The 72089-nt window shown below is 44.0% G+C and overlaps 1 long non-coding RNA gene and 1 pseudogene across 1 annotated transcript; both read right to left on the bottom strand.

The window, feature by feature from the left end:
* Nucleotides 1-16737: 16737 nt before the first annotated feature.
* Nucleotides 16738-18342, bottom strand: LOC101715671 (zinc finger TRAF-type-containing protein 1-like; annotated as a pseudogene).
* Nucleotides 18343-32911: 14569 nt separating this feature from the next.
* On the bottom strand, nt 32912-67962 carry LOC147821925 (uncharacterized). The gene is made up of 3 exons (XR_015446312.1): nt 64825-67962; nt 41041-41178; nt 32912-36924 (listed from the first exon to the last, which is right to left on the bottom strand). It is a non-coding gene; the product is annotated as an uncharacterized LOC147821925 (long non-coding RNA).
* Nucleotides 67963-72089: the final 4127 nt, after the last annotated feature.

Genomic DNA, 72089 nt, shown 5'->3' with positions numbered 1-72089 from the left:
GGTGCTGGTGATGGAACCTAAGACCTTGTACACACTAGGCAAGTACTTTACCATTGAGGTACACCTCCACACCTCTATGAATTACTTTTGTATATAGTGTTAGGTGCAATCAAAGGCCATCTCCTACCCCTGAATTTATCTAATAGTTTTAGCAGCATTTGTCAAACACTTTGACTTTCCCTAAGGAGTTGCCATGGAGCCTCTGATGGAAACCTATTGGCTGTATATTTCTGTAATCCATCTGTATGAAGTAGTTACTGATGGCTGCATAAAACTCAGAACTTAGTGACTTAAAGTGTTAGTTTAGACATTGTATTATTTATCATGTTCTCTGTGGGTAGAAATTCAGGAGGGCTCAGCTGAGTAGTTCATGCAATTTTAGGCAGACAGTGGCTGGAGCTGGAGCAGCTGGCTGGACATCTTTATTTCCATGAATTTTCAAGGCTTCTTCATATCATCTCTGGAGGTGGCCTAGCCTGGAAACTATCACTGCAGGTGCTGCATGTGAGCTAGCCTGGCATCCTGAAGGCCTCTGAGGGCAGGTGCCCCAAGAGACAAGGCAAATGCTGCTTGGCTTGACTGTCCCAGCCTTAGGAGCCCAGCAGCAGCACTGTTGTTGAATTCTGTGGTTTATAAAACAGTATAAAATCACTTAGACCTTTTTTTTTTTTTTTTGGTACCGGGGATCGAACTCAGACCCTTGCACTTGTGAGGCAGGAGGCAGAATCACTGAGCTAAATCCCCGGCCCAAGATCGATTAGATTCCAGAGGAAGTAGCAGGCTTCCAGAAGAGTATATGGAATGGAAAACATTGTAGCCACCTTGGAAAAATAAAATCTGCAAAATTTATCTTTTTCAAGGAGAGGGGAGGTTAATCTTTGATCAGCTGTTCAGCAGACTGGATAATCTGTATCTGTCCTGGTCGGCAATGTGGGACTTCGGTGGTCAGTGGGGATACTCCCAAGCCAGGCCTGGGCCATCTGCAGCAGTGCAGAGGACGAAGGGCCATCCCAGGTATGTGGTCACACCTGGGCAGCACCAGGTGTGGTGGGAGGGAGGGGAGGTGCCAGAATGGCTGGATGGATCAGGAGGGCAATCATGCGTCCCTTGCTCTGTGACCTCAGCGTGCCTCTGAGCCAGGTGTGTGTAGGTCTGGGAGGGGCTGTGTAGTTTGAGGATACATCTGGGCTGCAGAGTGGGTGAGTGATAGGACTCAGGGATGGAGGAAAGACCCAGAGGTATGAGCTTGCTGCAGCCCCACCCACTCTGCAGCACTGCTCTGGCTGGGAAAAAAAGTCCCACACAAACAAGGGTGTTTGCGTTGGCCAGGGTTCCGGGAGCCCATTCAGAGCTGAATGGAGCCATCTCAGGCTCCAGGAGAGGTGCTGAGTGAGAGGGCACATTCCGTGGTGGTGGTGGGGCCTGGCGCTGTCCCTACCAAGCCAGGGGAGGGGGTGTCCATGTTGTGTTTGGCCAGCATTACACCCCAGGGGCCGACAGAGAGTCTCCAATGACCTCAGCACTTTTCCTGTGCAGCCCACCCCACCTCCCTGCAAAGCATGATCCAACGAGATCCTTAAAAAAATAACTCCGGACAGGACAAGCTGGTGTAACCCCAGCCCAAAGCAGCCACACTGCCTTTGGTCAATGATCTGGGTCCAATCCAGAGGTGGGGAGACAGTTTTGTGAGGGACATCTCAAATTCTCAAGCTCAGGGTCTCCTGGTGTGACCATCTCCCCATGGTATTTCTCACCTCTTTCCTCACGATCACTGGCCTTTCATGGCTTCTCTCTGGGGCCAAGCCCTGTCCCTCCCCAGGGACTTTGTTAGGGTTTGTCCCTGCCTTCTGTGGGCTGGCCCCTCCTGCTGCCCGCTCAGCCAGGCTGGCCTCCTGGGAGACTGGTTCACCAGCATCACTGCTGCATGGCATTGTGCATTCCTCATTCCCTGCTTAGGCCTCAATTTCTCCTTCTACTAAATGGAACCCTAAGATCAGACAAAGTTCGGGTGAAGCTGACGAGTATCTCTTGAGTTTTGTTTTTCATTTCCTTAGTGCAAGGTGTGTAAAGACCTCACTGTGGAGGGCTACTAATCAAAAAGGAGACCTTAGGGTGGTGGGGGTTTGGCTCAGTGGTAGAGGGCTTGTTTTGTATTTGTGAGGACCAGGGTTCCATCCCCAGCACCAGAAAAAAAGAAGGTAGATCAATGTTTTTCTATATATACATACATGCATGAATGTGCTTATAGTCACATAAAATGCCCTGGAAAGACAGAGTGCTCCATCCACAGTGACAGGGAGGGCGTCGTGTGTGTAGGCAGGAAGGTCAGGCAGGATTCTCCACACATGAGCCCTTCTATGTTTCTGCAACTTTGAAAATTGAGATATTTGTTACCTACTGGAAAAAGTTTAAAAAATAAATTTCTGCATGAGGCTAAAGAGAGAAAAAAGAGCCAAAGGCTTGGGGACACAGCCTCACCTGGAGGTGGGGGTTCAGCAGGGAGAAGACGGCCTTGCAACAAAAACCAGCTTCTTAGGCAGGTCAGCAGCCCGGCCCTGATCTGGATGAAAACTCGCTCTTGTTGTGAGTAACAACTGTCGACTGTGGACTGTTGACTGTAGGCAAACCACCCTAGGTCAGTGGGGAAGGCAGGGACTGTATTTATTTCATCTCTTCCAACCTCGCCTGGCTTCTGAGCAGAGGAGGCCAGAAGCTTGTGGTCACCCTATCCCCAGTAGTGAGACCAAGCAGATTTGCTGAGACCGGGGAATTCTGAGTCAGTCCTTCCCAAGGGCCATGCTCATGCCCAGAGCTCAAACTTCAGGCCAAACACTGAAGGATTAGCCACTTCGAAAAGAGTGAGATGAAATAAGCAGGAAAAGGGAAGGCCCATGGCAAGGCAATTAAAATCGACTTAGTTTGAAGCCTGGAATGTTAATGCTGACACACAAATCTTAAACAGAAAAACAGCCCCTTGATTCAGAATTTACATCCCAGCGTCCCAAGAAGGCTGACCGTTATTTCTTTTTTTATTTTTACCTTTTGAAACATTTCTACATAAGTTACTAAGAAGCCAGTTGGGGGTTTGAGAAGCAGACGAAAATTCACTATTCAAATAAGTCATGTCAGAGGAGTCTCTGACGGATGAACAGACTTCTCTTAGCAAACTGAGAGAGAGACCAATTTTCCTAGATCAAATTTCCAAAGAAGTGGAAATTTCTTGTGCTTTCTTGTTAAAGTGCCAGTGCTGCTAGTGTTTCAATAAGACAATTCCTTCTGGAGAATGAGAACCTTCTCTGGGGAGAGGGGGACCGTCCGGCAGAAAAATTAGCCTCCACCAAAAGAGGACAAGGATTCTGCCAGACACAGTCACACTCTACAGGTTCAGTAGTTGCCACAAGGCAGTGCCACACCAAATAATGGGCTGGAGGGACCCAATGGTGACTGCAGGGCACCTGGCACATCTCAGGTCTAGGGGGAAATGAGCTACAAATATATAACCCATGTCCAACCCTGGGAAGAAAGTATGTGTATTACCTCATAATTTGTGTACCTTGACTACATGGTGAAATGATAATATTTGGGATATAAGTTTAAAAGTATGAAAATTATGGGGCCAGGGATTTAGCTCAGTGGTTCCACCGCCTGCCTCGCAAGCGCAAGGTACCGAGTTCGATCCTCGATACAAAAAAAAAGTATGAAAATTAATTTCATCTGTTTTTTAAACTGTGTGCAATGGTTTGGATCTTTCAAGATGACTAAAGGCTTGGTCCCAGTGCAGTGCTATTTATTAGTCTTTAAGCAGTGGGGCCCATGGGGAGCTTCTTAGGTCACTGCAGTGTGCACTTTAAGGAGATGGCAGATCCCAGGCCTCCTTCCTTTTTCTCTATTTTGGTACCTGGTCATGATGAGGTGAACAGTTTTGCTCTGCCATGTGCTATTCCCATGAGGTGTTTCCTCACCAAAGCAAAGAGCTAACTTATCATGGACTAGAACCTCTAAAACTCAGCAAAAACTACCACCACCACCAATACCCCACAGTATACTTTTTGTCTATTCATAAGTTGATTATCTTAGGTGATTTGTTACAGTAACAGAAAGCTAACATAATGTGGCTCCTAGTAAATCAAAAAGTATACGTGTAGCTTCTACTCTACTTCTATTGTATAGCATTGGTATATGTCTTAGTGTATATTCTCTTTCCTTCTTTTCTTTTTCTTTTTTATTGAGACAGGATCTTACTCTATAGTTCAGGCTGGCGTTGAACTTGCAGTGTAGCCTGGGCTGGGCTCTGACTCACAATCCTCTTGTCTCAGCCTCTCAAGTGCTTGGATTACAGGCATGTGCTACCATGCCCAATTTTTTAGTCTATCTTCTGTTGCTATAACAAAAGGCCTGGTAATTTAAGCCTGGGTAATTTATAAAGAATAGGAATTTATTTAGCTCCCTGTTTTGGAGGCTGGAAGATCCACAAGCATGGAGCCAGGATTTGGCAGAGGCCGTCTTGTTGTAGCATAACATGGTAGAGGGCATCCTACAGCAGGACGGAGCAAGCATGCTAGCTCAGGTCTCTCTCGCTGTTCTTGTCAAACCACTAATGGCACCATGTGGTTCCACCCTTATGACCTCACCTAATCCTAGTCAAATACCATTAACACATGAATTTGGGGATTCAATGTCAAGAGTTACTGAGGACACATTCACACCATGGCAATATAGAAAGTTTGGAAATAGACCTAAGTTCATGTGAAGGATCATCAGTCTACAACTCAGATCATCAAGGGAGGAGATGGATTTTTAGATAAATCACACTGGGACAACTGGTAAACCATTTAGAAAAAGATAATATTAGATGCATATTCTGTACCTTACACACTCTGAATGTGAATGAAATCATACAAGTACTAGAGGAAAATACGCATGAAGTCTTTTGCAACTTGCTGTGGGGAGAGGCTTTCTAATGAAGATTCAGAACTCCACACACAATAAAAGATCTAAAATTAATTAAACACAGGTTATGATTTAGATCTAAAATGTCCCTACAAAGGCTCATGTGTTCAGAGGTAGAACTTTTGGAAGGTGATTGGATCATGGGGTGTTATACTCATTGGTGGATTGATCCACTTATGATTTCAGAGCTAACTATGCTTTTAGGAGGTACAGTCTGGTCAGAAGAAGCAGATCACTGGGGCATAACCTGGAAGGACATGTTCTTGTCCCCTGCTCTTTCCTTCTCTCTCTGCTTCCTAGCTGCCCTGGATTGAGCAGGATTCCTCCACCATGTCCTTCTACCATGACATTTCTGCCTTGGAGCCAACCAACCATGGCCTGAACCCTATGAAACTGTGAGCCAAAATAAATCTCTCCTCCTCTAAGTTGTGGGTGTTGGATATTTTGTCCCAGTGATGAGAAAATGACTAATAAGATACAAAACACCATCCCATGGTAAAAGGTACCATAAACAAAGACAGTTGAAAAGTGACAAACAAGGAGAGAATATTTGCATCACATATGAACAGGTAACCTACTAATATATATAGTATCTAAAAGAGCCTTAACAACAAAAGGGAAAAAAAGACAGGTAAATAAGCCACAGACACCAACAGATGATGTAAATCACATGATATAAAAACGGCATTAAATCACCCACATGGTAGATGCTTGTAGTCTCAGCTACTCAGGAGACTGAGGCAAGAGGATAGCTTGAGCCCAGGAGTTCATGGCCAACCTGGGCCACATAGCAAGACCTTGTCACAAAAAAGGCATTAAACATGTAAGGAAATACTCAAGTTTAGAAGGAGGAAAGTGCAAATTGACCCACCCAAGACTTCTCACCTGCAGATGATCAGCTCCTATTCAGAGGCTATGTGGACAGAGGTCCTTGTATGCTGGGCCTGCCCAATCCTAAGTCCCTAAGAGGGGTCCGTACGAGGGGTTGGGCTGTACCAACTGAGATTGTACCTGCTTCACCCTTGGACCTGTAATCCTGCCTGTAAGAATATGCCTTGAGGATGCACCTCTAACAACACAGAGATGTACGTGGACAGGTGTACTAATTGTGGTAGAACTGGTCATTGCAAATATTGGAAACACTTTGAGCCATGGAGCAGTGGCCACCAGGGGAGCATCACATGGCCACGCAAGGAGGAAGACAGAAGCAGCTCCTGGACCATGAAGAACAGTTCCAAGGAGCATGTCATATGAATTTTTAAAAACCACAAAAAAACATAAGTGGCACAATACTCTTTTGCGAGAAAGCAAAATAAAATACAGCCATGCATTGCTTAACAATGGGATAAGTTCTGAACAAAGTGTTGTTGGGCAATTACACTTCTGCACCAACATCATTGAGCATACGGACGCAAATTAAAATGGCTGTGATGTCATTGGGCGATGTAATGTTATGAAACCACCATTGTAAATGTGGTCCATCTTTTATTGAAATGTCACAGTGCAGCACGTAACCATGTGTATATATATTCTGGTGTTGGCCAAAAAAACCAAGGAAGATAGCCAGAAATGAATGAAAGTAAATGGACAACAGGGATGGAAGAGGGCAAGGTGGGAGGATCAGCAGTATGACCTTTTGCATAGCTCTTGAGTTTGTATCTTATCTGTGTTTCCCATAGTCATAAATAAAATTAAGTCAAGAAACAATGCAAGGGGAGCAGTAGAACTGAAAGTGAATAGAAACCAAACCTAACCATGTTTCACATGGATGACACACCACATAGAAGAAACAAGGAATGAGTCCAAGTAGCTTTGGGGTTTTTTTAGATTAACTTTAACTTAGTAAATTTGAGAGGGGGTTGTATGATTTTATTTTTCTTTTGTTTGTGTGTGCTTGTTCTTTTGTTTTTACATTTTTTACTTTAAAACACATTTATTATATATATATTTTCCATATAAGGGCTTTGTTTTTTGGGGGTTTTTTTTTGAGCCAGTGTGTTGCTATGTAGTTCAGGCTGGCCTTGAGCTCACTATCCAAGGCTGGCCACGAACTTGTAGTAATCCTGCTGCCTCAGGCTCCTGAGGGCTGGGATTATAGGCATACGCCACTATGCCTGGCTCCACATAAGTTTTGTGCACAATACTTTGTCTATAACTTCAGCTTCAAGACAAGAACTTTGGGCAAACTCAGCTCAGCAGGTTTGCTATTTGCAGTGGCATGAGTACAGCAGTTCCAGAACATTCTTGTGAGTTCAGGGGATAACTAGATGACAGATAACATGATGTGCTTAGCAGTTTGGAATCTTGTAAGAAAAGCAGTTACAGATAAGGACAGAAAGAACCTGCAGTGCTACGGTAGAAGCAGACATAACAGTAAGATTGTTAATTATTATATATTAGTTACATTGAATTAATGACAAATATAGTTAAAGCAACAGTGTAATCATATTAATAATGTAACTGTGATCATTTGTATGTTAATATAATTAACATCAATATATTAGTATGTCATAATTTAGTTGCATTTAATATATAATTATGTATTATTAATAGTATATTTATACATATTACTATAATAATTATACATACAGGGCTGGGGATTTAGCTCAGTGGCTCCGCAGCCTGCCTCACAAGCGCAAGGCCCCAAGTTCGATCCCTAGTACCAAAAAAAAAATTATACATATAAAATTTTTCCTAGTACCTGGGCAACACCCTGATAAAAATGAACACAGGTCACACCTAGATCTTGTGCCAAGGAGACATTCTGATCTGGCATAGGCCAGCTCCTCAGAATCATGGCTGACCCCATGGTAGCAGCAGTGAAAGCATAAGCTGAGCCCAGAGCATCCGGCAGGGCCAAGAAGCAAGGAAGTGCTCAGAAATGATAAGGACATGTCCGAAGGACACGGGAGTCAGTCTGCCAGCATCACATAAGCAACAACAGTAATGGAATAGAACTCACTGTATATAGGAAAAACCCACCAACCTATACTGGTAATAAATAAATAAACAGACAGGACAGGGAGACTGCCAGCCATGGCATTATTGGTAGAATGCCAGTTACTAAATGCAGAAGAAATGATGGATTGGGAAAATCATTATCTTGCCAGTTACTAAATGCAGAAGAAATGATGGAGTTGGAAAATCATTATCTTGCAAGCACTATAGCAATAAATGACTTGGGCAAGAATCAGCAGCAGGTGCTAGGAAGCCTTGGGGTGAAAGGTTGTTGGGAAAGATGTTTACTCAGCCTGTGAGCTTCTCCCATGGCTCCCTTATTAATGACATAGGTGGAAATACCTGGCAGATGCCACCTGAGCCCAGAAACAGCATGGGCTGTGAAACAGACTCGGTGTCACTAGTAATGTGCAGCCCTGCTGTGTCTAATCAGAAGAAATGGTCAGGCAGGGCTAGGTCAGGGACATGCTGCAGACAGGGGGCCTGTGTGCTCACATGCCACTGTCGGGGGGCAAAAGGGCCACTTCCAGATACACGAGGGTGAAACACAGGGTGAAAGTCCTGGGGGAAAAGGCTAGGAAGTGCATTATTGGTACAACTGGTGAAATTTGAGTACAGAAGCACTCTCCCCAACTGAAGTTTCTGTTACTTGTAGTCAATTGTGTTCTGAAAATATTAAATGGAAAATTCCAAAAATAAATAATTTGTAAGTTTTAAATAACTCATTAGAGCACATTGTTATAAATGTTCTATTTTATTATTAGATATTAATCTATTGTTAATCTCTTATGCTGCCTGACTTATAAATTAAACTTTATCATGGGCATATATGTATAGGAAAAAACATATCTACATAGGATTTGGTGGTATCCAAAGTTTCAGGTATCTGCCATGAGTCTTGGAATGTGTCCCTTATAGATAAAGGGATAGTACTGTCTGGACTATATAATTTATGGGTGCTGTGTCAACGCTAATTTCTTTTTTAAAAAAATTACTACATGTTTGTAGTACATAATGTTTACATTCCTTGTGGGTAATTGGTACATGTACATAACACATCTTCTGTTTTTCAATCTGCTGTCCCTTCCCTCTCTGCCCCCTCCAACTGTCTCTTGATTCCCTTCCTGCCCTTTTTTGGGGTACATTTTGCTGTGTTAATTTATTGAATTGAATACTCGAGCCAAGCACCCTTGCTTAGGAGAAACATGGTGAAGACTGGGGATAAAGAGTAACAAGAGTCCCTGGTGATCCAGGAATAATAATTGTGATCACAGCAGCAGTACTAGAAGTACTGTGCAGATTTGTACAGAGCGGGCATGAGAGAGGAAATAAAGCAAAATATTAAAAACTGGAAACTGAGGTGAAGGGTTGTAAGAGCACAATGGACTTCCCTTTTCTGTACATTCTAGAAGATCCCTGAGTGGAGCCATGACCATCAGGGAGCCCTGGCCAGCAAGAGGGAAGATTGTGGCCCTGTGGGGAGCTGATGGAGGAGTCTCACCTCTTCTGGCTCCAAAGCAGGATTTGCCTGCTTCCCGGGATGTATTGTGCTTACTGGACATGTTGTTCTTCCCAGAATGGTGGATTTGGGGGCCAGGGACCTAGATAGCCCCACCCTGGTAGGGGCTGGGACATCTCTTACATGGAGCCTTGTCCTCAGCTTGCTGTTCCTGGACCAATTCTCTTGATTCTCTGCTCATGGAGGCTAAACACTGAAGGCTGTCCCACCCTAATACAGGGCTCTCAGGCTGATGCCCTTGGCCATGGCTCCTGCTGTAAGTTGTACTGGTTTTCCTCCCAGCCTCCACAGCACTCTCTGTCCTCCAGTCTTCAACCTGCAGGCTTCCAGGAACAGCCAAATTGCCTTTTGTCTTTGTGCTATTGTCTGGGCTCTCTGCTACCTCCTCTTCCTCTGGCTATCCACTGTTCACAGGCTGTGGGTGTGGCAGTCAGCCGTCGATTTGTAGAAAGAAGAGCAGGCACTCAGCAATCCATGGAGGGCAGATGTTGTGCTCCCTTGAGGGTGGCACTGCGGCAGGACATGAGACAGACAGACAGATCCCGCTATTGGACCAACCCTGCTAACCACCTGTGTGTACCCACAATCTTGGCTGGATGCAGAAGGTGGTTGCACAGACACAGATGGAGCCCTGAGTGAGAGGGGAGGCCCCTGCCCAAATGGTCCTGCTTAAATGGGTGTTCTCACGTGAAGCACAGCCCACCATGTGGAAAGCTCAGCTCATTGGTACCCCAGAGGCCATCCACAGCTGGGTCCTTAAAGAAGCGTACTACTCAGATCCAGAGTCTTGGTATCTTCCTGCAGTGGGTGGAACTTCTAGGAACACTGGCAAGCAGAGGGAGGGTGCAGAGTCTCAGGCTAGCAGCACCCCCTCCCTCATTTGGGGTCCTGTGGGTTCTGTGTGTGGGAGGGTGTATATTGTGCTAGAATGGAACTCGGGCCTCATGCATGGTAGGCAAGGTCTCTACCATAAGCTCCACCCACACCCCAGTCCTGTAGCTTTTTTCCAGGCCATGTCTGTGTGTAGAGGGCCAAGTGTTTGGTGTGGATAATCCTGAGTTGTGTGGGATCCTAGGTCAAAGAACTGTGTCTGGTGTGTCTTTTTGTAGATGGGGGCTCTCTGCAGTATCCCAAGTTGGTGCAGGGCAATTAGAGGCACATCCAATGGATGGGACCAAATTGGCTTTTACTTTTATAACAGACTTACTCTCAAGATAACCCATTCATTCATTAATTCATTAATCCATGAAAGGGTCTTAAAGCTCCTACCTCTTTTTTTTGGTACCAGGGATTGAACTCAGGACCTTGCGCTTTCGAGGCAGGTGGCAGCACCACTGAGCTAAATCCTCAGCCCAGGTCCTACCTCTTAATACCTCAGATTGGGGATTAAATTTCAACATGATTTTATGGAAGCATTGAAACCATGGCAGGAGGCAGCAGGACAGAAGAGCAGGCACCAGGCAGGGGGAGACTCTGGGCCTGGCTGAGAAAGTTAAGGGCCCTTATACACATTTTTGGCAAGAGACTAGGGTGATTTTGATGGAGAATGGCACAATCACACCTGTAATTAAAGGAATAATGTAATGGCAGTAGATCCCCAGGGAGGCAGAGGGACCATGTCACTTGGGAGGCTGCAGATAGACTGCCCAGGTCTGAGGGACCATTTAAGAAGCAATCAAGGGTGGTAAACCCAAAAGGAAGGAAGGAAAGAAAGCAGGCCAGCAAGACAGGTATGGACAACCAAGTGCCAAGTGAGGACATAGCTGTGAAGCAATTCCAGTAACTGGCTCCATTCAAACTGTGGTTTCCACACTCACTGGCTGTGACCACAAATTAAGCAACAAATTACAGACTCCATGGCTGCACTACAGCTGTGACCCTCCACCCCTGCCTGGAGGTCCCCTCCCATATGCACACAAGCTACCCAGCTCCAGGGGGTGCACAGGGTGTGGCCTGTGGAAGTTGGGTGCAGCCCTGGGACTTGGAGAAGCATCTCTCAGCCTCCCCAAGGGCCAGCCCCACCCCAGGTGTGTGGAAACAGGCAGAGCTGTGTTGCAATTCATTTCTTTGGCAATGACAACCAGAGAAAGCATGGAGAGGATGGAGGGCAGAATGCCCTTGTCACAGGGGGAAGGAGGTCAGCAGGTGGCCATGACCCAGAACCTCCTTATAGAAGGCAAGGAGCCCCTGAAGAGAGCTCACTCACCACATGTCATGCAGGCACTGTGTGGCCCCCAGGTGGGTCCCAGAAGAGCAGCCTGAGGAAGGAGGGTGAGCTTCACAGAGAGGAATGTGGAGCTCAGAGATTGCAGGGGCCTGTGTACTGGGCCCACAGGGGGCCATGAGGACACGGGGGCAGGGGGAAGGAGCAAGGACTGAGCACAGCAGAATATAGATCCACAGCCTGCTCCCCAAAGTGTGGGTTAAAAGTAAAAAACTTTTGGGCTGGGGATTTAGCTCAGCAGTTCCGCTGCCTGCCTTGCAAGTGCAAGGACTTGAGTTCAATCCCTGGTACCAAAAAAAACCCTCAAAAACTTTTATAACACAATGTCTAGGTTCTACTTTTTCGCTCCTTCCTGATGGAGCTCCCTGAGGGTGGCCCTGGACTTTGTAATTTTTTTTTTTTTTTTTTTTTTTTTAGTACAGGTGCTGGTTTCTTGCTAGACTCACACGATTCAGATTTGTTCTGCCTGAACCAAATTACACACGACTGCCCGTTGTGTACTTTGAAAGTAGTTTTCATTGAACTTTTTCCTTGGGGATAATGGTAGAGTCATGTGCAGTTGTAAGAAATAACACAGAGAGGTCCCTTGTATCCTTTGCCCAGTTTTTCCAAATATTGACATTTTGCAAAATTGTAGTACATCACAGCCCAGATGCTGACATTGGGACAGTCAAGGTCCAGGACATTTCCATCAACACAGCCTCCCTCTGGCTGCGCTCTTAGGGTCATGCCCACTTCTCTCCTGGCTGCACCCCTGCCCCTTTAACAGCTAATCTGTTCTCTATTTCTATATTTCAACAATGTTATATAAATAGAAATGGAATCATCTGGTGTGGAATCTAGGGAATTGGCTTTTTTCACTCAGTGTAATTCTCTGGAGAGTCATCTAGGTTGTGTGTATCAATAAAAAATTCATTCATTTTTTTCTTCCATCAGTATATTAGTTTTCAGTTCAAATTCTCTATTATTATTATTTTTTTGGTACTGGGAATTGAACTTGGGACCTTGCACTAGTGAGGCAGGAGGTGGAACCACTGAGCTAAATCCTCAACCCTATTATTTTTTAGATTTACACCTAAGTATTTTATTTTTTGAGAAATTTTAAATGGTGCTGTTTTTAAAATTTTAGCGTCCATGTGTTTGTTAGCATATAGAAATATAATTGAGTTTTGAAAGTTTATCTTATATCCTGCAATCTTGATAAACTCATTTATTAGTTCTAGGAGGGTTTTTTGGTAAATTCCTTGAGACTGGTTGGCTTGCTTGCTTGCTTTTATTCTTTCTTTCTTTCCTTCCTTCTTTCCTTTTTCTTTCTTTTTTTATGGTACTAGGGATTGGATCTAGGGCCTCATACAAACTAGGCAAGTGTTCTACCTATGTGCTACACCCCCAACTCTTTTTAAATTTTTATTTATTTATTTATTTATTCATTCATTCATTCATTTGTATTCATTGAGATTATTGGTATATTTTAGGTACACAATATGATGACATTCATTTTTATTTATTATTTTGAGGTAGAGTCTTGCAAGTCACTAAGTTGCCCAGGCTGCCCTTGAACTTGTGATTGTCCTGCTTCAGCCTCCTTAGTAGTTGGACTATAGGTGTGCACCACCACTCCCAGCCTTCCTTGGGCTTTTCTATGTAGGTAATCATGTAACCTGCAAACAAGGTGTGACATTATAATATATATTTTGATTTTCATCCATAGTTTGCTTATTCCTCCCATAGGCTTTGTTATTTCCTAAGTGGCTAGAAATGTTGGGGTGCTTTAGGCCTCAGAAAACAAAGTCAATCAGTCAATCTCTCTCTCCTCTCTCTTCTCTCTCTGTCTCCTTCCCTCCCTTTCCCTCTTTCATCCTTTCTCTCCCTCTTTTCTCACTTTCCCTCTCCTCTCTTTCCACCTGCTCCTTTTTCCCCCAAGACAGGCCTTAGAAACTAAAATTTCTAGATGATAAGACCCTCATTTCAGAAGGGGTCCTGCCCCCTACTCAGGAGGAAGGAATGCTGCACAGAGAGGCCAAGAAGGCCTGCTGGATTTCTCTACCTAGTCTATTAGCGTTAGATGACTGTAAAACTCCAAAAGGACAGGGTTCAGAGAGCCTCCGGATAGCTGAACACGGGGAGATTTCTGGAGGGTCACTGTCCACAGGGCATGGAAGCTCCACAGCCCTTCCTGATACCTCGCCCTGTGCACCTCCTCATCAGTGTCCTCTGTATTATCCTTAATAATAAACTGATAAGCAGAAGCGTTTTCCCGAGTTCTGTGGACTGCTCAAGCAAATTGACCTAACCAGAGGCAGGGATTGTGGGAACCCTGATTTCTAGCCAGCAGGCCAGACAGGAAAAACAAGCCAGGGTTTGTGATTGGCATCTGAGGTATGCGTGTGGGAGGACCAGTCCTGAGGACTGAGCCCTCTCAGCCTGTGGGATCCGATGCTATCTCCAGGTAGATAGCTTCAGAAGTGAACTGGATTAGAAGACTCTTGACTAATGTCTGCTGCAGAATTGGTTGCTTGCTTGCTGTTGGGGAGAAGTCCCCAGGCCTTTTGGGTTTGGAAGTAATCTGTCTCCTGAGTTTATAGTAGGAGAAAGTGAATCTAAGAGAGTTTTTTTAAACTACTCATAGGACAGTTTTCTTTCTTTCTTTCCTCTCGTGCCTTTTTATTTCCTTTCCTTGCCTTATTGCATTCACTAGAATGTCCAGCACTTTGTTGAACAAGAGAGGTAAGAGCAGGTCTCCTTGTCTTGTTCCCAGTCTTAGAGGAAAAGCACTTAGTTTTCACAATTAAGTATTATATCAACTATATTTTGCAGATGTCCTTTACCCAGTTGAGAAAGTTTCTCCTTTATTTCTATTTTTATAATTTTTATCAGAATTGGACACTGAACTCCATCAAATGCTTTTGCTGCATCAATTGATATGATTATGTGATTATTCTTCTTTCACCTGTTACTTTGGTGGATTATGCTGACTGCCTTTTGAAATGTTTCATTTGTCTTTGTGCCAGGAATAACACCACCTAGTCATGGTGTTGCATGAAAATACATAATTATTTTTATGTATTGCTGAATTCTATGCTATTGTGTTAAATTTTTGTGTCTAAATTCATGATGGACACTGGTCTATGATTTTCAGTGTTTGTGCCATGTTTATTTGGTTTGGTATCAATGCAAATTTTAGCTGCCTCAAACATATTAGGGCTTGTTCCTTCTATTTTCTGAAAGAGAAGTGGTGAATTCTTACTTTTTTTTTTTTCTTTTGGTACTGGGGATTAAACTCAGGACCTTGCACTTGTGAGGCAGGCGTGGTGCCTCCACTGAGCTAAATCTCCAACCCTGAATTCTTACTTTTAAAAGATTTGGTAGCGTTCCCCATTTAAACTTTAGGAGCCTGGAGATTTCTCTTTTTGGAGTTTTAAGATGAAGAATTAAATTCCCTTGATACAGCTCTTCAAATTATTTATTTATTTTTTATTTTTTTGCGGTACCAGGGATTGAACTCAGAACCTTGCACTTGCCAGGTAGGTGTGGTGCCACTGAGCTACATCCCTGGCCCCTCAAATTATCTTTTTAATACCGGCTAAATTGTGGTATTTTGTATTTTCAAAAAAACTTGGTTTATTTCATCTACGTCGTCAAATGTATGTGTACAGTTTAAGGTCATCATGAGATCTCACTTCATCCCTGATAGCAGTAATTTGTGTCTGCTTTTGGTCAGTGCTGCTAAAGCCTTGTCAGTATTATTGATCTTTTCCAAGAACCAGCACTTTTTTCCTTAATTGTCTTTGTTTTTCATTGCCAATTTCATTGATGTGTACTCTTGTCTTTCTTTTCTTCCTTCAGCTTACATGAAGTTACCTTCTTCTTTTCTTACCATCTTGAAGTTTAGCTTAAAAGGTTTAAAACTTTTCTTCTTTTCTAATATATGTGTTTAATGCTATGCATTTTCTTCCCAAGTACTGCTTTTTCTGTGTCTCATAAGTTCTGACGTGCTCTATTTCACCATTATTTCATTTTTATTCAGTTCAATGTATTTATTTATTTATTTATTTTTGGTACCGGGGATCGAACTCGGGTCCTTGCGCTTGTGCAGCAGGCGGCGAAACCACTGAGCTAAATCCCTGGCCCCAGTGTATTTTTAAAATTTCCCTTACCCACAGTTTTATTTCTTTTCTTTTCTTTTTTCTGTTTTTTCAGTACTGGGGATTGAACCCAGGGTCTTCACACTGCTCCACATCGCACCCACCCCCATTTAATTTGGAGACAAGGTCTCTCTAAGTCACTAAGTTGCCTGTGCTAGGCTTGAACTTGTGATCCTTCTGCCTCAGCCTCCCAGAGTGCTAGGATTACAAGTATGCATCACCATGTCCAGCTTACCCACAGATTTTATGTAAGTATGATATTTAGTTTACAAGTACCTGAAGATTTTTCCATTATCTTTCTGATATTGATTTCTACTTCAAATTCATTGTGGTTGGATAACCTACTCGGTGTGATTTCAATTTTTATAAAATTATTGGTGTTTGTTTTATGGCCCAGGGTATGGTCTATAGATATACTGGTATATGTAATGGGCAGTAAGAAAGAATGTGGGGATAAAGTGTTCAATAAATGCCAGTTAGATCCTGTTGGTCAGTGGTGTGGTTGTGTTCTATTTCCTTGCTGATTTTCTGTCTAGTTGTTCTATCAATTATTGAGAGAGACGTGTTGAAGTCTGCAACAATTTTTTTTTTATCATGTATAGAAGAGCCTGTAAAGTTTAATTTTTTTCCTGGGAAGAGAAAGAATTTCACCCTGCATTCCGAAAACATTTGCTGAGCCCTGGTGGCAGAGTCCTGCCTCCCTGGGAGTGGTTGGGTGGCTGGGGGAGCCTCAACCCTTCCTGGCTCTCTCTGCCCAGGCCTGTCACAAGAACCTTGAGGCAGACTGTAGGGGAGGCAGTGCCTCCAAGTTTCTCCTGGGGGGGGGGCACACATGGGTGCAGTAACACAGACAGGGTGGGCTCTGACTCCCAGGCCAAACCAAAGCTCCCGCAGTGTCCATTCACAGTGTGCCTTCCCCTCCAACAAAACAGCAAGAAGGAAACAAGGCTGCCTTTTTAATCACAAGGAAATACGCCATCTGAAGTCAATGAGGGCCCCTGAGCCCAGGCAGGAACCAGGGCAAGAAGTGCGACCAAGCTGTGAGGATGGGATTGGATAGGGGCCACTGGCTTCTCACCCTCCTCGCTGCTAGCCCTGATCCTGAATCCAGGGCATGGTCTCCTCTGAAGTCAGCCCAGCCTCCAGCTGCCCTGGGGAGGGGGTGATGGGAGTAAAGAAGGGAGCTGGAGGTCAGGACTGCATCACACACACATGCAGACTTTCCCAGTGTTTGATTTTGCCTGTTCTCCTCTGCTAAAATGATCAGATAGTTGTGTGAAGCCACTGCCAAGCCAGGGGTGAATAGGAGAGCGATGCCAGGCCACAGCATTCCGCTCCTCAGGAGTCTTGGGCCCATCCTACTTCTGTATCTGGAATAGGAAGAGCCGCAGGTTGATGTTCTTGGCGGCCAGCAGCTTGTTGCACTCCACAGAGTCGATGATGGGCAGGGGCACATAGTCTGTTTCATTGCTTTCATTGGTGAAGACAAAGTGGTAGATAACAGGACTGATCCTCACATCGTCATACAGGCCCTTGAGCAGCAGGAAGGAGCATTCCAGAGGTGCTGTGACTTTGCTCTTGAGGAGGAGCTGGAAGGAAAGTGTGTGCTTGCACGACAGGTTGGGGTTCTGCTCTGAGTCATTCACACGAGCCTTCAGGACCCATGTCTGGTTCAGCACTGTGAACCTCGGTGTCTCATAGTACAGGCGTGTGATGAAGTCATCTGTGCGATATGGCCAGAACTGGACTTCTGTATGGCCGATTTTCTCAAAGCTGAGCAGGCTAAAGATACTGTTGTAGAGCTGCATTTCCTTGAGGTGGCTCTGGTCCACCTCATCTAATAATCTCCATCAGCTTGTTGCCTGTCTTGGTTGGATGGGCACATGCAGCCTCATGTACTGTCAGCTCATGGAAGGGGCCTTGCCATGGACAGCCGATGCGCTTGTATTTGCATTGAGTTACCCTGATCTGGCATTCCTCTTTCTGGTGCCTCTCCAGTAGGGGGCGGGGAAACTGGCGTAGGCAAAAGCCACACTCTGAGGGCAGCTCGCTCACGGCTTTCTCCACGGCCAGGTTCCAGGCAGCAGAGGCTCTTACTGATCTCACAACGACAGTTGGGGCACGTGGCCCGCTCCCCCTTCAGCCGGGCATCTGCTAGTAGGTGGATAAAACAGCCAGCGCACATCAAGTGACCATTAGTACACTGGTACACGGAGGCCTTGGGCAGGTCCAGGCACACGGTGCAGCACAGCACCGAATAGGGCCGCTCCTCCAGCTTCCCGCTGCTGTCTCCGCCACTGCCGCCTCGGCCGTCCGCAGCCGCCTCGGCCGCCCGCAGCCGCTTCTTGGGCAGTGCGTCGGGGTCGCCAGCCGCCTCTTGCAGCTGCCGGGCGCCGGCCAGCCCCGCCTCGTCTGGGAGCCCAGGCCCCGCTGCCTCGCCCAACGCAGCCCGCCGCCGCCGCTGACCCTGCAGCTGCCCCGACCGGCACGGCGCCCGTGGGTCCCGCGGCCGAGCCACCCGCGCCGGCCTCCTCAGCGTCGGACATCGCGGCTGGCCGGCCAGGCGGGCGGGTGCGGGTGCTGGCGCGCTCGCTAGTTGGAAGTTATCGCAGCCCGCTTGCCGCGCAGCCCCCTCAATGGGCCCGGCCCGCGCGCGTAGCCCCGCAGCCACCGCGGCCACCGACCCCGGCGCAGCCGCCATCTTTGTTTTCGCTGCGCTCCCCACCCCAACAATTTCGAATTCGTCTATTTCTCTTTTCAATTCTCTCACTTTTGGTTTATGTATTTTGCAGTTCTGTTGGTTTGATGTATGCACATGTAGGATTTCTCTGTATTCCTGGTGGGGACCGTTTTAGTATTATATAACATTAGGCTCTTTTTCTGGCAATTTTCTTTGCCCTAAAGTGCTAATGTAGCCACTCCTGCTTGCCTTTGATTAATGTTTGCACAAAACATCTTGAAGTGAATTTCTTGAAATACCACATAGTCAAGGCATATTTTAAAATCCATTTTGCCAAGCTCTGTCTTTTAATTAGTGAACCTGGACAATTTACATTTAATATAATTATAGATGTTAGGGTGTTATTTTGCCATTTTATCTTGTTTGGTTTTCTGTTTTTTCCCTCTGTTTTTTGGTTTCTATTTTCTTTTTCCCTGCCTTCCTATAGGTTGAAGAGTTTTTAAAATTCCATTTTGATTTAGTGACAGTGTTTTTTAGTGCAGCCCCCTGTATAGGTTTTCCTAGTGAATATTCTGAATCATTATCACATTACAACAAGCTACTGGTATCATCACTTTACCAGTTTTAGTGAAGTGTAGAAATGTTACCTCTCTATATCCTTTTACCTGTCCCTCTTTGTAATACATTCATGTGTTGCTTAACAATATGATACATTCTGAGAAATACGTTGTGAGGTGATTTTGCTGTGCGCACATCCTTGTATACTCACACAAACCTGAATAGTCTGTATCCATCACTTGATGTGGATTCTTTTCTGGGGGGGCATACCTGGGATCAAATTCGGGACCTTGCACTTTCGAGGCAGGCGGCAGAACCACTGAGCTAAATCCCTGGCCCTTGATGTGGACTGTTGATGTAATCAAGAGGTAAGATATATATACAGCTGGTGCCGTTGTAACATGTCATATTGTTTTACAGTACATTTTAAAAATATAAGTACAGGACCCGGGATTTAGCCCAGTGATTCCGCTACCTGCCTCACAAGCGCAAGGTCCCGAGTTCGATCTCTGGTACAAAAAAACAAAAAAAACTCCAACAAACAAATATATATATATATATATATATATATATATATATATATGTATGTATAAGCAGTATACAGTAAATACAAAATGTATGAGGTGTGATTGAAAAATACGGTGTGAGTTTAAATTTTTTAAATATAGTAAAAAGAACCTTCATTGGCATTAACCTCCCTCAAACTACTCCCCTTCACTTTGAGCACACTCACACCATCATTCTTGCCACTTTTTGAAGCAGTTCTGGAACTCCTCTTTCATGAGTGTCTTTAGTTGCACTGTCGTGGTTGCCTCGATGTCCTGAATCAATGCCAAACATTTACCTTTTATGGTCATTTTGACTTTAGGGAAGAACCACAGGTTACATAGTGCCAAATCCAGTGGCTAAGGTGGATGAAGACTTACTGTCATGTTTTTCAAGCCTGCTTTTCTGTGGATGGCACTTGGCAGCAGCATTCACCATATTTTTTGTCATAACTTATAAAGACATTTATGAAAGAACTGCTTCAGAAAGTGGCAAGAATGATGGGATAAGTGTGTGTAGTAGAGTAAATACAAAATCCACTAACATTGTAGCAAGTATTACGTATCATAATAATTGGATGTGTACACGTTTATATAGCTGGCATTGCAGTAGATTTGTCTTCACCAGCATCATCACAGACATATGAGTAATTGTGTTAGCTGTCTATTACTGTGAAAAAATACCTGAGAGGATCCATTTATAAGGAGGAGAGGTTTATTTTGGCTCATGATTCCAGAGCTTTCAGTCCATTAGGCAGTGTGTGAATATATAATTGTCTTAAATCTTTCCTCTAAACACATTTAGAACCACATTAGGCAATGCGTTTATATACATTTTTATATATACATTTTTGCTTCAACCATCAAACATAACATAGAAAAAGGAGAGCCTACTGTATTTACCTTTTTTTTTTTCAGTACTGGGGATTGAACCCAGGACTTCGCACATTCTAAGCAAATGCTCCACCACTCAGCTACATCTCCAGCCCATTTAACTCTTTATTTTGAAAGAGACTCACTAAGTTGCCCAGCCTAGCTTTGAAATTATGATCCTCCTGCCTCAGCCTCTCGAGTAGCGGGGATTACAAGTGTATATACAAGTGCATGGCTGCAACTGTTTTTACTTTTATGTTCATTTCGTCCTGCCTTCTTGGTTTTGTTTCCTTTCCATTTAGATAACTTCCTACAGCCATTATTTTTGGGTAGGTCTTTTGGCTACAAGTTCTCTCAGTTTTCCTTCATTTAAGAATGTCTTGATTTCCCTCTCACTCCAGAAGGATATTTTCACCGCATATAGGATCCTGAGATGATGGTCCTTTTCTTTTAGCAACTGAAAAATATTTTAATACTTCCTCCTGGGCCCCTTCATTTCTGAAGAGATATCTGCTGTAATTCAAATTGGTTTTCCTCTATAGGGATGGTGTTTTCTTCACAGGATATATTTAAGATTTTTTTCTTTGTCTTTAGTTTTTAGGTATTTACTTGTGATATACCTTTGTTAGCTATTTCACTGTGTTTACTTTGTTCCAGGTTCACTCAGGTTCTTGTACCCGTTGCCAAACTTGAGGGGAGGATTGTTTCTTTGAGTATGTTATCAGTCCTGCTCACTTGCATCTCCTCCCAAAATACCAGTGCCATAAATATTAGGCCTTTTATTGTAGCTCCACAGGTCACTGAGATGGTGACTGCTCGTCCTCCTCCTCTTTCTCTTTTTCTTCCTCCTTGTGTTCCTCCTCTTCTTCCTCTCCTATTTTTCCTGTGTTGTTCACATGGTAATTTCTGCTGTTCAGTTTTCTGGTTCACTGATTTCTTCCCCTGCTTCTCTTCCTCCATTCTGCTCTTGAACTCATCCAATAAGTTTATATTTCAGTTATTGTATTTTTTTATTTCTAAAATTTACATTCCAACTTCTTTATATTTTCTATTTCTTTACTGACACTTTCAGGTTTTTTCATTTGTTTGAAGCATGTTCCTAATCACTTATTGAAGCATTTATGATGTCTGCTTTAAAACTATTGTTGGATGATTCTAACATCTCTGCCATTTCGGTGCTGACATCTATTGATTGTCCTGTTTCACTATGTTTTATTCAACAGTTTCATCATAAGAGCTATCTTCTTGGTAATGAAGGATTTTCTATTGAAACCTGAAAATTTTCATGTTATGAGACTCTGGATCTTATCTAAATTTTCTGTTTTAGCTTTTAAAAAAATATCTTTGTTGAGGTATAATTGCTATACAAAAAACTGCACATACTTAAAGTGGAAAATTCAGTAAGTTTAGATATATATATGTCTGCAAGTTCGATAGCACTAATTTAACCAACCACAGATTTGAAAAAAATACTTCAGTTGTGAATATGTACTGACTTTTCTCTTGTCATCATCTTTAAACAATATAATATAATAATGATTTACCTAGCAGTTACATTGCATTAGGTATTATAAGCCATCTAGAGATAATTTAAAGAGTATAGGAGGATGCACATAGATTCTGTGGAAATATGATACTGCACCATGTTATACAAAGGACTTGAGCATCTATAGATTTGGGGATCCTTGAGGGGTCCTGCCCCCCCCCCGGAGGATACCCAGGGATGATACTACTACCACAGTCGAGGTAATAAGCATGTTATTACCTCAGAAAGTTTCTTCGTGCTCCTTTTTAAAAAGTTGTGTGTGTGTGTGTTTCTGTTGCTGCTCTGGAACTTTGTTTATTACAAGGTAGAGGCAAAGTCCAGATTCCTGATGGATCTCCATTTATACCCCAGGGAAAGTCTTTTCCTCTTTCTTTTGGGCAGGATGCTAACTCTTCACATAGTCTCCATGACACCATGTGCTGGTGGCCTCATTGCCACCAGTAGTGGTGAAAGTCCTGGCTCCTCTCTGCCTCTTCTGACAAGCCCTCAGCAAGGGGGCCTCATTACTGGCAACTGGGAGTATATATTATGTTTTTTGATACTATAATGAATACCTGAGGGGAGCTAACTTTATAAAGAATACTAATTTATTTAGCTCACATTTTGGGAGACTAAATATCCAAACAGCATGGTGCTGGTTCTGATGAGGGCCCCCTTGGCAGATGACATCATAACACGTATGAGAAGGAGAGATCACATGGAAAGATGTGAAACCAGAACAGGAAAGGGGCAGTTTTGCCCTTTTTTTTGGTACCAGGGATCGAACTCAGGACCTTGACTTTCCGAGGCAGGGGGCAGAACCACTGAGCTAAATCCCTGGGCCTGTTTTGCCCTTTTATGAGAGCCTTCTCTTATGGGAACCTTCTGGGGTCCCCTGAGAACCCCATGAGTGAGTCCCTTCTGAGGACAGTGCTCCCAGTGACCTAAGAACCTCACACCAGGCTCTATCACTTAAGAGCACCATTACCACACTGCCACACTGGGGACCAAGCCTCCAACACATGAACCCTTGGAGGACAGACCCCAGCCACACTATAGCAGGGTGGGAACCCAGGTTCCCCATCTGCTTTCTGCCACATTGTGTCACCATGGGGAGTACTTGTTATCCAGCATCAGGGGTGGCAGGCTCAGCTCCCCACATGGCCTCCCAGACACTGTATTATGGCTTCACAAAGGTGAGTGTGTGAACCCCCACTCCACTTCTTTTTTTTTTTTTTTTTTTTTTGGTACCGGGGATCGAACTTGGATCCTTGCCCTTGCGCTTGGGCAGCAGGTGGCAAAACCACTGAGCTAAATCCCTTGCCCCGACTCCACTATTGATGGCATGGATGGGCATTTTTCAGTGGTGCTGGCTGGAGCAGGGTGGTTATTGTCTATGAGTCTATCTTGCTTAACCTCTCCTTTTTGGTCCCTTGGCTACACAGTGCAGACTTTTGTTAAAACTCTTTTTGTCTGTGTCTGTTGACATTTCCAAGTTGCTGGCATCTTCAGCTCCATGGGTGAGATATAAGAGGCAAAAAGGAAGTCCACACAGCTCACCACCATGCTGTTCCTCAGGTACATCACCCACAGATAGTCTGCCTTCTCTCCACCTTTCTGAGATTTTTGTTTGTGTTTGTTTGTTTGTTTTGGTACTGAGGACTGAACCTAGGGCCTTGCACATGCAAAGCAAATGTTCTACCACTGAGCTATATCCCCAGACCTTTTTAAAAATTTTACTTTGAGACAAGTTCTCATCAAATTACCCAGGCTGATCTCAAACTTGTGATCCTCTTGTCTCAGCCTTCTGAGTAGCTGGGATTACAGACATGTGCCTGGTTTGTTTTTTTTTTTAAACAATTTCCTCTGGATGACTCCTAGGCAGCCAACTCTGGCAATCTCTGTGGGTAGGCTTGGAGATGGTGTCTAGATTTGTTCTGGCCACCTCTCCATCAATGGGTACATGGGAGGTCCTCAATCTCTTAGGTGATTGAGACAATGGAAAATCTAATTGTTCTAAGTGTCCTCCAGGGCCTTGGAGAGGGTCTACTCAGTGGGTATAGGGTAGTGACTAGAACTCAGAGCTCCAGGACAGTGGCCTCTTGGAGGCCACACTGCTTCCTGGTGACAGAACCTGAGTAGAAACAGGCTGAAGATCTGGCCAGGCCTGCAAATCCCAGGCTCGTGGGAAGAATTCTCTGGAATGAAAACTGGAGGTGTACACAACCCAAGTGACCTAGTTCCCCTTATTTGCACTTTCATTTTTCATGATTTCAGTCACCTATCATCAGCCCCAAAATATTAACCAATTTACAGTATAACAATATAAGCTTTTAAGTAACATTTTTTTTTTTTTGGTACCGAGGATCGAACTTAGGCCCTTGCACTTACAAGGCAGGAGGCAGCACTGCTGAGCTAAATCCCCAGCCCACTTTAAATAACTTTTATTCCAGTATATTTGCTATTTTCTCTCCCTCCCTGTCCCCCTCCATCCCTCCTTTTCTTCCTCCTTCCCTCCCTCCCTCCCCTTCTGTCTGTGGGAGATGGGACCCAGGGCCTCCTGCATGCGGAAAACACACTCTACCACTGAGTTACACCCTCAGTTCCAGTTGTTCTGTTTTACTATTAGTTGTTAATCTTTCATTGTGCCTAAATTATTAAGTATGCTTTATCATGGATGTGTACATAAAAGAAAAGCCATAGTCTGCATGGAGTTTCATACTCCCCACAACTGCAGGAACCTTGGATCATCTAGAAATTTACCCCTCAGGGATGAGGGGAAATACTGTGGGCTTTTTTTTTTTTGAGGCAGGGTCTCCCTTTGTAGTTCAGGCTGGCCTGAACACACTATGTAGCCCAGGCTGGCCTCAAACTTGAGGTGATCCTCCTCCCCAGCCTCCTGAGTACAGGGATCACAGGCATGCGCCACCATGCCCAGCTTACTGTGGGTATTTTCTAGAAGATTCCCCAAGACTCTGTGACAGAAAGGGGATCCCCAACTTGTCTTAGACACTAGCTGTTTGGGAAGGACACTGGATGACCCAGAACTCTGAGAATACAGACTGTCAGACTTGAGCATCCTTTACCAGGCACTCAGTCCGGCTGGAGCCTAGAGAGGGGCCACATCTTAGTCCATTTGGGCTGCTGTAACAAAATGCCATCAAATGCCGGGTGGCTTAAACAGCAAAAATTTACTTCTCACAGTCATGGAGGTTGGAAGTAGGAGAGCAGGCAGCAACATGGTCAGATTCTGGTGAGAAGGCCTCTTCTGGCTGCAGGGGGCTGAGTTCTCATTGTATCCTTACATGACAGAGAATGAACAGCTCTCTGACGTTCTTTTAAAAGAGTACTAATGCCATTCAGGAATCCTTTGCCTTCCTGAACTAATCATCTCCCAAGATCCCCACCTCCTCATACCATGATATTAAGGATTAGTTTTCAATATAGGGATTTGAAAACACAAGCAGTCCACAACAGGCAGATCTGACCCTCAGAGGATGGTTGGACTCCAAGACTCCACCTGTGCCCAGGAGTTCTACAAATACTTCTGGAGGAGGGCCAGGGATTTAGCTCAGTGGTTCCATTGCCTGCTTGCTAAGTGCAAGGACCCGAGTTCGATCCCTGGTACCAAAAAAAAAAAAGTACACACTCAAATACTTCTGGAGGTCAGGACCTCTGGCAGAGGAGGGCTTCTCCCCAGCATCTTGCCTCCAGCCAGTGGTTCTGGGAATATAGGCCTGAACCTACTGAGCAGTCAACAGATTTCCTACTCGGCAGAAGATCCTACGTTAATTAGTGTCAGGGCTGGTGAAGCGTGAGGATGTTGTCTTGGTCTGCTTTGTGCTCTTGTAACAGAATCCCACAGCCTGGGAAATTAAGAATGAACAGGCCCAGGGATTTAGCTCAGTGGTTCTGGCACCTGCCCCACAAGCACAAGGTCTCGAGTTCAATCCCCGGTACCAAAAAAAGAATGAACAGAGATGAAAAAGATGCATTGGCTCACCATTCTGGACGCTGAAAAATCCAAGATCATGGTGCAGGCATCTGGTGAGGACCTTTTTGCTACATCCTGACACAATGGAAGGCATCACATGGTTGCAGAGCAAAGGGAATGCGTCCGTGTGTGTGTGTGTGTGTGTGTGTGTGTGCGCGCGCACAGAGGGAGTGGCAACGAGAACAAGAGGAGGCAAGCCCCCATCCAAGATAAAAGCACATGAGGACAGAGCCCTCGTGGTCTAATCATCTCTTGAAGACTCCACCTCTTAATACTATAACAACACCAATTAAATTTCAACATAAATTTTGGAGGGGACAGTCAAATCATAGCATTTTACCCCAGGTGCCCCCAAACGCATGTCCTTTGCACATAAAAATACATTAATCTCTTCTTTGATTTTTTTTTTTTTTTTTGGTATCGGAGATCAAACTCAGGACCTTGTGCTTTCGAGGCAGGTGGCAACACCACTGAGCTAAATCCCTGGCTTCTATGTTTTCTTTTGTTTTGGTACTGGGGATCGAACTCGGGTCCTTGCACTTGCGAGGCAGGAGGTGGAACCACTGAAAAAATACATTAATCTCGAGACAATCAGAGACCACCCAAAAGGGGACACAAAGATCAATGCTGGGAAGGGGCCCTGCAGGGATTGTGCCTGTTTTGTACTTTCACAGCAGAACCAGCTGAGGACATAAATGGGGACCCAGGACTCACACACAGCCCTACAGTTAAAAATACCACAATTACAAACACATCGTACCAACAGGTGCAGGTAAGTCGCAGGCTCCTGATGCTCTGCCTCGCCCCACAGTCAAAGCTGAATAATGAGGTGCCTCAACTGGCTCAGACACTGACCAATCAAAACCAGCACTTTCTACAAGTTTGAGTTCCTTGTTTCCACTGAGGACCTGGATGGGAGTTTTGGGAGGGGACTTTTCCTATATTAGCTACCTCCTTTCTTTTGTCCTTTCTGGCCTGACTTGCTCTTTGTCAGAGCTGTGACTCCCTTCTTGGTCAAGCAGAAGTCCCAATGAAAGCCTTGCCAGTGCTTGTATAACTCTAAGTTAGGTCTGGTTTCTATCGCTTCTGGATCCAAGAATCTGGCTCCCACGATAATCCCATCCCAATAGTGCCCCAAAGTCTTAACTCATTCCAGTGGCAACTCCAGAGTCCAAAGTCTCATTGAAATCAGATATAGATGAAACTCAAGGTATGATTACCTTGAGGCAAATTCTCTTTCAGTTGTGAGGTTGTGAAATCAAACAAGTGATGTGCTTCCAAACCCAGTGGTGGGACAGGCATGGGACAGACATTCCCATTCCAAAAGGGAGAAATAGGAGGAATACCTGGCTCCATGGAAGTCCAAAAACCAACAGATTGAACAACGGTAAATCTTAAACTTTAGAATCATCTTCCTTGACTTTATGTCCCAATTCCTGGACCCTGGAGTAGGGCTTGGATCCTCCAGGCCTTGAACAGCCCTGCGCTTATGGTTTTGCAGGCCTGGCCCCAAGCAGCAACTCCCACAAGTTGGAGTATGGTGGCTGCAGCTCTCCCAAGCTGGTATTGTGTGCTGGTGATCCCTCAGTTCTGGGGTCTACAGGGCAGCCTCAGTCTCACGTGTGTACCAAGCATTGCCCTACTGGGGACCTCTGCTGTGTCTCTTGCTCTATAATAGGTCTCTGAGCCCTCAGGCTGTTTACAATACCCTTGGAAATCTAGATGGAAGAAGCTGTCTTCATAGTATCATTAAACAGGTCCAAGCAGCGCCCCCTAAAGAGGAGTTGGGGACTACAACTTGGCCCTGTAAATTCTTGACTTGTCACAAAGAATTACAGAACTCATCAGTGAGATGCATAGGTAGATTTATTAGGCAGAATCAAAGAAGTACACAGACAGAAAGGAGCGCAGGTGCTTGGGGATGAGATGTATTATGGTCTGGGGATGGGGCGTTTGGGTGGTCTTGGGGTATTCTCAAGATGGATGATCTGGGATCTTTTCTCCCCAGTTATTTATCATTTACCAAGTGTTCATTTCCTTAAGGTCAAGCTGGTTGTGGGTGAGCTAAAGCAAACTGGCTTTATCAACTAGGTTAAAACACAAACTGTGTTTAAAGTTTGGAAATATGGTACCCAATTAATTGTACTCTTTCTTTGAGAGTGGAAGTCCTTAGAATTCGTGGACTTATGCTATCAGAAGAAAATCACAGGCCAAGTTTATGGACTTGTTCTATCTTGAAGACTCTTAGGGATTTAGGGGTAAGAAGTCTGGGGAAAAACCAGGCCTGTGGTGAAAAAGGCATTGTAACTTTGGGAAACTTTGCTTGTGTCTTGAAGCTGCAGTTTTTGTAAAAATTACAATTTAAAAATTATGATTTCTTTCTCTCCTTTCAATCTATCTTTATTTCTCCTATCCTCAATAGTTCTTGCATTCTGCATCCCTGAGAAGTTAACACTATGTGGACCCCTCCTCATATCACCACCAGCATCCTCCCTCCAAGCATTGGCTTCAGTTACACTGGGGGCCACAGGAGTTACAGCTGGGACAGCTAAGTGTGTCACCAGAATGTGGGGAGCAGAATCCTACAGTGGACAGATGGGGCCGCTGTGTGTGCCCCAAACCACTCTGCCCACCAGGAGCTCGCTCTCCGAGACTGGAGTTGGGGAGGCAGGCTCCAAGATCCCTGAAATGCTTCGGATGGCTTTCTCCCATTGACTTGGTGACTGGCACTTGGTTTCCTTCTATCCACGTTAATCTCCTTAGCAAACATGGCCTAGCCACACCCTTGGACTTCTCTCCGAAACACGCTGTTATTTCATTCTTTTACAGGGCCAGGCTGTGGTTTTCCAAATACTTATGGTTTGCTTCCCCTTTTAATTATAAATTCCATCTTTAAATCAGTTCTCTCTTCTTACATTTTACTCTGTGCAGTGGAAAGAAGCTCCTTGCCTGCTTTGCAGCTTAGCTAATTCTTACTATGGACCTGGGTTCTGTTGCTCACATTCACTGCAAGCCTCCAACTATCCACTAAGCTCAGAAATTACACTGTGTGGAAGAAACACCTGAAAAGTCCTGGTAAAGTGTTCTTCTGGGTCCCTGTGACTGCTGGTGAGTGAACCTTCTAGCTTCACTTGCATTTATTTATTTATTTATTTATTTATTTATTTATTTAGGCAGGGCCTCGTGATGTAGTTCAAGCTGATGTTGAACTCACTGTATCACCCAGGCTGGCCTCGAACTCATGGCGATCCTCCAGCCTCAGCCTCGAGTGCTGGGATTACAGGTGTGTACCACCATGCCTGGCCTTCACTTGCATTTAGATACTTGCTTTTTTATCACCTCTTTGCTGCAGAGGTAGCTCAATTGTAAAGTGTTTGCCTAATGTGTGGGAGGCTCTGAGTCAATCCCCAGCACCACCACCAAAAATAATTGTTTTGGAAGTCATGTAACTGAGCAGCTGAAGACAATACCTCTGACACATGGGTAGCCACGGCGAAGGCAGCCTAAGTTGTTTTTTTGGAACTTGGAGGTAACTCAAACCAGCTGGAACTACCCACCCTTCACTTGGGCTTGTGCAAGTGGCCTACAGGTGACATTTTGGTGCCAGAGCACCCCAAATTCCACCCTCAGAATATGCTTATGCTGCCACTTCCTGAGCATGCATCCTATGGAGAGCCATGCAGTGTGGTTGTGCATGCATGAACTGGTGAGCTCTTCCCTTTTCCTTACCTGCCAATCACGTTTCCCCACACCCATGACTATCGTGCTTATTTGTCCCATAAATACGTTAAGTACTATCCTCAGGGAGGTGGCTCTCATCTCCTCATGCTTAGCTGCCTTGTGAATAAATTCTTTCTCTTTTGCAAAACTCATCCCTTCAGTTATTGGCAAACTGCATGAGAAACAAACAGGCCCCACTGGGTATTAGTGCCATGCCCATGGGCCTTTGGCCTGAGAGTGGAAGACAGTAGAGTTGAGCACCTCTGCCCACTGCCAAAGGCTTCTCTGCCTGTTTCTGCTCATTAGGAAGTTTGAAAATATTGAATAATAGCAAGGATGATGGGCAAATGATACTCAGACATACCACGGTTAACAGCATAATGACAGAAGCATTATTGACACAAACTGTACACAGGCAACCTTGGAACCCACCGCCTGCCTCTGGACTTCCCCTACAGTAGCACTTCTGTGTGTGCACAAGGAAGGAAACAAGGACAACCGCAGTGGCATTGTGTGTAAGACTGTCTCTCTGAATGCAATAGGAACTCCTACACATGGGGAAAGCCAAGGAAAAATGGTGTCTACAGTTTGGAACATAATGAAGCAAGGGAAAGAATGTGGGCCAATCACATGCTCGGTCATGGGAAGATAAGATAGATCAGAGTGGAACACTGGAAGCCACAACATGCCGTGAGTGGTATCATGCTATTTATATAAACTGTATTGTCATGTAAATATGTAAGCCCTGTAATGCAGAGGGAAAGGTGTGTAAGGGCTTGCACCAGTCTGATGAGGGCAGCTATGCATGGTAGGCAAAGGGCACTGAGTGAGAAGGGCACTGAGTGACACTGGAAAATGCTTGATGACATGATGTCACTAAGTCCGAGTTCACGCATAGGAGACTGCATTTCAGGTGCTTCATAACCAGGATGTATTTCAGAGTCACCCATGGGGCCCTTCTGGCCCTGTTCTGCCTGACACCTCACCCTGAGGTTTCAACCTGGCTGGTCTGAGTGGACGCAGCTATGCCAGATGAGAGTGCACCTTTGCCTGGTGACCCTGATACACCCAGGCCCTGAGTGATGGGATGGGAATGTTTCTAGCCTCCCCTTTAGGGACCTGCTACTAAACAATATCACTTTTATGACCAAATAAACTTTTCTCTTTAAGGTTTATATATATATTTTTCAGTACTAGGAAAAAATTTTCTTTTATAATAGAAGCCAGAAAAAGGTAGGTGTTCATTTCTTCTTCGTCTCAATGTTTCCTCCTCCTGTAGCCTCAGTTATTAGCCCTGTAGAGCCTGGCAGGTACCTTATTCCACAGAATGAAAGGCCCAAGTTCAAGCAAGTGGTCTGATCTCCCTACTTCCCAGGGCCTGGGATAGATTTCACTTTTTGAGGAATCCAAATATTTAGAAGGGATCTTCGTGCAATTTCTTGCTACCAAAGTCTCCAAATAGGACTGTACTTCTGTCTTAGTTTGTGCTGCTAAAACAAAATGTCTGAGACTGCTCTGTTATAAACAATGGAAACTTATTGCTCACAGTTACGGAGGCTGGAAAATACAAGGTCAAAGCGGCAGCAGATTCAGTGTCTAGTGAAACTCACTCCCCATTTAAATGATGGTGCCTCCTCTCTGAGTCCTCATGGGGGAGAAAGCCAGCAAGCTCTCAGAGCTTCTTTTTTATTTTCAGACCCTCTTTTTTTTTTTTTTTTTTTTCAGAACCAAGGATTGAACTCAGGACCTTGCACTTCCCAGGCAGGCGTGGCACCACTGAGCTACATCCCGGCCCTCAGAGCCTCTTTTTTTAAAGCACTAATTCCATTCATAAGAGCAGTGTCCCAAATTCTGAATCACCTCTCCAAGACCTTACCTGTTAAAATTATCACCTTGGTGCTTAGATTTAAACAAGAATTTGTGGGTAAGAATATAAACATTTGGACCACAGCAGTCCCCATAGTGTCAACAGGAAACTCTCTCATGAAAGAATTTCTAAAAGCCACTATGAATGAGATGTCACAGCCAGCTCTTTAATACTCATTGCCACACCTAATCCCCAAAAGTCACAGAGCAGCACAGTGGTTGCCATCACCCCCATTCTAAAGAAGAGGAGACTGAGGGTCAGACCAGTTGCAAGGACTGGCAAAAGGTCTCAAGTCAAGAGCTCACCCTGGTCCTCCCCTCCAGGACCAGGAACCAATGCACCTTTTGGAATGGTTGTGCTACTTATATCCTCATGAGGTAAATGTACACCTTAGCCACAGTATAACCATTTTTCATGCATTTAGGTTGAATGGCATTATGGTCCCACCTCCAGATATGCACAGCCTTACAAGATCTCCATCTCTTGAATCACTTCCTTCTAACTAACAGAATTCAGCAGCATTGATAATGTGATGCTGAGCTTAGGTTCCCCTTAGACCCTCCTCCTGCTGGCTCTAATGTAGCAAGTTGCACACTGGGGACACCCATGTGGCAAGGAGCACAGGGCAGCCTCTGCCAACAGGCAGCCAGGAACTGGGGCCTCGATCCAAAATTCCAGAGGAAGTGGGTCCTGCCAACAACCTTGGAAGTGGATCCTTATCCATCTGAGACTTTGGATGAGACCACAGTCCTGGCTGTCACTTTATAGCCTCTTGACATACCTAGAAATAGGGAATCCAACTAAGCCATTCCCCAATTCCTTTAAAAATATTTAAAAAATATTAATCGACACAAAATTATTGTACATATAGTATAATACTTATCTATCTATTCATCTATCTATTATCTATCTATCTAATGTGTAAAGCTATATTAGGTTAATCAGCATATCCATCACCTGAAACATTTAGTATTCAAAATCCCCTCTTATATGAAGTACACAATTAACTGTCAGTCCTAATTTCCCTACTGTGCTATAGAACATGAAATGTTATTTACCCACAAATTCTTCACCCATAGAGATTATGAGATTAACATATTATGTTAATAAGCTTTTTGTTTCTATGACAAAATACCTGAAATAATTTAAATGAAGAAAAAAATCAAGTGTGGTAGTACATGTCTATAATCCCAGCCACCCTGGAGGCTGAGGCAGGAGGGTCACAAGTTGGAGGCCAGCCTGGGCAAATTAATGAGACCCTGTCTCAAAATAAAAGTAAAAAGAAGGGAGCTGGGAATGTCTCTCAGTGGTAGAGTAAACCCCAACATAGCGAAAAAAAAAAAAAAAAAAAGAGGAAAAGGTTTATTATTTTGGCTCATAGTTTCAGAGGTTTCAGTCCATGGTCATTTGGCCCTGTTACTTTGGTCCTGTGCAGAAGCAGTACATTATGGCAGAAACTTGTGGTACAGAAAATTGCTTACCTCATGGGATCAAGGAATCAAACAAAGGGAGAGCAAGGGCCAGGATCCTAATATCCCCTTCTAGGGCACATCCCAAACAACCTAACCTCCCACTAGGCCCTACCTCTGTAAAGTCCCACCATTTCCAATAACGCCACAGACTAAGGACCCAAACTTCAACATCGACCCTTGGGCAACGATCCATATCCAAATTGTAGCCCGTGTTATCCTAAGCCACCAAGTTTGTAGTGTTGTTTGTGCAGCAGTAAAAACTGACTCCTTCCTAAGTGAATGTTCCCAAGTGCATTTCATCTTCTTTTGCCTGCTCCTCTCTAGCGTGTGCAGGGAAGAGCCAGGTTGTGGGGGAGTCATCTCTTGCTGGGAAGGGTCTCTGGCTCCCAACTTTCCCTCAAGGGACATATGAATTCTAACCCTTTTAATACTGTATTTTGCTGTCACATATCACAAGTAGCAGAAGAATTAACCATAGGGGAACACCAATTTCCTTTATTTTACCCATGTTTCAACTCCAAACCTAAATGAATAAAAATAGATATCTCATTGAGTGACTCTGTCTTTAGAGAGGAAGGCTGGGGGTGGGAATGGGGTTGATTTTAGACTACAGACATGCCAGCAATTCCAGGATGTTCCCACGATACTGACTGCATTTGTTAAAAATACCTTCAATACCAAAAATTACAAAGCATGCAACTAATCCTGTTCCTCAGAGCCAAGAAAAACACACCCCAGTCAAATACAATGTGGCTGAAAGGGATTCCACTAAGAAGAGAAGCGCACGCTGCCCCAACACATCAGGCTGGTGCCCTACGCCTTGGGCGCTGCCCCTGCACCCAGATGGCCTGGCCCAGCCTCTCCTCTCCTGGCATAGGCTTGGCTGCCCTCAGGGACTTCTCAGAGGCCCCTGACCTCCAGGCCAAGCCAGCTTCTCCGTTCGTAGCAAGACTCTTGCCTAAGCAGGGACTGTACTGTCATCAGGAACTCTCAGCGAACTAGAATGGGCTCCTTGACTCTGTGCCCAATGAAGAAGGCAAATCACTCATTTGCGGTGGGTACCCAGCCAGCATCAGGGAGAGGCCAGGTGATCACACAGTAACAGGCAAAGGAAGCCAAGTGTTCCAGGCCGGAGCAGCTGCCAACCAGGTGTGGCTCTTACATAGACATCAACAACCTAGGACTCTGAGCCCATTTCTCAGATGGAAATGGCAAGGCTCAGAGAATCCCATGGGTAGTCCAAGCAGCCTCACAGCCCCAGTGAAGTGAGAGGACAGTGAGTCGTCACCACCTGACTGTAAGCACTCTGCCTGGGTCTCTCCTCAGCCCCTTCCCGCTTCCCACAGCATGGCCCCGATGTTCCAGTGGGGTGTCTGTGTGCTGGGGGGCCCTGCTCCTTTGCTCCCTTCCTTCTCAAGGGCACTGCCCAGCTTCAGCTCCCAAAGGCCTTTTGGTGGGAGAACTCCCACAGGGACCGTCCTCTCACACACTAACCCCAACTTCGGGGAGGTCTCCCGCTGGTCTGGAGAGAAGAGTACATCTGCGGGTGCCCCTGCTGGGCCGGAGAGGTCCTCCAGCAGCCACAGGGACAAGCAGGGACAGCCTGCACATCCCCATTCCCAGAAGCTCTCAACAGAGCAAGGGCAGGGCTGGACCATCTGGATGGCGTCTGCCCCTCCTCCAGCTCAGCTCACCGGGTTTCTCCCTCTGGGCCCAGGAGCCATCCCTAGTCTCCATCTAACTCCAGAGCCTCACTTTTACTTTTATTTTTAAAAGTGTTTTAATAGACTTCATTTTTAGAACAGTTTTAGGTTCATAGAAAAACCAAGCAAAAAGTGACAGAGATTTCCCGTGTGCCTCTTGTCTTCCGACAGCGTGGCCCTCCCCACTGTCAGCCTTCCCCGTGGGGTGGTGTACTTGTGACTGTCAGTGAAGCCGCACTGACACATCATGCCTAGCCTGCGTGAGGGTTCACTCTTGGTGCCACACATTCCATAGGTCTGGGCAAATGTATAATGCCACGAATCCACCATTAGAATATCATCCTGAATGGTTTTACTGTCCTACAATCCCTCTGGGCTCTGCCTATTCACTCCTCCCTCTCTACTCTGCCTAGTAGTTAATGCTTTTTAAAAACTGTTTCCCTAGTTTTCCTCCTTTTCCTATTATGTCATATAGTTTGTTTATTTATTTATTTATTTATTTTTGGTACCGGAAATCAAACTCGGGTCCTTGCACTTGCGAGGCAGGTGACAGGACCATTGAGCTAAATCCCTGGCCCTGAATGTCATATAGTTTAGCCTTAGTAATACACATAGATTCTTCTATGTCTTTTTTTTCCCCAGTAGTGGGACTGGAACCCGGAGACACTTAACCACTGAGCTACATCACCAGCCATTTTTAGTCTTTATTTTGAGATAAGGTCTTGATAAGTTGCCCGGGGTGAATTCAAACTTGGGATCCTCCTGCTTCAGGCTTCTGAGTAGCTGGGATTACAGGTGTGTGCCACCACTGCCAACTCTCCAAATCTTTTCATGGCTTCATAGCTCATTCCTTCTTAGTGCTATATAATATTCCATTGTTTGGATGCACCAGGATTTATTTATTTATCTGTCCACTGAAAGACACCTTGGTTGCTTCCAAGTTTTGGCAGTTGTGAAAAAGCTGTTACAAACATCTGTGGGCAGACTGTATGTGGACATAAATTTCCAACACCCTTGGGTAGATAATAAGTGAGATTACTAGATTGTATGGTAGAAATACATGTGGTTTAAAAACCATCAAACTTGGGGCCGGGGATTTAGCTCAGTGGTTCCGCCACCTGCTCCGCAAGCACAAGGACCTGAGTTCGATCCCCAGGACCCCCCGAAAAAAACCCATCAAACCCTTCTGAAGGAGACTTACCATTTTGCATCCTATGAGTGAGAGTTTTTGCTGCCTCACACACATTTACCAAAAGTAACATTTAGTGTAATTCTAGTATAAAATGCCTTCTTTGTAGAAAAGTTGAAAACCAAAAGGAAAACAAAAAAGTAAAAGGAAAATCACTAGTGGCCTCCTTGCCCCTCAGATGTCCACTGTGTGGGACATACAGTACTTCAAGGCCAGGCTGCAGCAGCGGCCAGCACAGACAGCCCCTGTCCCCAGGGGACCTGTCTTTATGCAGGGAAGACCGGTTGACCTCAATAGGTGACAGAGACCGACTGACCTCAATGCTTGAGTAAGTCATTGCTACAGCACGTGGGACAGGGACAAGTGCCAGGAGAGAAAGGAAGCTGAGGAGGGAGGCGGCGTCTCCAGGAGGGTGGGAAGAGCCAGGCATGAGGAGCAGGGCAGAGCCAACAGAGCTGCAGATCCCTGACACCTGCTCTGTTCCTGGTTTGCACTCACAGGAGTCCCCACCTAGGGGGGCAATACTGGGGTCAGCCACAATAGGCAAGGTAGACCCCACCCATCTGAGTGCCTGCCTGCACCCCAAGGTGCCAATCAAGCTCTGCCAAGTTGGGCCTGGAGAATTTTGAGAAAAACTGGCCAGGAGCAAGATGGGATGAGGAGGAAGAACAGAGCAGAGGTCGAAGGGTGGGGAATGGGGACGGTGTATCCTACGAGGAGGGCCTAGGAACCCATCAAGGCAGGCCCTACAGACCCCAGCTGCCCTGGCTCCCAAGGGCTCCAGCTGAGCCCAGGCTACATCCTGAAAGCCCACTCCAGGCCACCCATGGCCACCCACCCCCAGCTCTGCTGCACTGTGACTAAGCTGTGGCACAGCCATCTGAGTAATTTAGCCAGTTCCCCTCTGCTGGGTGTCTGGTGGTTTCCAATATCTGGCGATGACAGCTGAACCACAAATGTCTGGATCTACAACTGGGTGGTTCCTGCAGGGGGCTGCACCTGCTGGGCAAACATAATGCACATTTTGGGATATAATTTTATGTTAGTAGTCATCTTAATTATCTACAGTTGTTCTACATCTCATTTCATTTCATTTTGAAAGTAATAAGGGCATGATATTCTTTACTCCTGTTCAAAGAGAACAAGATCATTTAGAAGTGAGTGTGCATCTTTGAGTGTGCACTTCCAGCATTTTAATGGACAATTTGGAAACACACACATGTATACACACACTCATTCCTTGGGACCCTCTGGATAATGGTTCCAGCAGCCCCCCCCACACACACACACACTGATAACAACATCTGAATATGCTCAAGACCCTCACACAAAATAGGATTTGCACATAGCCAATGCACATCTTCCCATGCACTTTAAATCACCTCTAGATTATTTATTATAACTAATGTAGAGTAAGTGCAGTACAAATAGATACTCTATTTACAGAACAATGAAAAAATAGAAGTTTGTACATGTTCATTACAAATGTGATTTAAAACAAAATATCCATGTGGGGTTGGTTGAGTGCATGGATGTGGAACCCACACACATGGAAGGCTAACTGTATGGGCAGTAGAGACAGTTATTAGCAGGAACCCATATACCAAGCACATTAGTTAGGTTAATGTTAAAACCACTAATATTTTGCTTTTGTTTTGTTTTTTGGTACCGGAGATCGAACTCGGGTCCTTGCGCTTGCGCAGCAGGCGGCGAAACCACTGAGCTCAATCCTCGGCCTTAAAATCACTAATATTTTGTTCTAGCCACTTCATCCCTTTTTTTCTTTTATTTGAAGCATTTTTCTAACACATTTGGGACACATTTTGTCCCTCTTTTGGGATACATTAAAATAGAAAGCTGGGTACTTTGGCACAAAACTGTGATCCCAGCACTTGGGAGGCTGAGGCAAGAGGATTGCCCGAGTTGGAGACAACCTTGGGTGCATAGTGAGCTCAAGGCCAGCGGGAACTACATAGTGAGGCCTTGTCTTTTTTTTTTTTTTTTGGTACCGGGGATCAAACTCAGAACCTTGCACTTGTGAAGCAGGCGGCGGCACCACTGAGCTAAATACCCGACCCAGCCTTGTCTTGAAAAAGAAAAAATAAAAAATTTTTAAAGAATTTAAAAAGGGATTGGGGGGGAGCACGATTTAGCTCAGTGGTTCCACCGCCTGCCTCGCAAGTGCAAGGTCCTCTGGATCTCTACCTCTATATCTCTATTTCTCTTTTCAAATATCATCACAATATTGTCATCTGACCTGTGACAAAACACTGAGAGCCAATTCCCTTCCATTGTCTTACATCAGCCCACGCAGCATCTCAATGACACTGGGAGAGTGAGAGGGGCACTTCTGTGAGCTGTGAATGTTTTGAAATCTGTTGCTCAGTCTTGCTCAGGGGCCAGAGGCCTTTCTCCCAGTCCCTGAGCAGGGCAGACACTGCCCCCATGTGGCCCTTTCGCCCCAGAGGGAGGAAGGTCTCCCTGTATAACACCAGGGCTGGGAGGAGGGTGGAAGACATCTTTGCCCCAGCAAGCACAAATACTTGCTTGATTTTTTTTAGATCAACTTTTCCCCAACCCTGGGGAGGGTGAGGCAGGAGGATCTAGAATTTAGGACATCATGGGCTAGGCAGCTGGACTACAAAGTGAGACTATTTCAAACAAAACAAAACAAAATTCCTCCCCACAATGTTTGGTTTTCTTGATTTTTCTACTGTTTTCCCACTCCCCTTTTAAATTTATTTCTACTCTAACATGTGGTGTTTATTTTTTTCTGCTTGCATTAGGTGTAGTTTGCTCTTCCTTTTGTAGTTTCTTAATTTTCTTAGGGTAGAAGTTTAAGCTATTGATTTGAATTTTTTTTCTTTCCTTATAGAGGTACTTATAGCTTTAAATGTCTCTTTAAGCACTGCTTTAGCCACATCCCAACTGTTTTGATATTTTGTTTGTTTTTCCCCCATTTATCTCAAAATACTTTCTGATTTCCTGATGATTTCTTCTTTGGCTTACTTGTTATTGGGTGTGTGTTGCTTAATTTCCGTATTTGTTCAATATATACAACTTTATTTTTCAATTAAGTAATTTAAAATGTAAACAAATTTATAAAGATACCAAATACAGTAAAGTTGGGTGGAGATAGTAGAGCTGAGTATAACATTGTTTGGAAAGTTTTTAGTAGAATCAGAAGTTTGGATGTATCCTAAATTCTGTTCTAGATTGAACCAAAAGCTTTCTTTATCCTGGACCAAAAACTACATGAGAGCAGAAACCAAAGACATCTTGTTCACCACTGATTCCTTGCTTCCTCTTGCAATAATTAGCACATAGTAACTACTGAATAAATATTTGTTACATCAATGTATGTGTAATGACTGGCTGGTGCACTGAGGCATTTTTCATTATTTAGAGTTATTATGACAATAATCCTTATCCTCAAAGATCAGATACTTTTCATTTCATACTGATGTTCTGTCCACATTTTTTATTGTTGTTTATTTGTTTTTTGAAACAGAGTCTCACTATGTAGTCCAGGATAGCCTTGACCTCACTACGTAGTTCAGGCTGATTTTCATTTTGCAATCCTCCTGCCTCAGCCTCCAAAGTGCTAGGATTACAGGCATGTGGCACCAAGCCTGGCTTCTCTTCCACATATTTTTTAATTCCTCAGATTTCCTTGTTATTGATTTCACAGCATTGTACTTGGAGATGATATTTTGTATGATTTAAGTCTTTTTAAATTTATTGAGACTTGTCTAATAGCCTAATAGAAAGGCTATAAACTGCAGATGTTCCATGTACACTTGAAAAGAAAGTATAATTCTCTAGTGAGTGGACTGTTTTACAGGTATTCAGTATATTAGAGTGTTGCTCAACTCTTCCCTTTCCTTCTTGATCTCCTGAAAGTGAGCTCTTGAAATCTTTATTGTTGAATTATTTCTGTCTTCAATTGGTTAGTGTTTGCTTCATGTATTTGGGGGTTTTGTTGATATATATATATATTTATATACTATATAGTATATATATATATATTTATATACTATATAGTATATAAATATATATAGTAATTGTTATATCTCTCTTTTTTTCTTTGGTACCAGAGATCGAACTCAGGACCTTGGGCTTGTGAGGCAGGCGACAGAACCACTGAGCTAAATCCCTGACTGTTATATCTTCTTGACAAATTGAGCTTTCATCATTATACAATATCTTACTTTGTCTCCAATAACAATTTTTGCCTTAAAAATTGATTTTGTCTAATATTAGTATAGAGTACTCCAGCTTTTCATAAGTGTATGTTTGCAATACATAATAAATACATTCAGTATTTATGGGGCATTGTGACATATACATATGCATATGCATATACATATTGCACCTTGATGCTTTTTACTTCCCCTTCCCTAACCTTCCCTTCCATCTCCCCCTTCCTCAGATCCCCTTCCCAGCTCCATAAAGTCTATCTCCCTACTTCCTATCATCTATCTTTTACTGTTTTTAAAAATTATTTATACTTTGAGTTTCTCATATAAGATAAACCATTCAACTTTTTGCTTTAATTGGACTATTTAAAAATGCAATTATTGATGAGATAAGATTATTTGCCATTTTGCTATTCATTTTGTACATGTCTTATGTCTTCTTCTATCCCTCAGTTGAACCTATGTATCATTAACCATTTTTTCTTTTTGAGACAAGATCTTCCTAAATTGTCTGGGCTAGCATTGAACTAGCTACCTCAGTCTCCCAAGTAGCTGGAATTGCAGGCATGCACCACTGTGCCCAGCTCCATTTAGTTCTCTTTAAGTGACTAAGAAATAGTCATTTGTTTTTCTGTATATATTTTCTAATTATTTTTAGTGGTTGCTCTGGGGATTAAATTAACATAATAATCTAGTTTACATTAATGCCAATCTAATTTCAAAAGTACAAAATGTTGCTACATTGTGGTCCTGTTCCAGCATCTATGCCATTATTAGCACAAATTGTATCTTTCATCTTTCTGCATTATGTGCTCATCAATCTAGATTTGTAATTTACTGTTTATACAATTGGCTTTTAAGTCAGATAGGCAAAATATAATTGCAAACAAAATATATTTATAATGTGCTTTATACTTACCTATGTAGTTACCCTTCCTGAGGCTCCTTATTTCTTCACATGGAGTTTAAATACTGTCTCATGTCCTTCGCCTTCAGTCTGAAGGACGCCCTCTAGTATTTGTTGTAGGGCAGGTAGCCTGGTGTGTCGGGAGCAATTCTACATGATTTGGGGGAAAGATCATTTCATAATTAAATCATGATTAGGGCCTAGTTTTCCTGTTTACAGGCCAGCTACTGCAGGTCGAGACATAACTTCGTTGTTGTTGTTTTGGGGTTTTTTTGGTTTTTTCTTTTTTTTTTGATACTGGGGATCAAACTCGTGTCCTTGCGCTTGCACTGCAGGCGGCAAAATCACTGAACTAAATCCCTGGCCCTCTCTTTGTCTTTTGACAGTTTGATTATGATGTGTCAGGGAATGGGGTTTATTTCAGCTTATCCCACTCACAGTTTATTGAACTTCTTGGATTTTAGATTATATTTTTATCAAAACTTAGTCATTATTTCCTCAAATATTTTTGCCCCTTTTCCCCCTCCTCTCCTTCTGGAACTCCTATCATGCATTAGCTAGTATATTTCTTTTTCTTTCTTTTTTTTTTTTTTTGGTATCAGGAATTGAACTCGGGTCCTTGTGGTTGCACAACAGGCGGCGAAACCACTGAGCTAAATCCCCGGCCCATTAGCTGATATATTTCATGGTTGTCCTGCAGGTCTCTATGGCTGAGTTTGTTGTTCTTCATTCTTTGCTTCCTATTCCTCACTCAGTTCTTTCATTTTGTTCTTCAGATAATCACAAATGACCTATCTGCAGGTTTGCTGATTCTTCTTTCTATTCACCCATTCTGATGTTGCACTCCTGTAGAGAATTTTTTATTTCATTTATTGTAGTTTTCACTCCAGAACTTCTTTACTTCTTTTGGATCTTTAAAAAATAATTTCTCTTTATTAATATTCCCTGTTTGGAAAGAAATCATTCTTATACTTTCCTTTACTTTGTGTGTGTGTGTGTGCACATGTGTGTGTGCATACTCCTGAAGATTGAACTCAGGACATTCACACTGAGCTACATCCCTAGATCTTTTTTCTTTTTTTTTTTTTTTTTTCCGTAATGAGGATTAAACTCAGGACCTTGAGCTTTCGAGGCAGGCGGCCGAACCACTGAGCTAAATCCCTGGCCCGGAAATAAGGTTTTGAAGGAACTCCAGCCTGATCTATATCTTCCATACTGCTTGTTTTATCAGTACAGGCTGTTGGTTTTCAAAGCCATCATGGAACTGAGAGGATGATGGGAATAGAGAGGTTAAAATACCACAAAGTTCACTGTTCTTACTGAAACTCAGCTGTTTTACTTGAATAAATATTCCCCAGATATCTGTGGGCCTTTGATAGTTTAAAGTTTTGAAAGAGTTGTTTTATTTGTTTGTTTGTTTGCTTGCTGTACTAGGAATTGAACCAAGGGCCTTCACACTGAGCTACATCCCCAGCCTTTTTATGTATTATTATTATTTTACTTTATTTATTTATTTATTTATGTATTTATTTATTTTGGTACTGGAGATTGAACTCAGGTCCTTGCGCTTGCGAGGCAGGCAGTGGAACCCCTGAGCTAAATCCCTGGCCCTTTGAAAGAGTTGTTGATTGTTTTTTTCCCCCTGTGCTGGAGGATGAACCCAGGGCCTGATGTATGCTAGCTAAGCACTCTATGAGCTACACCCCATCCTGTGAAAACTTTGCCAGCCCATGACTTTGCCAGTGTTTTCAACAGTTTTTCTGGAGGAATTTCCAAAGGCTCTTATTCCACAATTTTTGCTGATGTCACTTCTTCAGAGCAAGCCCTCAACTTTGTTGGGCTGGTCTTCTGAGGTGAATTAATGAAAAATACAGGGCCAATGTCCAGAAAGGGCAGCTCTGTACGTAGAAAGCAGGTTGATGGCTGCTTTGAGTGAGGGGTAGAACCAGAAGTGGGAATTGCAAACAGGCAGAAGAAAACGTTTTGAGTGATGGAAATGTTTTAAAACTGAACAGAGGTGATGCTGGTACAGCTCTATAATTTCATTAAAAAATCAAAGCCTGGGCTACATAGTGAGTTCAAGGCCAGCCTACATACATTGCAAGACTGTCTCACACACAAAAAAATATCAAACTAACGTTCCTCTAGACAATCCTCTTGGATCCTTCCTTATTCCTCCTCTTTCTCTTCTTACCTCTCTCATCTTTTCCCCTTTCTCTTCTCTCCTTTCTGTGCCACGATTTAATATTTCTCATTTTGCACTCCCTTTTTCTTAACATTATCTTTGCTCTTTCTTTCTCTACCTACTTCTCTCTTTGCCCTTCCTTTCTCCCATCACCACTATGTTGCTTACCCTTCCCCTTTAAAAACTAGAATTAAAATTAATCAGTGCAAACAAAAATATAGCATATGAAGAAGAGGAGCAAAGTGGGTCCCCAGGACCCAGGAAGTATCTGAAGTGAGAATTGAAGCCCACAGGAAGAGCAAAGAGAGAGACTTTAACGAAGAGGAGGGAGGTAGCAAGCAGCACTTTCTCCCAGAGCCCAGCCATGGGAACAGTGGGTCGAACTTGCAGACACATAGCGACTACTGGCAACCCCAGAGGCCTCCATGGAGAAAAACACTAGTGAAACAGAGCAGTGGATGCAGTGGACTGCAGTGGCTAGTGAGTTATTCGAGTTCAGACATCACTGAGGAGAGGGTGATTGGCCTGTAGCCATCTTGGAAAGCGTTCAACTGAGCTCAGAATTCAGAACAGCTATGGGCCAACTCCATATAGTGGCCCCTGGTGTCTCAGTGAGGGTGCTGAGTTCAAGTCAGCAAGAAGTCAGGGAGCAGAGTTCAAGCTGGCAGGAGGCACATGGAATATTGCAGGCTCAAAAAATCCAGTTCCAGTCTCATAGACAGAAACCAGCCTGAACTTCAGTGGAACTAAAGTTGTAGGCTGGCTGGGATTATCCGCCACCCCACTGTAAAGCTACGGCTGATATGCTGGGATTAATCAATTTGGCTCTGGACTCTGTCTACCCACATTGTCTACCAGTGACAGCAGAGACTGGATTTTTTTTCTTTTTCCTTTCTTTTTTTCTTTTCTCTTTTCTGGTTCTTGTTCTTGTTTTGTTTGTTGTTTTGTAATTGTTTGAACATGGTTTCTAATTTTTTGTTGTTGTTGCTCTGTCCTGTTCTTGTTTCTTCCTTTCTCTTTATCTCCTGTCTTCTTCACAGTTTCTCAAAGTTTGTATGATCTTTGTTTGTCCTCCAGCCTTGCTTCTAATCTCTTCCTCTTCTTCTATTTCTCTATTCCCCCAACCCCTTTTAAATCTTCTCCCCTAAGGATAAAATCACCATATATTAAGGGCTTATTTACCTCATACAATTTTCTTAATTGTTTTAGATTTTGTTATATAGTCACAAATCTAGTTAGATGGTTAAAGGTAGCAAATTAATAGTTATCCCTGTTTGTCACTTTCTAGGCTGTATTTCATGCTACTATTATTACTGACTGTATTTCTTTAGCCAGGATGACATAATTGTGCTAATCAGTTGTTTTTCCTGGTATACCAAGACTGAGATTGCCTAAAGGTCTTTTAAAAAACTTGGCCAGTGCCAAAGGCCAAGGAGGCAGAAATTTCTCATCTCCAATAAATTGAAGAGGTAGGATCTTGTATAGACACAAAATCCAAAAGCCAGCTACATCTGAAAGCTACACCCCTGAGAAGAAGTCATTTCCTAAGGGTTCTGAATACTGGCAATAAAGCTACTCACCATAAGCAATTTACAAGCATCAACCCAAGAATTAAACTTAAAAAAAAAAAGAAAATAAGACAACACTTAAACAAGATGCGACACCCCAGATTTTCAGCACACCAAAGGCAAACCTGGGGGGCAATAAGGTGGAACAATATGAAAGCCACCCACCTAGACCCTCTGAAATGATAAAGCAGAAGTAACAAAGCAGATGAATGAAGCTCTAGAAAAAAAATCAAAGCAGAAATAATTTCTCAGATAACTACAGAGATGGTGATCAGAATGAAAGAAATGCTTAGTGACTCTGGAGCAGTTACAGATGAAAAAATAGAGCTCAGGAAAATGATGGAAACCATGAATGCCTAGCAGAGGAAAGAAATGAAATCCATGAAACAGATTCAAACAGATATCCGGGAGATTAAAAACTCCATAAAAAGTACATGCAGCAGAATGAGCCAATATGAGGACAGAATATCAATACCTACTTTGAGAACCTGTATTCTAATAAGATGAAAAAAACAGAAGAAATGAACAGATTCCTAGATACGTATGAATTACCAAAACTGAAACAAGAAGATATAAAAATTCTACATAAACTAATATCAGCCAATGAAATTGAAGATGTAATTAAAAACCTACCAACAAAGAAAAGCCCAGGCCCTGATGGATTCACTGCTGAATTCTACAAGAAATCTATCTATTTATTTATTTATTTATTTGTATCAGGGATCAAACTCAGGACCTTATGCTTGCGAGGCAGGTGCCGGAACTACTGAGCTAAATCCCCAGCTTCTACAAGAAATTTAGAGAAGACCTAATGCCACTACTTCTCAAACTCTTTAATGAAATTGAAAGAGAAGCAATACTCCCAAATTCATTCCTGGAAGCAAGCATAACCCTGATACCAAAACCAGAGAAGGATCCAACCAAAAAAGAGGCCAACCTCCCTAATGAACATAGATGTGAAAATCCTCGATAAGATACTGGCAAACAGAATGCAGCAAATCAACAAGAAGATTATATACCACGACCAAGTAGGATTCATCCCAATGATCCAGGGAAGAGTCAATATATGCAAATTAATAAATTTAATACACTATATTAACAGAGCCAAGGACAAAAACCATATGAACCTCTCAATACAGGCAGAAAAAGTGTTTGACAAGGTCCAACACCCATTCCTGATAAAAACCCTACGGAAAATTGGTATAGATGATCATCTGATAAAGATTGTCAATTGATATAGATTGTCAATCTGATAAAAGCCAAACAAACCAACAGCCAACATCATACTAAAATGAACAAAAACTGAAAGCTTTCACTCTAAAATCAGGAACAAGGATGTCCACTGTCACCATTCTTTTTCAATATAGTTCTGGAAACATTAGCCAGAGCAATTAGAAAAGAGAAAGAAATAAAGGAATAAGGATAGAAAAGGAAGAAGTTAAATTATCATTATTTGTGGATGACAGATACTCTACATAGAAACTCCCCAAAACTCCACCAAGACTTCTAGATTTAATACCAAATTCAGTAGCATAGCTAGATACAAAGTCAACACTCAAAAATCAATAGCCGTCAGGTACATGAATAACAAACTCACTGAGAGAGAAATTAGGGAAATAACACCTTTCACAATAGCATCCAAAAAATGAAATACCTAGGAATTAATCTAATGAAGGAAGTAAAAGACCTCTACATTGAAAACTACAGTACTCTCAAAAAGGAGATTGAAGAGGATATCAGAAAATGGAAAGATATCCCTTGTTCTTGAGTAGGAAGGATAGATACAGTGAAAATGGCTATATTTCCAAAATTGTTATGCAGGTTTAATGCAATTCCAATCAAAATCCCAACAGCATATCTCAAAGAGTTAGGAAAAACAATCCTAAAATTCATTTGGAATCAGAAGAGACCTAGAATAGTAAAGGCAATTCTGGGCAACAATGGCAAGGCAGGGGGCATTACAATCCCTGATTTGAAATTATACTACAAAGCTACTGTGATTAAAAACAGCACAGTATTGGCAAACCGCCCCCCCTAGACCTGAGGATCAATGGAACAGATTAGAAGATGCAGAAACAATTCCAGACATACTCAGCTACTTTATCTTTTTTTTTTTTTTTTTTTTGGTACCGGGGCTCGAACTCAGGACCTTACACTTGCATGGCAGGCACCAAAACCACTGAGCTAAATCCCTGGCCCCAGCCACTATATCTTTAACAAAGGTGCCAAACACTTTCACTGGAAGACAGATACCCTGTTTAATAAATGGTGCTGGAAAACTGACTTTCCACATGCCAAAGACTGAAGCTAGATCCTTACCTTTCACCATGCACTAACCTAAAATCAAAATGGATCAAAAATCTAAATATTGAAACAGAAATACTAAATCTGCTGGAAGATAGAATAGGTAGCACCCTTGAAGACATTGGTGTAGGCAAAGACTTTATGAACAAAACCCCAATTTCACAGGAACTATCACAGAGAATCAACAACTGGGATCTCACCTTATCAAAAAGCTTTTGCACAGCAAAAGAAACCACCAATAGAGTGAAGAGACAACACACAGTGTGGGAAAAAAATTTTATCACCTCTTCCTCAGACAAAGGACTACTATCTAGAATATATAAAGAACTTTAAAAAATCAGACCCCCCAAATTTAAAGACCCAATCCAAAAAAGGGCATCTGAAATGAATGGGGACTTCTCAGATGTAGACATAGAAACAGCAAATAAATATATGAAAAATGTTCAACATCACTCATAATTTGAGAGATGCAAATTAAAATTCTGAGATTCTATCTCACTCCAGAAAGGATGGCTGTTAGCAAGAAATCAACCAGTAACAAATGCTGGTGGGGATGTGGGGAAAAAGGAGCCCTTCTCCACTGTTTGTGGGAGTGTAAACTGGTGCAATCACTGTGGAAATAAATAAAATTAAAACTAGAGGTTCCATTTGACTCAGCTATTCCCCTTCTTGGTATCTTCCTGAAAATATTAAAAGCATCTTATCACAGTGACATATGCATACTCATGTTTATAGTGGCATGGTTTGTTGTAGCTAAAGCTTGGAAACAGCCCAAAGGTGTACCATCCAAGGAATGGAGAAAGAAGATGTGGGGTTTTTTTATACAATGGAGTACTACTCTGCCATAAAGAAGGATGAGCTTGAGAGATTTCTAGCTAAATGGATGCACCTTGAGCCCATACTCTCAAATAAAGTAAATCTAACACACATGTTGACTACCACATTGTTTCTCTGGTGCGAGAAACTGGAAATGAAAACAAGGACTAAAATGTATAATAGACATTGGGAAATGGGAAGAAAATATTCAAATGGGAAAGGGAACAAGGAAGGGGGGAGGATGAAAGGAAGGAAGGGACAAGAAAAAAAGCAAAACTAGAAGAAAAAAATGGAAACAAAGCTTTTGCATATAGAGAATGGAGGGAGGGCTTGAGGACTGGAAGGGGAAAAAAGAAGCGGCAGGGTATGTCATGTACAAATACCCTAGATGAATGTTATCATTATGTATATCTAAAATGTGCCAATAAATGTTTTGCTTTAAAAAAAAAGAAATCAGTGCAATGCATGCATTTTAGGTCATAAAAATCATACCTCAAAATAAAAATAATTTAAAAACCTGTTGAAGTGACCACTGGAAACCTACTCGGCCAACATATCCTGGTGTGGAGGAATCTGTGTTTGGTGGCCACTCCGGTGGGTGAGCAGGAAGAAGTGAGAGGTGAGATGGAGTCAGGCCACCTGAAAGTGGATGGCCTACCAAGGCAGGAGGCAAGCAGTGACACCAATTACAGTGACACAAGGCACAATAGGGGCAGTGTAGGCCCAAGGACTGGGAGGAGTCTGTGTGTAGGCAGGGTCAGAGGCTTGAGGGGCAGGGGGACTTCAGACCAATTCTGAGGGCCCCACATACAACAGGAGGTGCTATGGTTTGGATGTGTTTTGTTTTCCAAGGGTTCCAGTGTTAGAAATGTGGTCCTTAGGGCCACAGTGCTGAGGTGGTGGGACCCATTGGAGTGGGCCTAGTGCAAGGTAACTTGGTCATTGCAGTCACTGCCTTCTGAGAGATTAAGGTAGTTCTTGTGGAACCTTGGTTAGTTCCCTCAAAAGTGAATTGCTGGGCTGGGGATTTAGCTCAGTGGTTCCACCGCCTGCCCCGAAAGCTCAAGGACCGGAGTTTGATCCCCAGTACCAAAAAAAAAAAAAAAAAAAGGAGTGAATTGCTATGGAAGAGCAGGAAGAGCAAGAAGCCCCTCCCCACTGCCTGGCTTCCTGTCTCATCATGTGACCTTTCTCACCATGATACCACGTGCTCTGATGTACTCAGCCAGTGGGGTCCTCATCAGAAGCTGAACTGATGGGATCACCCAATCTTCGACTTTCACCCTCCCAAACTATGAGCTAAATAAACTTCTTTTTTATCCTACTCAGCCTTGGGTATTTTGTTATAGCAACAGGAAACAGATTAATACAAGAGGCAAAACCCCAGGGGTGGAGTGGGTAGGTGGACAAAACATATCAAGTGAGGAAAGGGTCAAGGTCAAAGCCCTGGCAGATATCTTCAAGAGTGGAAGAAAAGATGTCCAGCAAAGAATCGAGAGGCAGGAAGCAGACAGGAGAGGACTATTTTCAGGAGAGAACTCTCTGAGCGAGGGAGTAATCAACCTGCCAGGTGCTCCAGAAAAATCAGTCAAGTAAGAGAAGGACTCAGATTGCCCACATGGGCTTTGGAGGCCCAAGAGAGAACTCTGAAGTGGAGGGGCACGAGTGATATGCTGAGCTGCAGGAGAAGCAGGACAAGCCAAGTGGCTGCTGGGTGACAAGTTGTTCTCTCTGACTAGAGTATGCTTCAACCTGACAGGAAGACACCCTTGGGAAGGGAGAGGTCCAGAAACTCTTCATTGGCCTGCTTTGTGTTCCCAGTGTCCAGCCACATGAGTGTTCTAGTTAACCTGCTTTCAGACTCATCAGCTCACCTGAAGTGGGTACTTTACTGTCAGGTTTGAAACCTCACCTCTCATGCCTGGATAAATCACCTGTACAGGACAGGGGCGGACCAGGCCTGGACATACACTTAGGTCTATGATCAGATTTGGTGTCCCCTGAGGTGATTACAGCCTTGCTCAAGTCTGCAGTCTCAGCCTCGCCGTGAGGCGTCAAATGGTCCGCAAGCTCCCAGGCACAGGGTGACTTCCTGGCCCCACTCCTGCCTGGAATTGAGTGGTAGTGGGCCTGGCTTCCTGCCTACAGAGCTGGGAGACTTCCAGATACATGTTTTGTGAGAGCTGCTGGAGTGTGGAGAGAGGTCCATCTTGAAGTCCTTCCTCTCCAAGAACCCAGAGCAGGGGAGGGCTCTCAGCCCCAGGGTGGCAGATCTATGCCTGACATCAAAGGGTGGGTAGATAAAGTCCAGTGCCAGCTGAGTCAGGGCTCGGGCCTGAGATTTTGCTCCAAAGGCACAGGACTCAGCAAGGTGTAAGGGGCAAGTTCAGCCCACTAAGGACATGGGGTCTGCAGAAAATCTCTATTGGGACCAAAGTCCTGGCCAAGGTCACAGGGCCCAGGATCACAGAGTCCCAGGGTTCCAAATAGCCTGGGAACCAGCAACACTGCAGCACAGATATGTAGTCTTTCCCCGCAAAAGAAAATGTTACTGTGTTATAACATTGAGAGTTAGCTTATAATTTTTTTTTTCCAGTGCTTGAACCCAAGCTGTCACTCAGGCTAGGCAAGCACTCTACCCTCAAGCTTGGCTTCTCTCAAGCTACGCCTGCAGCTGGAGAATTGGTTTCAATATATAGCCAGCCCCGTGTATCCCTAACTTTCATAACTGTAGATTCAACCAAGTGGGGGGCAAAAAATGTGGTGGAAGGACGTACACGTGTAAATACTGAATAGCTTCTCTGGTGTGAAAAACTGAAAGTGTAAATAAGGTTCAAATGGTATAATTGACAATGTGAAATAGAAAGAAAAGATCCAAAGGAGCTGGGGAAGTGGGAAGGTTAGGGGAAAGGAACAAACGGAAAAGAAAAAATATGAGAAAAGGAAAAAATGGAAACAAAGTCTCTGTAAATAGGGAAGGGTGGAGGGATGAAGGGAGGGCAGGGAAATGGGGAAAAAATAAGAACTAAATACATCATGTAAAGGTACAAGATCCCAACAATGAATGTAACTGTATTGTATACCTAAAATGTACCAATAAACTAAATCAAAATTTAAAAATGGCAAAAAAAAATGTAGTGGGGCCCATGATGCCTGCGTCTATACTGAGAAGGTATGGACTTTCTTTTTCTTGCTATTATCCCTAAAGAATACAGTATAACCACTATTTACAGAGCATTTACATTATAGTAGGTATTATAAGTAACCTAGAGATTACTTAAAGTATACTGGAGGATGTGTGTAGGCTCTGTGCAAATACTGTGCCATTTTATATAAGGGACTTGAGCAACTGTGGAGTTTGGTATCTGAGGGGATCCTGGACCTAAATCCTGGCAGATTGTGAGGGATCACTGTCATTTCATTGGGTGAGGAAAGAAGCACATTGAAAAAATTATTTTTGTGCAAGCAACTATTTTAAAAACACATTATAATTAGATTCTTCTCTTATGCCACATATATTCCAAAAGGAAAAAGTCCATAATCACAGGTTTGCTTCTGAGTCATCTGCAGCATTTTTTTCCAAAATTCCCAGGCTTCTCTCCTTACCCCCCACCTCATCTTCCAGGGCTCCGGAGAGATCTGGATAGAGGGAGTCATGGATATTCAGAGTTAGAAAAGCACTTTAGTATTTTATTTTTACTTATGTTGCCTCTTTTTTATGTTACTCACTCCTGCCTCAGCCTCCCAAGTACTGGCATTATAGGCTCGCATCGTTGTGCTTGGCTTCTCCCAGTACTTTCGATGCACACCCTTACTAGGAATCACCAAGTTTAAGAGCCAAATGTACCAAAACAGAGGGGCACAGAGGAAAATGTTTGTTTTCAGATAGGATAGGCAATTCTAAGCATAAGCGCAAAGGAGACAACTTCATTTGCCATAAAGATAAAAGGATAGATTTAATCATATAAAAATTAGATTTTTTTTTAAAAAGGGCAAACTGTGAGACCATATATAAGGGATATGAAGAACTTTCATACAATATAGCAACAAAGAAAAGAGAAACATTCCTGTAGATAAATAGGCAGGTGTTATGGAAAGACAATTCATAAAAGACATCAAGTACAAATAAGCAAGAAACATGAAAAGAGGTGGTCTCAGCAAGCAAACACATAGACTTTGTTTTAAAGTGAGGTTCCGTCTTCAGCAACCACAATGGCAAAGTACCCCGAAGTCCTGCCATGTACACACTGGGACGCTGGGCACTGAGCCCCACCCCCAGCCCACAGAGTCCCTCTGCGAAGAGCATGAGCAGCCAGCCTGTCCCCAGCTGCCTATGACCCTGGCAGTGAGGTCCAGAGCCCTCTTGGAGCCATGACTTCTATCCAGGCATTTATCCTTAAGGAACTTTAATAACTGAGTACAGTGGTCTTCTTCAAGAATGCTTCCTTTCTCAGGAAAGGAAAAAGGAACAAGCATAAGTGACCAACAGGTAACTCATCGGGTGGGATGAAGGCAGCTACTGGAAGCGTATCTTAGGTGGTTATTAAATAATACAAAACACCTTATAACTGCAAGTAATGCACAGGCCTGTGAGTTAAATCTCCAGCACCTCCCCAAACAATAAGTGAACTAAACAAGGGTCAACACTAAATATTTCAATTTAAAAAATAAATCTATGGCTGTTTGCCAAAATCCAGGACTTTTTGGTAAAACATGCATGATAATCTCTGTCCAATGGAATTCTGGGTAATTTTTATTATCTTCCCTATGACAGCTGAACTTCCTAAAGTTATCATGCTCCCACCACCCCAAGAAAAGTACATTCCCCAAGGCTCTGCTTCAGTCCATCCTGAACCTCCTGTGTGCGTAGCTCAAGTCTCCTTATTCTGGTGGTCACCCAAGCACATCTGTTTCTGCCACGGGGTGCTGACTGAGGCTCACCTTCTCAGCTGTGCAGCCCCTTACAAGACAGGGGCGCACACTGCAACCTGGTGCTCTGGGCACAGGTAACTACCTGAGGATGGGAGACGCTCAGGAGAGGCCGCACAGGAAGGAGCACAGAGCAGGGCCTTGAGGCCCCGGCTGGGGCAGGGCTGGGATCAGCAAGGTCAGAGCCAAGGGCAGCCCAGCCTTATGCACGGCACATGTTGAGACATCATTAAAACAGAACCAGAAAGATCTCTCCAGGCCTGTCTGACCTAGCCAGTGTTTCCTCCCCTTCCCCATCTCCCTCCCCTCCTGCCCATCTTATTTCCTCCTCCTTCCCCTCCTCCCTCTCTCCTTTCCTCCTTATTCTCCTCTCCTGCCCTCCTCTCTCTTTCCTCCCTGCCTCACCTCCTCCTCTCCATCCTCCCTTTCTCACTCCCCTTTTCTACTTCTCCTCCTTCCCCTCTTTCCCTCCAGGCTGGGGCTGTGCTCCATGAACAGCAGGTGCTGCTCCCCTAGAGAGTTTGGGGGACCCCTCTGAAGTGCTGCTCCTTCCCTTGGTGCTCTTCTGTCTTCAGTCACTGTTGTGGGATTTCTGCTTGGAGGGGGAACTGGTGGCTGTTTGTAACTAACTAACCCCCCTGGCCCTGGTGGCCCAGAGAAGCCTCCCCAAGGACCTTTGGCTTCCAGAGCCCCAACAGAGAGGAGTTGGGTAAACCTGACAGAGAGTGCCTGAGAACAGGGAGCTGGCCTGAAGGAATGGAGGGAGCCATGAAGTTGTGGCCAGATACAGTGGTGGCTATGGATATCATTGCAGGAAATATATGAAAATTCAGCATTTGCTTGATATATTTTGCACAAATTTTAAAAATCAGCTGCATTTAAATTCCAGTTTTTGAGTCATGCCAATGCTTTAACCAGAAAAAATCTCTCTCTATCCACAGGGTCCACCTGCCTACCCACCTACCTGCCCTCCACCTGCACTAATGCCGTAGACAGGAAGAGGAAGGGCTCTTTTTTTGAGTTCTGAATATTATCATCCAATTTAAAAATAAATCCATGCCTGGGAGAATGCAGAGTGGCATGGCCACTATGGAAAATAATATGGCCATTCCTCAAAAACTAAAAATGGAGTTACCAGATGATCAGTAATTCCAATTCTGGGTATACCAAAAAGAATGGAAAGCAAGGGACAGTTGCACACCCACATTCATTGCAATACTGCACACAATGACCAAGCGGTAGAAGCAATCCAAGTGTTCATGAACAAATGAATCGGTAATCAAAATGTGCTATAGGGCTGGGCATTTAGCTCAGTGACACCACACCTGCCTCACAAGCGCAAGGACCTGAGTTCGATCTCCAGTACCAAAAAAAGGTGCTATATGTGTGGAATAATCCTCAGCCTTGAAAAAGCAGGAAATTCTGACACCTGCTATACAGTGATGGTGAACCTTTTAGAGCTTTCAATAATAACAAACAGCCCACTATGGCACATGTGCCATGCATTCACTACCACTGTGCTACACCATGGATGAACCTTGAGGACATTACACTCAGTGAAAAAAGCCAGTCATAAAAAGAGAAATACTGTGTTATTCACTTGGGGGAGGCACCTAGAGTAGTCAAATTCACAGAAACAGAGAGTACAGAGTTGGTCACCCGAGGCTGGGGGAAGGGCCTGGGAGTGATTGTTTAGAGGTACAGAGCCTGTAACTGGGGTGAGGAAGAAGTCCTAGAAATGGATAACAGTGCAAATGTACTTGACACTACTGAGTTGGTTAAAGTGCTAACTTCTGTTATGTGTATTTCAACACAATCAAAAAAATTAAAAAATGGAAAGTATGTGCATTTGTGCATTTGGGGAGGTGAAGCAGAGCAATGCCAGCAATGCCATTCACCTTAAGGATGGGGATCGATGCAGTGTACTTACTGGGGTGCTGGGGGGACACGGTGATGAGGGGCCAACTGCACCATCTTAACGGGCTTTGACCAGGTCCACGAGGCTCCAAGGCAGAACTTCCCCCTGGGCACTGGGCAGCTGTGTCACACTATCTCAATGGTACTTGTGGAATTATAATTTACAGAGGGGACCAAGTGATGGCACAGAGAGGATAATGCCTTGGAAAAAAAGAACTTCAGCCATGAACAAAGGAGACTGCTGACGTGGTGACTCATGCCTATAATCACAGCTACTCAGAAAGCTGAGCCAGAAAGATCCAAGTTCCAGGCCAGCCTGGGCAACTTAGCAAGACCCTGTCTCAAAATAAAATAAAAAGGACTGGGGATGTAGCTCAGTGGTAGAGAGGACTAGTTTAGCATGGGCTAGGTCCTGCGTTGAATTACCAGTACCACAAAATAAAAAGGGAAAGAATTAAACATTTCAGAGGCTTAAGAAAAAAAAATAAAAGGAACATATTACTTTCATTTGCTGAGCGGAGGGGCACACTTTCCATGGCCACAGGGCCACATGAAGAAGCACCAAGGACACAGAAAAGAGCCCATCTCTGGGCTCGGGAAAGGCAAGGTGGGGCGGGAACCGCTAGGGATGGAGCAGTCAGAGCAATGCTAGGCTGGGGATTATGGGGTAGTGACCTCCAGTTTTCTGGCACCTGGGCCCTGGGTGATTTAGAACAGAGAAATCTCCTCTTGATGTATGGTGTGGGCACAGGATCAGTTTGCATATGAACAGTGGCTCCAAGGCAAGTTGCTTATCACCTCTAGGAATTCACTAGCTCTAGGGGGGAAATAGAAAAGACATGATTCATGCACAGCAGCCTCCAGCTGCACAGCATCCTGTCTGTCTAAGCACCTCTCTGGGAGCCACACTTGTGAACAACAGTTTAAAAACCTTTATTGACAGGTCCTTGTGCACAGACAGGTGCTCCCTGATGCTGGCTGAATGAACTCCTGTGCAGACAGCACAACCCCACCAATTTGAGTCCAGGGACCCTCTCTCACTCTAGCTTTCTGTGCCTGGGGCACAAACTCCACACACGCCATCTTTTCCCTCTTAACAGACCTCCACTCATTGCCAGCCCTGGGCCCTGCTGCCTTTTACCCTCATTATCAAATAGATGACTCCTCTTCCAATTCTCTGAGACCTGGCCGCTTAACAGTGACTCTTATATGTTTCACTGCAGGAAGACTCGGTGTGTGGTGGGTGCTGGGAAATCTCCCTGATCGAAAAGGAGATTGGGGGAATTGTCCTCAGGCTATAGGCAGCCTCTTAAAAGGTGCGGGAGCCTGGTCACACTCCTGTGCCAGCCTCAGCAACACCTCTGCCATGGACCGGAGCTCTGTGGCCTCTAACTACATGGTCCCCTGTGGAATCAGAAGCTCAGCCTTCCTTCCGGCACACTTGGATTGAGAGGTAGAAATAAGGGTGTGGGGAAGGCAAAGTCCAACCAGAAGCAACGCTTTGTCATCTTTTTTGTTCAGGAGCAGGTGCCTAGAGAATAGCTAGCTCATCACAAGCCCAGCCCACGGGGCATCCAGCCCAGACAGGCCATCAGGGGCTCCAACCCGAGAGCCAGTGCTGGTACAAAGCAGCTCAAGCCTCTGCCCTAGGCTCCTGTTTGTGCCTCTTGGAAGAGTAAAGACGTGTTTCCATTTCAAAGTTGTCTGTTCATTTCAGTGGCAGAGGCTCCCAATTTTCCTTGAAATTTTCTCCAGGATGCAGGACTCAGGTGTCCTGCCTGGGCCCTTCCCACACGTGTCCTGGGCAGGGAGGTGTGTGTCAAGATTCAGCCTCTGTTCCTGAGGGACTTCAGGTAGCAGAGAGCCAACCGCAGGGAGCAAACACTGCACTGGAGACAGACAGGGCTGTGAGAACCTGGAGCTGGGCCTAGAGAGAGAGGTTGTGAGGTCAGCGGGCCAAGGGCAGCCAGCCGGGCTTTGCAGGCCAAGCCAGTGAGGAAGGGTAGGACAGGGTGGAAGAGTGTGTGGTTGCCCTCCCTCCTCAGAACCGCCATTCTGCTCAGCCTGTCCTCAGGTTGTAAGGGTGATCCCGGTCTCTTGCCAGTGGCTGATATGGCCACAGTTCTGCCAGAGGCATAGGGAGTCTACAGTGGGGCTTCTAAAACTCACTCCTTCCTGTTGGGAGCAATGCTACATAATTCTAGGGATAAATCATTTGGTTAGCCTAGCTCTCTTGCCTACAGCCCAGCTACAGAATAACTCCAGTTTGGCCTCCGGTCACAACTGAGACTTCAGTGATCCAGTGATGCTGTGATTCTCCAGGACTAGAAACATCCTGGGAGAACAAACATCTGCTCAGTTCCTCATTGTTCTTGGACTGATTAACATCTTGTTTGCCGGAGATGTACTGAACTCTCTGCAAGCCTTCCGTTACACCTTGTTTATCCCAATGTGAACTATTGAACTCTCTGCAAGTCATCTGTTACATTTGTTTCTCCCGATGTACTGAATAAAAGGTGTGGTAAACTGGGGGCTTTTGTCTTTGCCGCCCAGAGCAGCACTGATCAGACCGAAAGCTCAGCTTCTTCTCGGTCTCATTTTTCTACCTTTCCTGTAATTCGCCGTGTGCTGCCGTGGCTCGCAGGAGACCAGGACTAACTGCAGAGGTTCTGGTAACGTCCCCTTCCCCTGTCCCCTACACCTTCCTGAGCCACTTGCACATCTGGGATGATGCTTGGGAACTACAGCAGTCACTCTGTGACAATGAAGAAAGTATCCGAGGGTGCAGAGAAGAGACAAAAACAACTACACCCTTGATGTTGTCACTAATCCAGAGAACCAGGGCGCCTTGGACTGGGGCTCCTATTATGTGAGATGTGAGTATCCTTGCTATGTAAACTGTGTAGCCAGGTTCTTCTTTCTCTTGTCAAAGGCAACCTAATCTATGCTGCAGACCTGAGAAACCAGAACTCCATGAGGCTGGAAAACAACTTGTACAGGGGTGTGGCTAAAGCTGGAGCCATGGAGGTGGCTGGGGTCATGCCTGGGAGGACCTGATAATGCTCTTTGGGAATCCAGGACCAGGAGGCTGCTCCATTCAAGCCTGATCACAAGGAGGAAGCTGGACAGGTGTGGTCTGACGGATGAGGTGGCGATGGTGGGGGAACTTAGCACTGTGAAGAACGTGGATAAGAGACAAGGGGACTCACAGGGCAGAGCCTGGTTGTGCATGGACAGAGGACTAGGCAAGGGCAGAGCTAGGTTCCCTTCCTAAGGCCTGGAGACTCGAGTCACTGCAGGAGAAAGAGAGATTACAGATGCCGGAGTTAAGGGGACAGGGTGAGAGTCCATGGGGCAAAGCAGGCAGAGAGAGGGGTCTGAGCAGCAGTGGAGAGGACCCGAGGCAGCTGGGTGGGTCATGATTGGGGGGGGGGGGAGAAAGCTTGGTCCTTTTTCCCATAAACATTTCCTGACTCTGGCTCAGGGTGGGGTCAGGAACCATTTTCTGGAAAGGCCAGAGAATAAATAATTTAGACTTTGCAGGACAACAGGCCAAACTGAGGATATTCATAGATTCTTACTTCACAAGACAGAAAAAAGCTCCACAGAATTTTTTTTTTTTTGGTACCGGGGATCGAACTCAGGTCCTTGTATTTTTGAGGCAGGCGGCAGAACCACTGAGCTAAATCCCCGGCCGTCCTCAGACATTTTTATCAGTGAAGACCACATGTAATAATAGTACAGTTTTTATAGGTCTCCTAATGAAAAGAACAGAGATATTTAATTTAAAATTTTTAAATTGTCATAAAATACAACCAACACATAATTTACCACTTTAACAATTTTTTTTCCCCTATTAACTTTATTGGTACATTTTAGGTATACAATACAGTTACATTCATCTTTGGGATCTTGTACCATTACTTGAGTCTCTTGGTTCTTATTTTTTTTCCCCTTCCCTTGCCCTCCCTTCACCCCCTCCACCCTTCCCTATTTGCAAAGACCTTGTTTCCATTTTTTTCCTCTTCTCATATTTTTTCCTTTCCCTTTTTTCCCTTCCCCTACCCCTCCCAATTCCCCTGCTCTTTTAGACCTTTTTTTCCTGTTACACAATATCAGTTATACATTTTTTAAATTACAATATTAAGATCTAGGAGACATTACCACAGATTTTACAGAATTTAAAAGGATATAGAAAGCATATTACAATCGCTTCTCGGACTTTTGGCTAAGATCAAGTGTAGAAAGCATATTACAAAAATCTTTTTTGAAATAAATTTGACAACTTCTAAGAAGTAACTTAGAAAACAAATTAATGAAACTAACTCTGGAGGAAATATAAAATTTGAATAGCACCTATTAAAGAAAGTATATTCCTAGCTTGAAAACCTACCTATATGACAACAGCAGGCTCATAAACATTTTAACTGATAAATTATATCAAACAATTAAAGCAGAAAAAAGAAGGAACACTTCTCCCCTCATTTTAGGAGCTCAATATTGTGCTAATCCTAAAATTGGATAAAGATAATAGAAGAAAAAAGTATGAACATAGATAGAAATTTGTTTAACAAAACAAACTCTTAGAAGTCAGATCTGGCAGGATGTAGAAAGTGGTTTTGTTATAGGGATGGCAGTGTTGGTTCAGCATTGGAAGATCCACCCCCAAAAGTCATCATTTTAACAGAGGAAAGGAAAAAACCATATGATCCTGTCACTAGTTGGAGAAAAAGTATTGGACCAAATTCTACAGCTGTTCATGGTAAAAGCTATCAGGAGACTAGAAGTAGAACAGAAACTTCTCAACAAATTAAAGACATGTACTCCATACTTGCAGCAAGAACACCTTGTATGAATGGAGAAGATACAATGCTTTCTCCTTAAGGTGGGGAACAAGGGCAGATATGCTTACTCTTTATCTGTCCATTAAACTTTGAAACCTAGGCCCCACCAAAATAGTCTGGCAATAAAATGACACAACTAGGATAAGATTGGCATGGCAGAAGCAAAATCTTTATATGTAGATGAAATGATCATCTACAGAGAAAATACTGAGAAATCTCTAGGAGCCCCTAGAACTTGTACTTGAATTTAGCAGGATTAGAAAACACAAGGTATATATAAAAATTCAGGTCTGTGTATACTTGTTATAAATGAAGAACTGGATATTGAAATTTAAAAGTTATGTAGGAGTACAAAGGACGCAGAAAAGCCAAAAACAAAAACAAATACAAAAACAGTGTTGGAAGACATTTAGCACCCAATTTTAAGACTTCTTCTAAAGCTACAGTAATCAAGGCAGTGTTGGTGTAAGGAAAGACATACAGATCATTGGAATAAAACAGAGAATCTAGAAATAGAACCACACGTATATGGTCCACTGAGTTTTGAAAGATTATTTAACATTAGCATTTTATAGAATATAAACTCAATTCAAGAGCCGAGGAAGAGAGAGTGTCTTCAGCAAACGGCACTAGAACACCTGGTATCTGTATATAAAAAAATTAACCTCAACCCTTTTTTTCCATACATGAAAATAACTTGAAGGGATCTATGAACCTAAATAAGAAAGCCTAAAAGTATAAAACTTTAAGAAGAAATTATAAGGGAAAATATTTATGAATTCAGAGTAGGCAAGAACTACCTAGGATACAAAAAACATGATGTATAAAAGAAAAAAATTGATAAATGAGATTCCATCAAAATTTAGACCTTTAAATGACATCATTAAAATGAAAAGTAGTCCTTAAACAGACCGTATTTACAATGTATACAACCTATGGGCAGAATATATAAAGAATTCTTAGAGCTCATTAATAGACAACCCAATTAAAATGTAGACATAAGAAGATGATAAATAGCCAGTATAGCACAAGGAATGGTGTGCAACTCTAGAATCAGAAAAATACTTATCAGTACAATAATAAGATTGAATTATACACTCATTAGGGAGATGAAGTCAAAAGTTTTAAAAGCCTTGTCATGACTTTTTCTTTTTGTTGGATTCTCCCCCTTTGCGTTTAATTTGTCACGCCCAGTGGATTCATTCTGCTGGGCTTTCTGGGGTTGTGATCCTCATTGTCTTTTCCTAGGGTATTGTCCAAAATTTTTTGGAGTGCCGGTTTGGTATTCATGAAGTTCCTGAGGTGCTCTTTATCATCAAAGTATCTTATTTCTCCATCAATTTTGAAAGATAGTTTTGCAGGGTACATCAGTCTGGGTTGGAGGCTGTTTTCCTTTAGGGCTTGAAATACATCACTCCAAGCTCTTCTTGCCTTGAGGGTTTGCATTGAGAAGTCTGCTGTGATTCTGATGGGCTTTCCTTTGTATGTGATTTGTTTCTTTTCTCTCACTGCTTGTAGAATTTTATTCTTCTGTTGGATTTCTGGAATCCTAACTATTATATGCCTATGTGTAGATTTTTTTTGATTAAGTCTAGCTGGAGTCCTATATGCCTCACTTATCTGTGTGTCAAGTTCTTTTCCCCACCTTGGGAAGTTTTCTGCCATCACTTCTGTGAAGAGTTTTTTTATGTCATCTGCACTCTCTCCTCTTTCTTCATTGACTCCAATCAGTCTTATGTTATTCTTCTTTGCATCGTCTAGCAGCTGCTAGATTGACTTCTTGTGTTCCCTTACAATTTTAAAGCAATTTTTCTTTTCCTCCTCACTAATTGCAGTCTTATCTTCTATATGTGAAATTCTATCCTCACATTGGTTCTTTCTGCTGCACAGACTTTCGATGGAGTTTTTAATCTCTTGGAAATCTGTTTGTATCTGTTTTATGGATTCCATTTGTTTCCTATGTTGGGATTCCATCATATTCCTCAGATCCTCTATTTTTTTATCTGTGTCCTCTCTAGATTTATTAGTCATGTCTTGCACCATGAGCAAAATCTTTGCTGTTATCTGAGTAATTATTTCTGATTTCATTTTTCCCAGATCCTCCTTTGTTGCCAGTTCAGGTGGTTGAGCATCAGAGCGTTCCATCTCCTTTCCCTTTGGGGTTGCTGTAGGTGATCCAGAAGTCTGTTTTTGAGGCTTGTTTATGTGTCTTCTCATTTCCATGTGCGGGGTGCTTCTGGCACCCACGCGGCTCACCTTCTCTGCCCTAGGAGCTTGGGATGGCAGTGGGGGAGCTTCCTTCCGGGTGCTGGGACCAGCTCAGCTTCACTGCCCTAGGAGCCTAGGATGGTGGTGGGGGGGCTTGCTTCCAGGTGCTGGGACCGGCTCACCCTCTCTGCCCTAGGAGCCTGGGATGGAGGCGGGGAGCTTCCTTCCGGGTCCACTTTAACAATTTTTAAGAGAATTGTTCAGTGGCATTAAAGTATGTTCAAGTTGTTGTGCAACCATCACCACCCTCCATCTCCAAGACTGTCATCATGCAAAACTGAAATGTCCCTCAGCTCCCGGCCTTTGCCTACGTTAGGTAGCTCATATAAGTGGAGTCATACAGTGTTGGTCTTTGTGTGACTGCCTTTATTTCACTGACAAAAATAAACTCAAGGATCATCCATGGTGTAGCATGTGTCTGATATTCATTCCTTTTGAAGGCTGAATAATATTCCACTGCATTGACATACATTTCCATCATCTAATTATGTGTAGATACCTAGGTTTTTTCCACCTCTTGGCTATTGTGAACAGTGCTGCTATGAACAACAGTGTATAATTACCTGTTTTGATTCTTTTGGGTATACACTCAGAGGCAAAATTTCTGATTTATATGATAGTTCTATGTTTAATTCTTAAAGGAACCACCATACTGTTTTCCACAGTGGCTATACCATTATACATTCCCACCGATAGTGCACAAGAGCTCTGATCTTTCCACATCCTTGCTGATATTTGTTATTTTTGGATTTCTTTCTTTTTTTCAGGGATGGGGAGAAGTATTTTGTTTAATTGGGATTTAAAATATTTCGTTTTGCAGTACTGGAGATTGAACCCAGGGTCTTTGTACTGAGCTGCATCCTTAGCTCTTTATTTTTACTTTTTATTTTGAGACAGGTTATCACTAAATCAGAGTTGCCCAGCTAGGCTCAATCATGCAATTCTCCTGCCTCAGCTTCCCAGAGTACTGGGATTACAGGTGTGAGCCGCCATGCCCAGCTAAAGTTAGTGTTCTTTATCATCAAATTGAAACTTTTCTTCTGTCACTGCTGATCTTTTTTTTGTTTGTCTTTTCTTCCTGATTTACATTTTTCCTTCCTGAGCTGGGGATGTAGCTCAGTGATAGACTCCTTATGTAACTTGCTTGAGGCTCTTTGTCTGATGCTCAGCACCACAATAATAATAATTTCTTTGCTTTCATCCTCTGCTTATTGTTTGATTTTCTCCTAGTTTAATGTTGATTTCTAAAGTGATTTTTAAGTCTGATATGGTGGGGCACGCCTGTAATTCCAGTAGTTGGGAGGCTGAGGCAGGAGAATTGGCATAAATTCAAGGCTAGCCGGGGTTACATAGTGAGTTCAAGGCCAGCCTGAATTACATAGCAAGACTTCGTCTCAAAAAAAAAAAAAAAAAATACCAAAAGAAAAAGAAAGAAAGAAAAGACAAAAAGACGATTTTAACAGCATTAAAAAAAATTCTTTAAGGTTCCTTCAACTCATACTCTTTTTAAAAAATGTTTTAAATTTAAAACTTTAGGTATGCTATTATATATTTTCTATCGATTTCTTAACTTTTTGTTTGTTTGGAGATAACTAGGCCATAGTTCCACCAGGTGTTTACTTTTTTGTGCAGGGCTGGAATGGAACTTAGGGCCTCGCTCATGCTAGGTAAGCACGCTCTACTACTGAGTGACACCCCTAACCTTTCCCATTAGTTTTGTAGTGCGTCCTTCTAGCGTGCTTTATGTCTCTCTCTGTAGTCCTTGCCCTGCTCCTTGTGGGCTCATCTTCCTGTCCTCATCCTGCCTTGGGTTCCCTCTTTCCCACACCCTGCTGCATACACAGACCCCGTGCCACATGGGGTCCTAACCCACCCAAGGCATTAATGGGTCCCTGAGGCAGGACTTCACCTCACTGGGTCCCTGTATTATCCACGGGCTTTTGGTCTTACTCCTTCACTTCCTCGATGCTTGCTAAGTTTAGATAGGGAATTAGAAATAGAAACCAAAACCAAAAAGTACACTTCTCCCTCCTCCTTTAGCCTTGCCAGAAACTCCCTTCCTTTCAAAAGGCTGATCCCTTCTCTCCACCTGTGTCCCTTGTCTGGGAAGTCCAGGGCTCAGGGCCTGGGCTTTAGGGTCATTGAAGTTACTAGGCCTGTTCTCCAGGTGCCTTGGCTAATGAAGATGTGAACATATTGTGGAATTTGCCTTTTCTATAGGACACTAATCATATTGGATTAAAGCACAATTTAAGGACATCATTTACATTCAATTATCTTCTTAAGATCCAATTTCTACCCAGGTGTGGTAGAGCAAGACTGTAATCCCAGCACTTTGGGAGGCTGAAGCAGGAGGATTCCAACTTCAGGTCCCACCTAGGCAATTTAGCCAGACCTTGTCTCAAAAAATAAAAAGGGCTGGGGATGTAGCTCAGTGGTAGAGCGCTGTCTGGTTCAATCCCTAGTACCAGAAGAAAAAAAAATCCTATTTCCAAATACTGTCATGTCAGACATTCTACAGCCCCACGCTTTAGGACGGCAAAATGTGAACTTTGGAGGGGACACAATTCAGCCCACAACAACGTGTGATTCATTCACAGCACCCGACACAGGATGCGGACTAACACACGCACACACGCCACGCAGTGCACGCTCTGCAGCGTGGTTCAGTGGCTTCACCGTGGACGTCTGCAGCCGGGCCGCCCACCGCCTGTCGCGCGCCCATTTGTCCACCAGAGAGCACCGGGCGCTCGCGAACAGAGCGCCCGGATGTCACTCGCTGGACCGGATCGTAGGTGCGGAAGACATGGAATGGATTCTGGAAAGCTTCAGAGAAGCCGGCAGATTCAAGTGGTGGTTTACTGGCCCGCAGCCCCAGGGAAAGCGCTGCTCTGTTTCCTTCTCTTACACTCTGCGATGCCCCAGCCACCCTGCAGCCCCTCCACCCAGGCTCCCGGACACCTACCTGCTCCATGACTGCTCCGGGAGCAAGGCCGGGGAGGAGAAGCCGGCTGTCGCCTCCCTCCGCTAAGGGGAGCACCGCCAGAGGTGACCGTGGGCTTGGGCCGGGCCGAATTTAATCCTGGTTTTCTTTGGGGGGCCACTTTCCACTCTACACAGTCAAAGTGCCCATTCCCTCCCTAAGAAAAGAGATCCGTTGCTTGGCCCGGTGATTGTCGTCAGAAATGACGAGCACAGACTTCAAAACAGCTGAGAGCAAATTTCAAAATGTCTCACCGTAAAAAGAATGAGAGGTAAGTGAGGGGCCGAATGTGATGGTTAGCATGATTAAATCATTCCATGTTGTAGACATACCCCAGAACATCACACTGTACCTCATAAATGTACACAATTACAAGTTGTCGATTGTAAATAATATTAATTTTAAAAGGAAAAGAGAAATGTCTGGCTGGTTTTATCCATTCTCTCGGGGTCTGTAATTTAGGAGCCCCCTAGCCACTCCCATCCTCCCAGTGACTGGTCTTGGCACTGCGTGGAGCTGTTCTCTGGCGTGAGAGTGTTCAAGGGCTACACCGAGTCAGCGCCCAGCCCAACCTGGGCTGAGAAACTACACAAATGAAGTAGGACATTTGTAATAAATTGACTGCAGACTATTGTCAGTCTTGTTTTGAGTATGAAAAAGTGTAAAATGCTAATGTTAACAAGGACAGTTTCAAACTTCTAAAAGCAGCCCTCCGACGCCCACATTCTCAGCAGCATTATTCAGTCAGAGGCAAAGCCTCCCAATATTCCTCAACACACAGTGGATAAACAAAATGTGACATAGACGATAAAATACTATTCGGCCTTAAAAAGGAAGACAATTCTGATACAAGCTATAACATGGACATACCTTGAAAACATTATGCTAAGTAAAAATAGATCCACAAAATATATATTCCCACTTATGAGTCATCACAATCATAGACAGAAGGTGGAATGGTAGTTACCAGGAACTGGGGGTCGAGGGGAGGGAAAGCTAGGGTTTTGTGGAGACAGAGCTTCCGTTTGGCATGGTGGCAAATGTTTTGAGATGGAAGGTGGTGATGGTTGCACAAGTACATGATTGTGCTCAATACTAGTGAGCTGTACCCTCAAGAATGGTTAAAATAATACAATTTATGTTATGCATATTATACTGCAATAAAAAATAACCACAAAAAGTACTCCCCTGGTAGGTAGCATTTGGAGAGGACCATGAATACTAGGGGTTGGCATTGTCCTCCCAGCTTAATGAGGGCATCTGCTGGGTCTGATGATTACACACACTGCTGTGGAGCACCGCATGAGAGACTCTAGTTGCTCTAGAGTGTTCTTGACTTCAGCCAGACTCATTTCTCCCACAGAGAAAGGGTGAAACTGGCCTGTACCCCAACTCGGGGTGTGTTCATACACTTTTGTTCCACTGGGCAGCAGCCGCTCCTCTGACCCGTACACTGCACTTCCCCGGTCAGTCAAAGTCTCTGCAGCTGACCTCTGCTCTGCCCTGCCCAAATGTGAAAGGGCAGAATGTGTGGTCCAGGGCTGGGGATTTAGCTCAGTGGTTCCACCACCTGCCTCGCAAGCACAAAGTCCCGAGTTTGATCCCTGGTACCAAAAAAAAGAATCAAAATGTGTGGCCCACTTTTTTCTGTTCCTATGACAGAATAGCCAAGCTGTGTAAGTTTTCAAGAATAGAGGTTTATTTGGGCCTTTAGTTCTGGAGGCTGGGAAGGACAAGAGCATGATGCCAGCATCTGTTTGGCTTCTGCTGAGGGCAAAAGGGTGGGCAGGTATGAGCGGAAGAACAATTCACCCTGATGGTAAGCAGTCCAAGCCCATGAGAGAAAAAACTCATTAACTTGAGAAAGGCAAGAATAAAGGCATGAGGCTTCACTGTCATGACCCAAACACCGCCCGACACTGCCACAATGGCAATCAAATTTCAACATGAGGTTTTTTGGGGGGAAAACCATAGCCAAGCCATCACATCCATCAGGCTATTCGGCAGCCTGCTCCACTGCTAGATCAAGGTAGTCTTAGAAGAAGAAGGGGGACTGGGGGATGGAGGATTTAGACTCGTTTGCAGAGCCCACTCTTTACAAATGCTTCTCCCTGGCAGTGCCACACAACTCCAGACCATCCCTCTATATGTGTAGCCCTGCCTCAGGGATTCTTAGCTGGGCCCTTGAGTCCCCAAGGGCCCCATGGATAGTGAATAGGGCACCTGTGAGCTTGGCTGGGGAAAATGAATCTTTATCTTCACTCACCCCTAACTAAGGCTTAGGATTTCCTCTGTCTATGAATGTAGACAAGAGGTGACAACAGTTTTAGGGGGTTCATAGGGCTTGCTGGGCAACTTATAGGGTCCATGGTCCACCAAAAATGTTAAGGATTGCTATGGCTCCAAATATTTGTAGGGAACCAAGAATCCAGGAAGGAATGGTCCTCCTAAGATACTAGGTTAGGGAGTCAGCAAGTCAGCAGTCCCCTAGGAAAGGGGGATATAAAGCAGGTAGGAGGGTACTTCATGGAAGGGAACCCCTTTCCTGCAAATGCTTCCCCTGCTCATGCCAAGGGCTGAGGAGAGGAGGAAGCCCACGTGGCAGGGATGAGAGTGAGTGTGAGGTCTCATCTGTGTTCAGTTGATGACAAGGGTGACTGCTCCAGGCCAGAGACAGAGCAATGGAAACCTCTCTCTCAAACTCTGGGTCCTGGCCCAGCTGGCAGAAGGGGAGCTGGGGGGCAAAGAGACAGAAGAACAGGGAGGTGATGTGGTCAACACTTCAGGAAAACAGATCCCCGGGCCAGAGATTTAGCTCAGTGGCTTCGCTGCCTGCTGCACAAGCACAAGGACCCAAGTTCGATCCCCGGTACAAAAAAAAATAAGAATAAAAAAATAAAAAATATAAAACAGATCCTCCCAGACTGCCCAAGAGCGTCACAGCAACACCCCAGTGTAGTCACCATGGAGAGTGGCTTGGTGGGGTGTGAATAAGTCCCTAGATGTTCTGTATCTTCAAAAGGGAAAGAGAAGTGGGTGCCACCTTTTCAGGACTGGTTCTGTGCTTTGCAGGGTCACCAGAACCTGCTGAGGACAGGAGAAGTGGCCACACCCTTAATGAGAGGTGCACTGAGCCAGTCCCAGCCCTCCCTCCCCCAGTCAGTGCAGGATGTGGAGGCTACGCGCAGCAGGGTGCAGCCTGGCCCTGAGCATGCTGGCTGAAGGCCTGCATCCACCCACTCATGCTCAGGGTCCTCAGGACTGGGGGCCTGCTGGCAGAGGCCTGGATGGCCACCTTTGTAGCCCAGCCACCAGGCCAGGATGCTCCCTGGACACCTGTGGCTGCCTCAATACCCTGTTGCCTCATCTGGCCTCTGCCACCAGCCTGCCATCTCTACAGGTGAAAACCTGAGGCACTGTGATTTCAGGGGTTCCTGAGCCCTGTGGAGAAAATGCACAGCAAATGAGCTTTGTCCCAGCAGGAGACATAGTGCCATTGGCTGTGAGCTCAATGTTGCAGAAGCAATCGTCTGCACACCCTCAAGAGCTGTTTTCCAAGACCCTCAATGGATCCCTGAAACTCAGTGGAGTACCAAACTCTAAATTATATACTATGATTTTTTTCAATATACATACATGTATGAATATCCAAATTGATGCCATTTCCATCCCTAAGTAACTGTGCATTATGGCCTCAACTTTTATAGTTTCAGCTGTGACTGTAAAATTAGCTAAATTTTTTCTCTTTTTAAAAGTTTATAGAAGATTCATTCTTACTATAGATCTAAGTAAGCTCAGCATATGATTTTTTTCCTTATTAATAACTTTCAGAATTAAAATGATTAAAACAAATAATTGATAATTTGAAATAGGAAGAATAGGTCCAACGGGGTAGGGGTGATTGGAGGGGAAGGGGATAGGAAAGGAGGGAAAGGAAAAATTATGAGAAAAGAAAAAAATGGAAACAAAGTCTGTGTAAATAGGGAAGGGCACACAGGTAATGGGGAAAAATAAGAACCAAGATACATCATGTACAGGTACAAGCACCCAATGATAAATGTAAAAGTATTGTTTACCTGAAATGTACCAATAAAAGAATTTAAGGGGAAAAAAAAAAGAAAAGTAGAAAGTAATAGAAACTTATAGAAAAATGAGTAAACAAAACTTGGTGATTAGAAAAAAAAAAAAGAACTTTCACTTTTCCACTTAAAGGAAGCCCTCTCCTCCTTCTCCCGTTTTGCCCTTTAGCCTCCTGAACCCCAAGTCACAGCTTCAGTAGGTCTTTACCCGACACACCAACTGGGCAGGATATTTTCTTCTCTGTGACAATGAGACAATCTCGTTGTCCCAAAAGCAGAACACCTTGCTCTTTTTAGGAAAGATCACTGGGAACCATAACTACCAAAAGCAAGTATAGGTTTCCATGAAGAAATGCTGATGCTACAGGAAGTTCACTTGCCACATACATTTCCATGAGTAAGTAATAAATGACCCCAGGTGGGGCTACTGGAAATGATTTGAGGAAGTTTGGAAAGGGGCAGATACGTGCGCGTGCGCGCACACACACACACACACACACACTCACACAAACACACACACACAGAGGTCAGACTGGGGACAAAGGCCACTATGGAGTTTTGGGCTTCTCATCACTAGAGGGGCCTGAGCCCTCCTGAATGCCCTGCTTTTGCTTCTGGGAAGTTGCACAGGGATTCAAATGCTCCAGAAGGTACTCAATTGTTACCCTCTGCTTCAGGAAGGGAGGCCACCTCAGAAAGCCCAAAGGTCAGGACCTTAAAGGTAAAGGGCTGAGGGGTTGATACGTAATGGCTTCATCTGGCAGCCACTGGGACAGGAGTGGCTGTCCTGGGAAAGGGGCTCCACATTGCCCCAGTCTAGCCCTTCACCGTTTCCTTGCCTAAAAACCCCCCCTGTCTGAAATTCCCCTGGCTTGAGATTCCCATATGTCTAATTGCCACCATGCACAGAAAAGCATTATGAGTCCCTTTAATATACTTTCATTCCCCATCCCTGCTTTAAGGGCAGCACCATAAGCTCCATGCACCGTTATCTCTGCCTCTGGCCTCCATGCCTCTGTTGTCAGATCAAGTGGTTTAACAAATGCTTCCTTTGTGGGAAAGCTCCAGTGCTCACAGTGCCCAGGTCCTCACTGAGTCCCACAGCAGAGGTGCCCACTTATGCAAGGCAAGGCTGTGGATGCGCTGAGGATGCCCAACTGCTCATTTCCAGGCCAGATCAGAGAGTCTAGCCAAGCCGCCATGGTGCCACTGCCCTGCCAACACCACATACTGGCTTCAGGACTACTCAACATAGTTGGTGACATGAAAGGGCAGCAGTGAATTCCCAAATTCCCCACAGGAGCTTTGGGCAGAGGCAGGAGGGTGGGGTGGGCCAGCACCCCTCCTCTAGGCAGTGCAAGAACAAGCACATGAAACAAGAACGGCATTGAACTTGAGAGATCACAGTGATTAAAAAGGCAACTGGAACAATAGGGGGAAAACCAGAACCAGGGGTGCAAGAAGAATCTATCAGGGCTCTTAACTCAGAGTTTTCCTGAAGGGAAAAAGAAACTCAAGAAAAACAAACTCTTTCACAGTCACAACAATGAAACAATCTTGCTTCTCCTGCTCTCAATTTTTTTATTGGTCTCCAGAGGTTCTGTGTTTCTAAAGATTAGCCTTCTCTTGGGAAATTTGGAAGGGGGAATAAAAGCAAATATTAGTTCCCCTCTCATGAAGTCATTCTTTTGAGCAGGTTTCCTCTGGAATTCTACACAGTACAGATTGTGGGACTGCTCTGCAGGCCTTCTCAACTCAAGTGGGTAAAAGAGGCTTAGAAATTATCTTTAAATTCCAGCAAGACAAACAGGAATGGCTTCAAGTTGAGTTTCCTCCTGAAGCACGGTGAACAGCTCCTTCTGCCTGGCCTGAAACTAAGGAGGAAGAAAGCCCCTGGCTACCACTAAGAGGTCCAATTCTTAGGTAGGAGAACCGACAGCTGTGCTGGCAGGATAAATCCTGATTTTTTAAAAATCCCTGATTAGTCATTGTGTGCAAGAGATGTTTTGAGCTAAAACAATATACAAGAAGTCCTCTAGAGAAAATATACAAACTCATTTTTTGGAACCACTTAACACAAGCCTTCATCAACGAAAGGTACATTTGGAACAACATAACATGCTTCTTAAAAGAATGGCCGGTATGAATTGATGTCATCACAATGGAGATGAATGTGTACATTTTATTAGTCTCCCAGGCCACACACAGGTAAATGGCAAGGCATTGTTACTCAACTATTTAATATTATTTTTACATAAATCAAGGTGACACCTAATGAAGACCGACTCTTTAAATCAATCCACCTTTTCCTCTTTGGAACATAAAGTTGGGTTGTTGCCAAGGGCCCTGGGAAACAGAGGGCTACAAGTGGCATTTAAATAAGGAATGGGCCATTTTACAACAGGATGCAGGGCTCACTCGAGACCACTTGCCAATGCTACCAAGTAAGTCCTTGGAGGGTTTCGAGTTAACAATGACAGTGACATACTGCTAATGTTGTTAATACGTGACTCATGCTCTCATATGGTAAGACAGAGGTGCAAAATGGGGCGAGTATATTAGTTTCCTTGGGCTGCCATACAAGGTGCCCCAGACCATGTGGCTGAAAATTTATTTCCCTACAGTAGCTCTGGAGACGAGAAGCCTGAGATCAACGTGCAGGCAGGGGTGACTCCTGCTGAGGGCTTGCTGCTTGGTTCATAAGTGGCTACCTTCTGCCTGCAACTTCCCTCTGTGTATACTTCTGACCTAATTTCTTCTTATAAGGACACCAGATGTAGTATTAAGACTCACCCATATGCCTCATTTTAAATGAATTACCTGTTAAAGACTTTACCTCCAAATATAGCCACATTCTGCAGCACTGGAACTTTAGGACCTTAAAATATGAATTGGGGAGAGGAAGAACTTGGAGAAACATGGAAAAATGTTGGGATCTGTTTAAAAGAAAATGCAAGTGTCCCCCCACCTCCAATGACTCAACTGGAGTGGCATCTCCACCAGGCCAGTACAACAGAGTCCCTGTCTTTGCACAGTGCAGCCAGTATGGCCAGACACTTGGACACAGACCTGAGGGGTGGAGTCCACCTCCAAGATCAACCCCCAGTCCTGTGAAGGCCCTTACAGGGGGCTTGGGAGGATAAACTGGTCAAGGGGGCCATGCCATGC

This window comes from Heterocephalus glaber, unplaced genomic scaffold (assembly GCF_053883595.1).
Source record: "Heterocephalus glaber isolate CG9 unplaced genomic scaffold, H.glaber_assembly_v1.0 deba00001687, whole genome shotgun sequence".
Taxonomy (NCBI): domain Eukaryota; kingdom Metazoa; phylum Chordata; class Mammalia; order Rodentia; family Bathyergidae; genus Heterocephalus; species Heterocephalus glaber.
Note: the sequence above shows the minus strand (reverse complement) of the source record. Positions and strands in the feature narration are given on the sequence as shown.